At 46.5% G+C, this 71,222-nt stretch overlaps 3 protein-coding genes across 4 annotated transcripts; 1 reads left to right on the top strand and 2 right to left on the bottom strand.

The window, feature by feature from the left end:
* Positions 1–15,057: 15,057 nt before the first annotated feature.
* Positions 15,058–15,990, bottom strand: LOC147918300 (taste receptor type 2 member 143-like). Its single transcript, XM_087434549.1, has one exon. The coding sequence runs from the start codon at positions 15,988–15,990 to the stop codon at positions 15,058–15,060; it is 933 nt and encodes a 310-aa protein (XP_087290675.1).
* A 24,932-nt stretch (positions 15,991–40,922) lies between these two features.
* Positions 40,923–55,823, top strand: EPHA1 (EPH receptor A1). The gene is made up of 18 exons (XM_004430659.3): positions 40,923–41,057; positions 42,105–42,172; positions 46,246–46,527; positions 47,474–47,876; positions 48,106–48,261; positions 48,584–48,928; positions 49,084–49,211; positions 49,462–49,612; positions 50,072–50,168; positions 50,397–50,455; positions 51,280–51,405; positions 52,252–52,437; positions 52,593–52,654; positions 52,775–52,981; positions 53,170–53,319; positions 53,608–53,801; positions 55,234–55,389; positions 55,467–55,823. Exons 1-18 carry the CDS (start codon positions 40,976–40,978, stop codon positions 55,543–55,545), a joined length of 2,931 nt encoding a protein of 976 aa, XP_004430716.1. The 5' UTR covers positions 40,923–40,975; the 3' UTR covers positions 55,546–55,823.
* Positions 55,824–55,904: 81 nt separating this feature from the next.
* ZYX (zyxin) lies at positions 55,905–65,290 on the bottom strand. 2 transcript variants are annotated; one of them, XM_014787673.2, is made up of 10 exons: positions 65,148–65,290; positions 64,803–65,022; positions 64,147–64,346; positions 63,904–63,996; positions 63,255–63,785; positions 58,745–58,865; positions 58,424–58,593; positions 58,124–58,302; positions 57,075–57,195; positions 55,905–56,483 (listed from the first exon to the last, which is right to left on the bottom strand). In XM_014787673.2, exons 2-10 carry the CDS (start codon positions 65,008–65,010, stop codon positions 56,379–56,381), a joined length of 1,728 nt encoding a protein of 575 aa, XP_014643159.1. In that variant the 5' UTR covers positions 65,011–65,022; positions 65,148–65,290; the 3' UTR covers positions 55,905–56,378. The 2 variants fall into 2 exon arrangements, with proteins under 2 accessions (XP_014643159.1, XP_087288184.1); XM_087432058.1 differs by lacking the exon at positions 65,148–65,290 and having other exon boundaries at positions 58,745–58,892.
* Positions 65,291–71,222: the final 5,932 nt, after the last annotated feature.

Below are 71,222 nucleotides of genomic sequence, written 5' to 3'. Positions count from 1 at the left end.
TTTGTATTTGTCTTAATTAAGACATTAAATAGCTCATATAAACTTTTGGACTGTCAATTAAAATAAGAATGTCCAGGTTTCAGGAGAACTCACCATGGTCACTAAAAGAATATAGTGACCTGGGGCAGGGCTCAATATGGTACCAAACTCTGGTTCAATGTAGATTCCAGGTGGTCTCTGGTGGGTTTCTCTGAAATCCTGCCACAACTACGCCAAGAATGGGGACTCAAATCTTTTGCATAGAAATAGGTAAAATGAACAGGAGATGGAGAGGAGAAATTTCCAAGACTGCTCAATACAGGAAACCCACAAGCCGTGGCACCAAAATCCATTGGTGGGATCCTGACTTAGGCTGCAATTAAATTGAGAATATGAAAAAGTAAAAGACTTAATAGGATTATAATGGTTAGATGTTTGAGCTAATATATGAAGAAGTTATGTCAACTTTTCCTGTTTTTTGGGAATGGATGTTATCTCTGCCTGGCATGCTTCCCCTACTCAGAATTATAAGATTGAGATTTGCTGATGGGATCCTAATGGAATCTATGGTTAGTGGCATATGATATGATGGGCTTAAGGTGAAAGTTTGTAGGAGAATTGGTGAATTTGAACAAGTTTTATTTGAAATGATTGCATCTCTTTTGCCTGAATGTATTATGGGTTGTATTATGGAGATGGACATTGTGTCTCACTGGGGAATGTTTCCCCTGACTGATATTGTAAGACAGAGGGAATATAAATCCACCCTTCAGGCAATGTTAATTAAACATGCTCAAGGGAGTCAATAGGGCTAATAGGAAAGATAATGAAAGACCCACACACACAAGGAGAATTGGTCTAGGGTTGAATTGCGCACTGGAAAAGAAGGCCTTTGTTAAATGCTTTGTGCAGACTTTTTAAAAGTGTGGTACATTGTCCTAAAGTTTTAGAACATAAAAATCTTTTGATTTACTTAGTTAAAAATCTCCCTGATACAAAGAAGCAAATTAAAGAAAATGTAGTTGAATGAGTGGATCAGCATTTTGAAATCATTCATGCTACAACTCTAATATTTAATAAATTGAAAAGCACTATCTTTGTCTTGAAAAAAAAGGAGTGGAAATATTTGGAAATTTGGCAAAAAAAAAATATCTTAAATGTCCTCTCCACAAATATAGTAAAAATATTTAGCAAGTGAACTTAACTCTTTCTAACTGCTAAAACAAAATTTGGATCCAACTATTCTTTTGTAAACTAGTGAGTTTTATATTGTACCTGATTCACAGCAAAAATTTAATGGAAGCTATATAGTCTCTGTGTCTGTGGTTGTGTTCGTGTATGTCTATACATAGATATTGTAAATGTGAGATATTTTTCTCTATATATGGTATGCCCAATATTAAGAGCACTCTTTAATTGACTTAAAGTGCTTATATAAATTATGTCTAAATGTAATAGAAACTAGCTAAATGTGTTCCAAGCTAACATGATATAGAATAAGTATGGTAAATAAAAGTCTGTTTAAGTTTGTTGGTTTGGTTGAAATAGACATGTCCTCAGTGTTATCAGCGTTGGAGATGATACAGACATGCAGCCTGGGTTTACTAGTCAGATAAGCTCATGTTATCTCTGTTACAAATTTTTCAGGAAAAGTAATAACTTAGAATGACAGCTAATTTTTTCTAATGTCTCATGAATTTTTCATGGGTAATCTAAACATAATTGTTGGGAGCAAATGACTTAGATAGATGTAAGTGAGATAAGAGTTTATAGATAAGCAATAATTTTATTTTATGGCATGTGTATTTAAAATAGCTTTCAAAACCTCTTCAGGAACTTGAAACTTTGATGTTTTCCTAGGTTAGATTAAATGACGGAAAATTCATTGAGTATCTACATCATTTTCAAATAAGATGAAATCCTGAAAAATCAATTACTAAACAAGTATACATTTACCAGCTTTTGGCTTCTTATTTCAGAAAAAGTAAAAGATGTTTGAGTGTATTAGTAAACATGTCTTGTGGTTTATTGAAGATTGTACTATGAGGTAGTGTATGTTTTTAGAAAGTACGGAAATATTTATAAATTTGCCAAGCCACAGAATGCTAATGTAAAACAGTTCATAATTCCTTACTCCTTAGTTTTTACTAGAAATTAAGGTTTCTGTGGGTTAAGAATTCTCATTAATATACATGATTAAAGCTACTAAAAATAGGAAAAACGTTTCTGTATTCAAAAAAAGTAAGATGTATATATTCAGTAAAGAAAATATAAGGAATGTAGATGTTTTTGTTTGTTTGCTTTGTTAAGAAAATAAATTTGTCCTAAAGTAAACATGGTTATGGGAAAGAGGAAAGCAAATTTTGACCTAAGGATATGCTAAGAAGGAGGAAAGGCATGGGACAAATTCTGAATGTAAAAAGAAATGTATAGAAGGTTTGTGGAAAAGGAATCTTGAGAAAAGAGTTTTGTACATAGTCAAGTTGGCTAAAAGATTGGAATGAATTTAATTAAGTAAATGATTTTTAATGTCAGAAGTAAGCTGGTGCAAAATTAGAATTTAGTTTTCTCTCTCCCTTAAAAAAGTAATTTTCTTGGACTTTTTGTCTGCTCTTGATAAAGTAATTATGAAAAATTTTTCTTTACCTTTGAATAAGTCTACATATATGGCAAGGATTCTTGTGTTGTGTCAAAATAATTCCTATGTTCAAAAATCCGAAGTTTGTCTATTAAGAAATCTATGCTTTTTTCACTTGTTTAACTCTATGATTCCCTTTAACATCGTCTGTTGTCACTTCGGTTAAATGGATAACTAAAAATTGTTTCATGTGGATCTATGGTCCTTTTGGCCAAGTGTTTTAAAATCTTTTGATATTTTTGACAAACTTCCTCAAAATTCAAATCCTAAATAGTCTTTCTTTTGACCTGAATATAACTGAGAATTTCCAGCAGATTGATGGGACTTCTCAAAAAATTTGTTCTCTCTTCCTATAAAGAGGGAGATATTAAACTAATCAGAGTTATTTGGTGTGTTAAATTGTGTGAGAAGCATTGTCAATAAGTGATGCTAGGCCTCCTGTATGGATATCCTTGAATACATCTGTTAATAACATACATGTTCTACAAATTATATGAAATTTTTTCTGATATGTACTGGTATAATGTTATCAGTCTAATTACTACCTTAAAATGTCCATTACAGAGAGCCAGCTCTGATGGTCTAGTGGTTAAAGATTGGCACTCTCATGACTTCAGCAACCCGGGTTTGGTTCCCAGTTATGGAATCACACAACTTGTCTGTCAGTAGCCATGCTGTGGCAGCGGCTCACAGAGAAGAACTAGAAGGGATTTGCAACTATGATATACAACCATGGGGGTTAAGGCAAAAAAGAGGAAGATTGACAACAGATGTTAGATCAGAGCAAATCTTTCTCTACAAAAAAAAAGTGTGTTACGGACATAACCAAACTTTCTTGTCAATTGCATTGTAATCAAATCTTTAATCACATCATTTTAATTCTTTTCAGATTTACAAACAATTATTGTTTTACTCTGATGCTCATGCAAATATGTGTCATCTTCAGAGAGATTCATGGAAAGGACTGACACATACTCTAGAATGCAGGTTTTTGATCATCTTTTATATCATAAAATTGAACTGGATAAAAATTACAGAACTCTAATGGAGAAACTAATGGCTTCATAAAACTTCTAGCAAAAGATTAAGATCAAGAATTGATTAGGACTGAAGGATGAGGATGATTATAACTTTATGACTTTTCATTTGATGTATTGCTGATTTTTTTAATGTTTTGTTTTTTTGGATTTAAAGATACCTTTTTCTTTTTTCTCTTAAGCTAACTAGGACTTATAGCAATTTGATAAATTATACCTTTGTAAGCAGAATTGAAACATTTATCTTTTTCTCTCTACCTGATCCCTCCAGAATTTGGAAACTCTTCATGCACGAGTATTCTTATTTTCATGGTAATAGCGTGATTTGCAAAAGTTCAGTAAAATACTGTTCTCCTTATAACAGGACACAATTGAAAATATTGGTTAAATTATAAGGCTTTGACTGGAATCTCATATTTGAGAGAGACATGCATAGACTCAAATATGACCAGGCAGTTTTCAGGAACAAAGATTGACTTTATGGAACAAATAAAGCCCCTTAGAAATATCAGCCTGCTACCTTTCTTACAGGATTCCCAGCAACCTTACCAGATGAGTAAATAAGGTCACTTCCTGGCAGATGCAAGAACCTCAAGATATTTTGGAGACCATGAGAAGAGAGGAATTCGTCCAAATCTGTAGGTATTGAGGGCAGAGACTGATGACAAGTTGTTGGGTTGGCTTCCCTGGCCTTGAGAGGAATTTACAGGTTCAATCTGAGATTCTTTATGAGAAGCTCCAAAGCAGATTTAAAAGAACCTATATGATCAATCACTATTCTTGCTGTACTTATGTAAATAATTGGGCCAAGTTAATTGAAATGAGACATTTTAAAAACTAATTATTCTTAATTTGGCTTTCTTTGGTAAAAATGAGGGTGATTTTAGAGAGAAAAATTACATTTCAGTAGAAACTGTAATACACCTTTGTGGGTATTAGATTCTAGTTCTGTTAATTGTCTTTGAGGTCTTTGTTTTCTATCTATAAACTGGACTGGATCCTGAATTCTTCTAGTTTCCTCCAATATTGGCTACAAATCTCCAAACTAACATTTTCAACTTTTTTTCCATCCTTTTGATTTGGAATCATTCCAAACTGAAACCACACTTTTTCCTGAAGCCCTGCAAAGTGAAGCTGGACAACTTCATATAAAACTTAAGACTGATCACCATGATAACCCATGCTTAGACAATCTTCATGCCTTTTGCTGTGTGAGCCACCCAGAAAGATCCCTGAACCTCAATGACATCATCAGAGACTTCAAACTGCAAAAGATGCTTCAACCCTGACACCTACAAATCTTCCTGACTAGCTGTACTGTTGGCTCAGAAACTGGTTTATGATTTGCTCCAACCATTAACTTAGTTTTTCTCTTTGTTTCCATAGAAATTCCTATTATTAAATACCTGATTGTGAAATAGAGTGATGTCAACAATACAGTGTAGTGAGCTGTTCCCTTTATCTCTCCCTCTTTGAACTACAACTAAATTGACATTCATTGGCCAACACATGATACCCACACAGCACAAAAGGACACCTGACAGATGCATGCAGTTATACATTTGAAGGTGGATGGACTGGCTCCCTGGGAAGTGGTGGAGATAGGTGAGCACTTCCCTACCTTTCCCTTGTAGTCCTGTGTGTGTGCCCAAATGCTTTCCTGGCTGGCATGAGTGCTCACAGTACTGCTACAGCCCCAAAAGTGGGAATGTGCCTCAACTCAACTGTGGAAAAGGGCAGTGGCAGCCCAGTGCCCATGTATGAAGGCTTTCCTGGGCAGTGGGAGAGCCCATCCTGCCACTGTGGTCCCAATGAGTGGCCCAGGCTTGGACCTCACAGACAAACCCCACCGACCAAGCACAGAAGCTGGTGCAACCATAAGAGGAAGTGGCAGATATATGTGCATGCAAGTGCTTTCCTAGTTGGCACAAGTGCCCATAGTACCACTGCACCCCCACACATAGAAATGCACCTTGGTGCAGTGGCAGCCCTGAGGCCACATGCGAACAATTTCTCAGCCAGTGGGACCATCCACTGTACCTGCACAACTTCCAGCAGATGGGATAGGATCAGAAACACAGCTCCCGCATCCCCCCTCAGTGGTCGCAGGTGGAATCTGCAACCCAATACTACCACAAATACATCAGCAAAAGATTAATTCATCAAACACCAGAAGAAACTACAGCACCAATTTATAGCAGAAGGAGAATGACAAATATCCAGAAACCAATCCCTTAAGTCACAGAAATTTACAATCTAAATGACAGAGAATTCAAAATACCTGTCATAAAGAAATTCAGCATGCTACAAGAAAACTCAGAAAGACAGTTCAACGAGCTCAGGAATAAAATTAATGAGAAAAGGAATACTTCACCAAAGAGATTGAAACTATAAAAAGCAACCCACACATCTATGGACAGCTAATCTTTGACAAAGGAGCCAAGAACATACAATGGAGAAAAGAAAGTCTCTTCAACAAATGGTGTTGGGAAAACTGGATAGCCACATGCAAAAAAATGAAAGTAGACCCTTACCTTACACCATACACAAAAATTAACTCCAAATGGATTAAAGACTTGAATGTAAGACCTGAAACTATGAAACTTCTAGAAGAAAACATAAGAAGTACGCTCTTTGACACTGGTCTTAGCAACATATTTTCAAGCACCATGTCTGACCGGGCGAGAGAAACAATAGAAAAAATAAACAAATGGGACTACATCAAACTAAAAAGCTTCTGCACGGCAAAGGAAACCATCAACAAAACGAAAAGACAACCTAACAATTGGGAGAAGATATTTGCAAACCATACATCTGATAAGGGCTTAATCTCCAGAATATATAAAGAACTCATGCATCTCAACAACAAAAAAACTAACAACCCAATTAAAAAATGGGCAAAAGACCTGAACAGACATTTCTCCAAAGAAGATATACAGATGGCCAACAGGCACATGAAAAGAGGTTCAAAATTATTAACTATCAGGGAAATGCAAATCAAAACTACAATGAGATATCACCTCACGCCCGTCAGAATGGCTATAATTAACAAGACAGGAAACAACATGTGTTGGAGAGAATGTGGCAAGAAGGGAACTCTCATACACTGCTGGTGGGAGTGCAAACTGGTGCAGCCACTATGGAAAACAGTATGGAGATTCCTCAAAGAATTAAGGATAGAACTACCATATGATCCAGCTATTCCACTGCTGGGTATTTATCCAAAGAACTTGAAAACACCAACGTGTAAAGATATATGCACCCCTGTGTTCATTGCAGTGTTTTTCACAATAGCCCAGACTTGGAAGCAACCTAAGTGCCCATCAAGGGATGAAAGGATAAAGAAGATGTGGTATATATACACAATGGAATACTACTCAGCCATAAGAAACAATGAAATCCAGCCTTTTGTGACAACATGGATGGACATTGAGGGTATTATGCAAAGTGAAATAAGTCAGAGGGAGAAGGTCAAATACCATATGATTTCCCTCATTAAGTAGTAGATAATAACAACAACAAACAAACACATAGAGACAGAGATTGGATTGATGGTTACCAGAGGGGAAGGGGGGAGGGAGGAGGGCAAAAGGGATAATTCGGCACAGGTGTGTGGTGATGGGTCGTAATTAGAATTTAGGTGGTGAACATGATGTAATCTATGCAGAAATAGAAGTATAATGATGTACACCTGAAATTTATACAATGTTATAAATCAATGTTACTGCAATAAACAAAAATAAGTAAATAAAAATTTAAAAAAATAAAAACAAAGAGTGGATATCAAGCACTGGGTTTCCACTACTTTCAAGAACACATGCTCTTGTTTCAGCTCAGCTAACACTGAAGTCTAGTCAGATGGCCCAAAACAGAACCCATTTGATTTCTCCTGCTAGTTTAAGTAGGAAATTGGTGCTGCTAAGAGCGTGAAGTTAGAGTCTCTAGAATTACTCATTAATATGACAGTCCCTGAAATGCACATCCCACCCTTTCTTACTTTTACATAATAAAATTTTAGTTCTCATTTCCACCATTCCCAAACTCTTTGGGGGGGAAAAAAAAGAAACTATAAAAAACACAAAGCAGAAATTCTGGGTATGAAGAACACAATTAATGAGATAAAAATAAATCTAGAATCATTAAAAAATAGAGCTGATATTATGGAGGAAAGAAATAGTGGGTTAGAGGATATAAATATAGAAATGCTTCATGTTGAGGAGGAGAGAGAACTAAGATATTTTTTTTAATTAAGGAATTCTTTGAGAAATATCCAACTGAATTAGGAAGGGCAACATAAGGATTATAGGTATTCCAGAGGGAGAAAAGAGGAAGAAAGAAGCAGAGAGCTTGTTCAAAGAAATAGCTGAAGCTTTCCCAAACCAGAAGAAATTGGACTTGCAAATTCATGAAGCCAATAGAACTCCTAATTACATCAATTCTAAAAGACCTTCTCCAAGGCATATAATAGTAAAACTGACAAAAGTCAATGACAAAGAAAAAATATTAATGGCAGCAAGGCAGAAGAAAAAGAAGTACAAAGGAACCCCTTTGAGGTTTTCAGCAGATTTCTCCATAGGAACCTTAGAGGCTAGGAAAGAATAGAATGATATAATCAAAATACTGAAAGACAAAAACTATCAGCCAAGAATACTCTACAGAAAATCTACCCTTCAGATATGATGGAGAAATAAAAGCTTTCCCAGATAAACAGAAACTGAGGGAGTTCTTTGCCATTATATCTCCCTTACAATAAATGATTAAGGATGCCCTCATGCCTGAAACAAAAAGGCAAAGGTCTACAAAGCTTTAAGCAAGAAGATAAATAGACAGACAAAATCAGAAAACTGCAGCTCTCTTTCAGAATACAGTAACAAATACTTTATTATAATTTAAAAGATAAAGGGAAGGAAGGCATCAAAAGTAAATACAAGCACTTCAACTTTGTCACAAAGTCACAAAACAAAACAGAATAATTTGTGACAACAATAATTCAGAAGGGGAAGCAGAAAGGGATGGAACCTGCTAAGGTTAATGGAGATAAGAGGCTATCAGAAAATGTACTATCTCATCTAAGAGATCTTTTATACAAACCTCATGGTAACCATTAAACAAAAAAATCAGAGCAGAGCCACAATTCATTAAAAAAGAGAGAAAATCTCCACAGAAAACCACCAAAATGAAATGGCAGTCAGAAATACAAAGGAAGAGAAAAAATGGAAATATAGAACAACTGGAAAACAAGAGATAAAATGGGAGTATTAAGACCTCATATATCAATAATCACTCTAAATGTAAATGGATTGAATTCTTCAATCAAAAGACACAGAGTAGCTGGATGGATTAGAAAACAAGACCCAACAATGTGCTGCCTCCAGTAAACATATTTCAGCTTTAAAGACAAAAATAGGCTCAGAGTGAAGGGATGGAAGACGATATTCCAAGCAACTGGCAAACAAAGGAAAGCAGGTGTTGCCATACTTATATTAGACAAAGCAGACTTCAAGATAAAAAAAGACAATGAGAGAAAAGAGGGACAGTATATAATGACAAAAGGGACTTTCCACCAAGAGGCCATAAGACTTATAAATATATATTCACCTAACACAGGAGCACCAAAGTATATAAAGCAACTATTAACAGACCTAAAGGGAGAAACTGACAGAAACACAATAATAGTAGGGGACCTCAACACTCCACTTACATCAATGGATACACCATCCACACAGAAAATCAACAAGGGAATAGGTGAAATACTTGAAATGAAACACTTGAGCAGATGGACTTAATAGATATATATAGAACATTCCATCCAAAAACAGCAGAATACACATTCTTCTCAAGTGTGCATGGAACATTCTCAAAGATAGAAAATGTGTTGCAAGGCAAGGCAAGCCTCAATAAATTTAAGAGGATTTAAATCATATCAAGCATCTTTTCCAACAACAATGCTATGAAACTAGAAATCAACTACAAGAAAAAAGCTGGGAAAGTCACAAATATGTGGATACTAAACAACATGCTACTGAAAGACCATTGGATCAATGAAGAAATCAAAAGAGAAATTTAAAAATATCTAGAGACAAATGAAAATGAAAATACAACATATCAACTCTTGTGGGATGCAGGAAAAGCAGTTAGAAGAGGCAAATTCTTAGCAATACAGGTCCACCTCAACAACCAAGAAACATCTCAAATAGGTAATCTTAAACTACACCACACAGAACTGGAAAAAGAAGAACAAATGAAGCGCAAAGTCAGCAGAAGGAGGAAAATAATAAAAATTAGAGCAGAAATAAATGAAATAGAGATTAAAAAAAAATAGAGAGGATCAATAAAATCAAGAGCTGGTTATTCAAGAAGATAAACAAAATTGACAAACTCTTAGCCAGACTCACTAAGAAAAAAAGAGAGAAGTCTCAAATAAATAAATTTAGAAATGAAAGAGGATAAATTACAATGGATACAGTAGAAACACAAAGGATTATAAGAGAATACTATGAAAAACTATATGCCCACAAATTGGATAACCTAGAAGAAAAAGATAAATTCCTAGACTCATACAACCTCCCAAACTGAATCAAGAAGAAATAAAGAATCTGAATAGACCAATCACAAGTAAAGAGATCAAAACAGTAATAAAAAACCTCCCAAAAAACAAAAGTCTAGGACCAGATGTCTTCTCTGGAGAATTCTACCAACCATTCAAAGATTTAATACTTATCCTTCTCAAACTATTCCAAAAAAATGGAAGAAGATGGAACACTTCCTATCTCATTCTATAAGGCCAAAATTACCCTCACACTAAAACCACGCAAAGACAGCACAAAGAAGGAAAATTACAGGCCAATATCTCTGATTAACATAGATGCAAAAAATCCTCAACAAAATATGGGCAAATTGAATACAGCAATACATTAAGAGGATCATACACATGATCAAGTGGGATTTATACAGGGATGAAAGTATGGTTCAACATTCACAAGTCAATCAAAGTGATACACTACTTTAACAAAATGAGGAATAAAAATCACATGATCATCTCAATAGATGCAGAGAAAGCACTTGACAAAACCCAACATCCACTTATGACAAAAACTCTCAATAAAATGAGTATAGAAGGAAAGTACCTCAACATAGTAAAGGCCATATATGACAAACCCACAGTCAACATTTTACTTAATGGGGAAAATCTAAAATTCATCCCTCTGAGAACAGGAACATGAGAAGGGTGCCCAGTATCACCAATCCTATTCAACATAGTACTGGAGGTTTTGGTCAGAGCAATTGGGCAAGATAAAGAAATAAAAGGAATCCAAATTGGAAAGGAATAAACGAAACTCTCACAGTTTGCAGATGAAGTGATTCTATACATAGAAAACCCTACAGAAGCCATCAGAAAACTATTAGAAATAATCGACAACTACAGCAAAGTTTCAGGGTAAAAAATCAACTTACAAAAATCAGTTGCATTTCTATACAATAATAACAAACTAGCAGAAAGAGAACTCAAGAATACAATCCCATTTATAATTGCAGCAAAAAGAATAAAATATCTAGGAATAAATTTAAACAAGGTAGTGAAAGACTTGTACACTTGAGACTATAAGACATTATTGAAAGAAATCAAAGAAGAAATAAAGAAATGGAAAGACATTCCGTGCTCATGGATTGGAAGAATAAACATAGTTAAAATGTCTATATTACCTAATGCAATCTACAGACTCATTTCAATCCCAATCAGAATCCCAATGACATTCTTCATAGAAATAGAACAAAGAATCCTAAAATTTGTATATGGAACACCAAAAAGACCTCGAATAGCCAAAGCAATCTTGAGAAAAAAGAAGAAAGCTGGAGACATCACAATCACAGACTTCAAAATATGCTCCAAAGCTATAGTAATCAAAACAGCATGGTACTGGCAGAAAAACAGACACACAGATGAATGGAACAGAATTGGAAGCCCAGAAATAAAATCACACAACTTTGGTCAGTCAGTCTTCGACAAAGAAGCCAAGAACATGCAATGGAGAAAGGAAATTCTCTTCAATAAATGGTGTTGAGGAACTGGACAGCCACATGCAAAAGAATGAAAGTAGACCGTTATCTTATACCATACACAAAAATAAACTCAAAATGGATTAAAGACTTGAATGTAAGACCTGAAACCATAAAATTCCTAGAAGAAAATATAAGCAGTACACTCTCATATCGGTCTTAGAAGCATCTTTTTGAATACCATGTCTACTCAGGCAAGGGAAAAAAAATAACAAATGGGACTACATCAGACAAAAAGCTTCTGTGAGACAAGGGAAATTATGAACAAAATGAAAAGACAACCCACCAACTTGGAGAAAATATTTGCAAATCATATATCCAACAAGGGGTAAATTTTGACAATATATGAAGAAGTCATACAACTCTACCAAAAAAAAAAGCTGATCAAAAAATGGGGAGAGGATATGAACAGACATTTTTCCAAAGAAGATAGCCAGATGGCCAGCAGGCATATGAAAAGATGTTCAACATCACTAATTACTGGGGAAATGAAAATCAAAACTACAATGAGATATCACTTTACATATGCCAGAATGGCTAGAATTACTAAGACAAAAAGTAACTAATGTTGGACAGGATGTGGAGAAAAAGGAACCCTCATACACTGCTGGTGGGAATGCAAACTTGTGCAGCCACTATGGAAAACCATATGGAGATCTCTCAAAAAATTAGAGATAGAAATACTATATGATCCAGCAATCTAACTACTGGGTATTTATCCAAAGATCCTGAATTCAACAATCCAGAGAGATTTATGAACCCCTATGTTCACTGCAGCATATTTCACAATAGCCAACACGTGGAAGCAACCCAAGTGCCCATCAACTGATGAATGGATAAAGAAGATGTGGTATATAAATACAATGGAATACTACTCAGCCATAAAAACACAAAATTGTCCCGTTTACAACAAAATGGATGGACCTTGAGGGCATGATGTTAAGAGAAATAAGCCAGACAGAGACAGAGAAAGACAAATACTGCATGATTTCACCTATATGTGGAAGGTAGACAAACACATGGATAAAGAGAACAGATTAGCAGTTACCAGAGGGGAAGAGGGCTAGGGAGTGGGTGAAAGGGTTAACAGGGCACATATTTTTGGTGATGGATAAAAATTAGACTACCAGTGGTGAGCAGAATGCAATCCATACAGACCCTGATAAATAATAATGTACACTCAAAATTATACAATGTTATAAAGCTTTATGATTTCAAAAATAATTAGAAAAAATACCTGATTGCTTGCTTACACAATATAGGCCTAACTCTGGGAATCCACCTGCATCATCACCTCCTGAAGTGAATTTAACTGGACTGACCTATCATCAGGACTAAAAGACTGGTTCAGTGACAAAGAACAATCTACCAACTCAGCATCTAGAATGTGAATCTTCTTGAAGTCTCAATTGCTGGAATGTAGGGGAGCAGAATTTGCTACCCCAAAATGTATCTCTTTGATTGATTATTCTTAAGAACAAAAGACTCAGGAAGAAACTTTGACCTTTCTCTAACTGCCACAAGCAATTTAAGATAGAAGGCCTGTTTCAGGAAGAGGCTAATACCATAGATAACTATGGTATAATATGAGTTAGGTGTGGTAGACAGGGAGGAACCGAGCAAGGTTCATTTGATCCAAGTCCTCTCCAAATCTCATTGTCTTTTCAAGGCTTGGCAAACATTTGTTTACCAAACATTTGTTTTCCCATCTCCATGTGAATTGACTTCCTCCCCTTTGAAGTCCAAAACCACTACTCAACATCCTCCTTTGTCATTAGCTAAAGATCATTTTAAGGTGATGACTTGGACCACTTTGGTGAGTTACTCAGCTTTCCTGGGTTTCTTCCATGCATACATGTTATTAAATTTGTCAAATTTTTCTGCTACTGTTCTATCTCATGTGAATTGAACTCTTGGACCATCCAGAAGAACCTAGACATGTAGACGAATATTTCTTCCTGCCCTACAAATCTCTCTTAACTATGTCTGGTGCTTTTAACAACACCATCTAGTCGCTGGTCTCTATACTGTTTTGTTTTCTTTTTTAGCTGAGGAAGGTTAGCCCTGAGCTAACATCTGTTGCCAATCTTCCTCCACTTTATACATGGGTCACTGCCACAGCATGGCTGAGTGGCGTATGTCCATGCCCAGGATCCGAACCCACAAACCTGGCCTGCCAAAGCTGATCATGGGAAACTTCACCACCAAACCGTGGGGCCAGCTCCTTTCTATACTTTTTTATGAAGAACTCCATCAGTAAAAAAAAAATTATAAACATGCATCCCACCATATACATATTTATTTAATTATATGCATGTACTAATTTACTAATACATTATGTGAATCATAAAACATACACCAAAAAAAAGGAATTAAAAGGACAAAATAAAAATAAATAGAAATTGAAATTGCCACATCTTCTTCTCACCTCCAATGGATCATTTTACACACACTCTGGTATGCAAACACCCCAAATGGGAGACTATCACCCTGGTCATCGGCATCCAGGGTCCACCTCCAGGCTGAGAGAACAGGAAGAGTAGGATTATCAAAATAAAGAGCTGTAGTGAATTTCCTTTGTTTTCCTTCTCTATCTTCTCTTGGCCAAAGCCTAGAAGCATTTCAACATCAGACAATTCCCTTTAATTCAACATGGAGCAAAACACGCAAAATCATGGACAGGACCAATACTGACACAAAACTCATATCCCCACCCAGCCTTACAGGGAGCAGATCAAACCGAAAGACTCCTGGGGTGGAACAGGTCTTAAGCAGAGCACCAAAGAATGGAATGGCGAAGATTGGCAGAGAAAGGAAAGAAGGAAGTTACAGGTGGGCCAAACACAATGTGCTGGAGGGAGGAACATGAGAGGAGATGGAAGAAGTTTTACTAGGCTGAACTAGAGAGACTGAGCTGAGAGCAGAGCAAGGATGGAGAGGGTAGGTGATTACTGTAGAGCAGATGGTGTGGGACAAATTATGCTACTACTAAAAAAAAAAAAACTTTGGATTGACCACAGAGAAAACTCTGCCTCTGACAACCATTGCATGTCTCTGTAAAGGGAGTACAGAAGACAATGATGCTTGGAGAATATTATTAGGGTTGCTCATATACAGAGTGAGAGAAACCTGTGTGCAAATGAGGCCACCATCCTGGCCAAGGTGGATTTGGACCTAAACTAAGAACTAGGAGCAATGGAGGGGATGGTAGGAACAGAGAGTGATGGAAAAATAATTAATGGGGCATGGAAAGGGTGGGAAAGGAAGAAGGAAATGAAAAGAGACAAGGACAGGGCCCAAACCTTGTGCATTCTTGCCACTCGTCAGTTTGTCTGTCGACACTGGTTACTGATTTTGACAACTCGAGATGAATAGCCTTTTCTCCGGGGCTTTCCAAACCATCATCTTTCCAAACTTTCTCAGCTTGGGGCTGCTTAGCACCAGGATGCTGGAGTGCAGACAGATACCTGCATAGGTCACCACTTCCCAGGCCCAGTGCCACTGATCCCGCAGTGTTGCAATTTTATTAACAGCAATAATCAGGGACAGGAAATACGATGTGTAGAAGACAAAGAAGAAGGCAAGTGACTTCAGAGCCACAGTGTGAGCCCGGGTGCTGGGATCACATGGGCCAGGTCTGTGGTCCCTCATCTGCCGCAAGTGCCTGTGCAGTGAGAACATGAGCAAGAGGGTGGACACCAGGAACAGGAGGAAGGGAATCAACCACACAAGCACTACATTAGGCAGAAGAAAGTACCTATAGATGGTTTGTGTTCTATCCGCCAGAGTGCAGTTTCCATGGGAACTCTGGGAGGCAATCATCTGCTGAAGAATTAAATTCCCAGTGGCTACTGGGATGACTGTCACACCAGATATGATCAGGGAGCCCAGCAGCAACCTGGGCACTGACTGAGAAATCCTCCACTTCAGCCAGAAGAAGATGGCATGAGAGAAGGATGAGATCTTCACACAGTAGAAGACAGCAAGCAAGGCAGTAAGCCAGTAAGTGAGAATGTTGATAAACTCCCAGGGGATGTTGAAATAGTAAACTATAGAAGAAAAATTAATGGAGACCAGGAGGTTGTTCAGGAGGGCCATCCCATGCAGGCAGAACCTGGAGGCAGCCAGGCAGGCCACAATCATGTCACCTGCAGGCAGTGTGTGGCATCGCACCCACTTCCTTCCCAGCACAGCAACCATAAAGACATTCTGCAGCATTGCAGCGAATGACTCCAGGAAAAAGATGACCATGAAGATCAATGTGGGTGAGGAGGGCATCTTGTCCAGGGAGGTTCTGCTCAGACTCAACTCCTACTATGAAGTGCTAAGGGATATCCACAGGGAAAAACAGCCTCTGTGGCCAAGCCACCCTATTTAGACCAGAGATGCAGAAAGCTCTCTCCCTGGATTCATGCAAAAACCTAGCTACCAGCACACAACCTTAATCCCACAGGGTATGAAAACAGGATTCCTGTGATCTCCCTTGCCATGCAAATCACTTCCAGGTCTATGACACTCTGTCTTTATTTGCATAATCTATATTTGCCTTTTCTTCACAAAGCCAGATGCAGTGAAATTTCAACAAAATAGAGGCTCCAGGAGTGATTGAAATACCCATATTTTGTACTTTATTTCTTACTGTACTATTTATTTCCTTAAAAGATGCCCTATCCTTGTCTCCCACGTCTAACCACAAACCTTCCTGGACACTTCATGATCCAGGTTAATATTTTATTCAATAGCTTGTATACATTACATTAAAACTCCCTTCCTGAATGGGTGGAATAAGAAGTCATCCAAATGCACAAGCCTTGGAAAACTAAGAAAAGGCTCCCTTTTCTCCTCCACTGACTTCTCACCATGCCTAAAATTTCAGGGTAGACTCCATCTTGAAGTTCCAGCAGTCTCCATTTAAAATGTGAATTTCTCTCACATGTTAACATTAAAGCTGTTATTCATTAACACCTTAGCTTCAATGTGCTTGGCAAACCAAAATTAATCCTTTCCTAAGAAGGCTCTGAGAAAATGAGAATGAGTAAAGAAGTCATAATGAGAAGTAGGGAAAGACAGAGATGAGAAACTGGGAGATCAGATACAGAACAGACCTCAGAAGGAGCTAGGGAAGCAAGAGTCAGTGGGATGACAAGAGGAGCTCAGAACAAAGCTCAGGACAAGCCCACAGGGAGGGACTGCTGTATGCAGGATGAGGCACATCCTATAACAATGTTTAAGAGAGTAACGACCAGCCTGTTAGAACACCTCACCATTTATGAAGTGACTTCATACATGTTATATTTTGCGTCCATCACCAACCCACAAAGTGACACTGGTTCAGATCAGCCACCCAGGCTCAGGGATCCATGAGGAAAGACCCAACTAAGATGGGTTTAAAAGGCAAGAATGCCGATGAACATGAAAAAAAGAACAGAACAAGGAGAAGGAGGGAAGAGAGAGAAGGAGGGTAGAAGAAAGCAGAGGTGCAGGAGGAGAGGCAGGAAGGGAGTCCCCTCTTCAGATGGCGAAGATCCTGGATTCTCGACCAGCCCCACGACCTGTCACAGATCGTGGCCTTGCCCCCTACTTTACACGGTCTCACTCAAGATTACCCAGGTGAGAGGTCTCTGTGTGAAACATTAAAAAGAAATAAAAACACAGATAAACATGTATAGTGGAGACCTCAGGAAAACGAGGTTCAATTACCTCTCAAATATGGCATTTGCTTTTAGAGCTGCTTCCTTTTTCTCAAAAAGTTATCCAAGAGCAGATAATGCAGTCTGATCAAAGGTTTTGAAACACAGCTGCAGTTATTTGCTTTGGTTCTTTGCATGTTTTCCTCTAGCTTCTTCTTGAAGACAGCAGCAATGAGTGGCTTCTGCGTGTTTCACAACATTTTGGTGAAAGGCCAGCTTCATGATGTCATCAAGAAGCTAGCTGAGGCCATGGCACACACACCCTGTTGTGATCACATGTAACTGAGTATTCCTGCGTGCTCACAGGCAACCTTCATGTGACTTACACAGACATCACACAATACACTTTGCCAGAAACAGTCTTTCCTGAGGCTTTTTCCTTTTCTACAGCTGACAACTCTACAAAGTCAATGTTTTCTCGTGTTTCAGTACTCTTCTGTAAGAAGGCTGAAAGAGTACCCCTCCACAAGAACCTGTTCATCCATTCTCATTGCTTCACTAGATACGTCTTACAGAGGTCCCAAGTCCCATTCATAGTCTGCCTCCAAAGAGGCCACAAGCAGGACAATGCTATTAGCTGTTTTCAAGTGTCCTTCCAATATGCAACAGACAGCAATCGAAATATTAGGTGTTTCTTACAAGAGTTGAGTCACATTTCTCTTTTCTGAAGGTGTCGCATGCCTGCAAATGGAGCTAATGAATCCTTTTCTGTAGTGCAATTGGCGATATATTTTTTAGGGTTTTGCCTGGGTCCCCTGTGAAATGATGCTAGTGTCAAGTAATGGCAGAATGTCAGATGCCAAGTGAATGATTCTGAAGAGACCTGTTTGCACTTCCTTCATTTTGGTTCTCTACACTAGTAAAGGAGTTTTTTGGTTTCTGCTCGTTGGTTTGTTTTTTATTTTATTTTTTCTTATTACATTCAAAAGTGCATTGGGTTTTTCTTAGAGATGTGAAAATACACAGTTCATTTGGCAACATTTGTAAATCTTGGTGTCCATTCTTCACTAACCCTTTGAGGGATAAGCAGTGTGAGAATACTTCCACATTCTTTCATGGTTTCATCAGGTAACTGATGATCTGTGCCAGGAAAACATAGAGGAGGAAGGTAAAAATAATGTTTTTACTGGTTAGTCTGTATACAAATATTAAGTTAAATCAGGCACAAATTAAATAATTATTTCACACAGAATAAGCTCCAAATATTTTCCTGACTCCACAGACCTCATCTTACTCATATATTCAAGTAAATAATTTTGGATAAAACACTGGATCTAATAGCAATTCCATGTAAAATAGAATTAAGCTTTCTGAAAGTAAATTTGAAAGTTTTCAACATCTTCAATTATCAAAATGTATAAGCACAGTTAAATATTGTTTAATATTTAGGTAAATTTACACACTCTATTTTCAAATGAAAAATAGCATTTTATAGTTATTTTTACTGTTAGGAGGTTAGCCTGCCAGGAGGTCCAGAGTCCAATTTCATTCCAACTCAAAAATCTTTAGAATAGTTCTTTTCTCTGCCTTGCATCATTTGAACAGTTGGAAGCAATAAAATTAATCTCTTAAGGAATAAATCAATGCTCTTTCCATAATGCCATTAATGTCACTCAAATGTGTAACAACTACTGGAGAGATAAATCATGTTCAGCTTCTAAATGAGAGGATGACAAACCACACCTTCCAGGAGGTTCTCATAGTAGGGAAGGAGTAAAAGGAGAAAGTAGAGAGAGCAAGTAGAGCCACAGGCCCTCATTCCCTCTTCAAACAGAGCAGCTCTGTTTATATCTACTTTACAGACTGAGCTTCTGCATAAGATTTCAGTTAAACACAGGACTCCACTGCAAAAAAACAAATTTGAAACTGCTGTTTTAGATCAAAAGTACCATCAAGAGAGAAAAGGATTGAATCAATGCACCTTCCTTCACTCCCTCCCCAAAAGTATTCTATATTGACGGTCAAGGAATTTTTAGAAATTATTTTCAAGACTTCAATCCACAACAACAGAGAGAATGAAAACAAAAAACATTTTGGAAGCTGGAAAGTAGATGAAAGAGTGGTCAAAACACAGCAGATCTGAGAAAACTGAATCCTTTGCAAGCAGAAGGAAAAGTTAAGAACTAACCTGGATTTTACTCAGAATTTGCAGCACTAATACTATTTTTCTGGAGAAAAATAGGTAAAAATTGGTTATAAGTTAGATTAAGTTTAAGATTCCCAGATCACCTCTTTCTTTTTCCATAATTGGGCAACTACTCCTCCCCCACCCTAGGAAAATACTAGAGGTGTAATCTCTGGAGAGAACAAAACAAGATCTCTGAGCTGGGTGTATATCAACAACATTTGAGGCAATGGCATACTGAAAACAGGGAAATTAGGTGAACAAATGCTTTTCCCTCACTTGGCTTCCAGAATATAGCACCCAGGCCTTCACCCTCCAGGCAGGAGATGAGTGTAGTCTTTTCTAGGAATCTAAATTTTCCAAGAGGAAGATCTAAAGACACTGATATCAGAGATGCCTCAAATAATTGGCCCAACCAATCACTCTACAGTGAAGCCTGTGGTTAACAAGACCCATTCATAAGTTCAGAGTTTACAGTTAGTCTTTCCATCCCTTACTCAAGATGAGCAGACAACAAGGAGTTTGGGACATCTGAGAAAAGATGGAAGATAAGAACCAAACAAAGAAATAAAGTAGCTACTTGGAGGAAAAAACAATGCAAGGAGAGGAAAACTTTCTCAAAATAGCCTCAATATTCTAGAGAGTTAAGAGAATATAACAAAGTCACATAAAATAACAGGATGTTGTTTAAAAAATGCAAACATTTTTAATAGAGGAAATCTTTGGAATTAAAAACATGATATCTGAAATTAAAAACTCATCGATGAGTTGGAAGATAAAATTTATGAAATATATCAAAAAGTAGAGTGAAAAAAAGTGTAGGTGAAAAACAAAAGAATGCCAACCCAAGACATCCTATATCCAAGCAATAGAGATTCTAAAAAGAAAGAAATAATAAGTGGAGGGCAGAAAACCACCAACAAAATAATTCAAGAAAAATTACCAGAACTAAAGGACATGGGTTTTGTGGGGGATCAGAATTGGCCACCCCAAAATATGTCTCTTTGGCTTGATTATTTTTAAGAATAAAAGACTCTGAAAGAAACTTTGACATTCCCCACAACTGCCTATAAGAATTTAAGATAAAAAGCCTGTCCCCAGAACAGGCCATCACCATAGATAACTCTGGGTATTGGTAGACTGTGAGGGTCCTTGCTAAGCCCATTCCTATGTACCAAACATTTGCTTTTCCATTTCCAGGTGAATTGCCTTCATCCCTTTGAAGTCCCAACCACTACCCCTTTGTCTTTAGCTGAAGACGCTATTTAAGATGACAACCTCGACCATTCTGGCTGAGTTACCCAGTTTTTCCTGGGTCTCTCCCATGTATACACATTATAAAGCTTTGTTTGATTTTCTCTTGTTATTCTGTCTGATGTCAATTTAATTCATAGCCCAGCTAGAAGGACCTAGAATGGGTAGAGGAATTTTATTCCTCCCCTACAGTTTTCATATTAATATGGCCCTCCAAGTATCTGGGTCATTGTCACAAAATTTAAGAGTCCTGAGCATGAAAAGAAGATCCCACAAGCTTCTAGAGAGGGAAGGGGGAGAGGGGAGGATACCAAATTCAAATTATTAAAAATTAAGGTGGTCTCAGACTTTTTAAAGGTAATTTTGGAATCTAGAAGGCAATGAAACCCCTATCTCTAACCTAGAATTCTCTATCTGGATACTCAAGTGCAAGGGAAAAATTAAAACTTTCAGACAAACCAATTCAAAAAAATGTTTACTTTCTATGTACTCTTTCTCTGGGAAATATTCCTCCAGAGCTAGAGAGTATACCATGATAAAGGAAGACACGGAGTACAAACAGTACAGATCCACAATGAAAGGTAGGCAAAGGATGACCAGGACCATTGTAACAGTGATCTCAGGATGAATAGAGGGGAACTAAGCATGGAGACAAGTCCGGATTGGAGCAGGACAAGAGGCTCCAGGAGAGACTTTCTCAGGCATATAAAATCTTAGAATACTAGAAGTGTCCAAAATTATTGAGAAAGTTTTAGACCACTGATGAAGAGTTTGAGAGCAAAGAGCAAACAAAACAAGGCAATTGTTAATGCAACAGAAAACAAAAATTTGTACAAGAAAGAAAATGTAATTTTTAATACATCGTTCCATCATAAATAGCATTTACATTGTCATTATAAGAAAACTTGTTTCTCTACTCACTCTTCTGACACCAAATGTGTGTGGGGTTTTCTCCCACCACCCAATTCTCCAACTCTGCAGACAACAACTGGGTGTCCTACAATTCAGTTCTGACCCTCACTATTCAGAGTGACTGCAGATCCACAGGTTAAGGGCTCAGTCCCACAAAACTGCCTTCACTTCAGACGACAGTGGCAAGTCCCAGGTTGTCACCTGTACTCTGACCAACCAGCTATATACTGAAGGTTCCCACACTCCCTCCTCAGCCTCAATAATTTACTAAAACAGCTCAGAGAACTCAGGGAAACGATTTACTTATGTTTACTGGTATGTTATGAATGATTCAGATGAACAGCCAGATGAAGAGGTTCATAGGGCAAGATCTAGAAGATTCTGAGAGCAGTAGCTTCTGTCCCCATTGAGTTGGGGTATCCCACCCTCCTGGCATGTGGATGTGTCACCAACCCAGAAGTTCTCTGAATCTCCTTGTTTAGGTTTTCTGTGGAGGCTCCATTATGTATGTATGACTGATATAAATCATTGACCACTGGTGATTAACTCAGTCTCCAGCCCCTCTCCCCTTGCCAGAGGTTGGGGGTGGAGCTGAAAGTTGCAGCCTTCTAATCATGCCTTGGTCTTTATGATGGACCAGCCCTCATGCTGAAGCTAGGGCCCCCAGCCATCAGTCATCTCATTGGCATACAAAAAGACACTCCTATCACCAGAGATTCCAAGAGTCTTAAAAGCTCTTGCATCAGGAACTGGGGTCAAAGGCCATACATTAGAAGGAAGATGGTCCTAGCACCCCTATCACCCAGAAAATTAAAATGGTTTTAGGAGCTCTGTGTCAGGAACTGGAGGCAGAGACCAAATATATATTTCTTATTATATCACAGTCATAATATTTTAAATACTGAATACCGACTTAGCCAACATTACAATAAAACTATCTTGAAAAGGGAGATGAGAAGTGTCTGTTATAGGAATGGGATGAGGAAGAACTGAGTTTTCATATTCCAGAGTGGAAAGTATGCCCAAGACTGAAAAATCAAAAGTAGCAATACAAGCATATGATTTCAAGACAAAGACATAACACACACACACACACACACACTCTCACACACACACACACACACACACACACACACACTAGCTAAAGAAGTGAAAGCAGTTGCTTTGGGAAAGAGGGGGATGGAAAAGGGTGGGAACAGGAACCACTCTTTTTTAAAACAAACTGGTAGAAATATCTGGCTCTTTAAACCAGATGTATACATAACTTTGATAGAATCTTAAGAAAAAATAAGAAAAGACAGCAAAAGGAGGCCTACAAGCAACAATAGCCAACTTATTCTTCCTTGATTTTTGTACATGGCAGTGCCTCCTAGAAGCATGGATCCGTTTTCCTCTTGCGTTAAGTATTGGACTGTCCTCCTCCATAAACAGGAATTAAAATGTTCTAATATTACTCCTAATTTTATTAAAATCTTCCAAGTATGTGTTTTTCATAATCATTTGGAGGAAGAAAGGGCAGAAATCAATATATGAGTCATGTTTCTAAAATGGCTTAATCATCTTGATTAAAAAAAATCATAATCTAAGATTTCCACTTTTCAAATGGCAACTTTTCTCTTGATTTTTTCTCTCTACTCTCCTCCACCTTTTCCCTCCTCGGATCCTGGAACAGGTACCATCCAGCATTCATCATCATACACCTTCCTGGAGGCACAGGGGGTGAGGGCAGTGTTGATGGTAGCAGATTATGAAACTCTTCTTAGGATGGATGCTGGCCCTGATATCAGTTCCCCTATGTTGAACCCAGCATATATGGGGTTAAAAAGCAAAAAGCACTCATTCCCCTTCCCTGCTACTCTAAGTTACATTCACATGTAGAAATCAGTTGTTTTAACCTTTGTATCCCTGAATTCAACAAGGCAAATGGAAGTAACAAATTGTTAAAAGCCCAGGTGGCTTCAGCTAAAGTTCTGGCTAATTACCAGTTCTTGAGGTTTGTTAAAGGGAAACTGATATCCAGAGAATATCAAGAAGCTAAGGCTCCCCAACTCCTTGGCTTCCTGGCGCTAAAATCCACCATTCATCACGGAGACAGACAACCGAGGACACCTGCAGCCTCACTTATCTCAGCCAAATGCAGGCTGGTGGGAGGACACCAAACTCAAAGCCACAGCTCCCCCTCTCCTATCTAAAACCTTGTAAACTTTATAACCGTTAATTGGTGCCTCTTCCTCTCCCCAGGACCCAATATCGCATGGCGCAGGAAGATTGATCAATGGAGCCCTGAACCTCCTGCTGTAGATAGAGATAACAGCTGGCCCGGTGCCAGAACCTCTGGGACAACCCCCCCCACACACACAATATTAACCCCACCAAAAGGTCACAGTCACCTAGACAGTACATTCTTTCCCACAGATTTTCCTTTAAAAACCCCAATTCCTAATGCCTCAGGAGGACTGTGGGTTTCATGGCACAAGCCCACCACGGCCTCATTTTGCTTGCACAATTAAACTACTTTCTTTTCCTCCATCCCTTGTCGTCGTGTTCATTTATTTGGCTATGCTGACAGGGTCCCGGTTTTTTCCGGCTACAGGATGAGGCCAAAATGTGCTGACATATGGACCACTGTTAGTGGTTTGAGGCTGCTGGGAACTGGGGGATAAAATGAAGAACATAGCACAGCATCCCCTATGTTCCCAAAACTATGTGGAAGCTCACACATTTCCTCTTAAACTCAGCAGAGAAGAGAAGGAGTTTTAAAAAAAAAAAAAGCATTCCCATCATCCAGCTCCTCCTGACAATCCCCACAGAAAACTCCCATCATTTTGCCTGCGTGTGCAGAAATGCAGGAAACAGAGGAGCCTCACTGTGGCTGCCTTGGTAGAGTTTCCAGGTGGGTAAACCCAAGGAAGGATTGCAGAACGGTGCAGGAACCTGAGTGAGTGAGGACCCAGTAGGGAATGGACACTGGGCTCCCAGGTGGGTACATGGGTGGATTAGTTAGTTTTTCCCCATCGGACCATGGTAATAAAAGTAAGAGGAGAAAAACAATTTTTAAGTCACAAGGTTTTAAGTAGGGAGTTCTAGGAAATAAACACAATCTCAAATTGAACCAACATTTATCGGAAACCTAATTTGTGGCTGGCATTCTGCCAAACACGTTTGCATACATGATTTTCTAATTTAATCTTATTTAAAGATGCTATATGCCATCTAGATTTTGCTCTTTATTATTAGATACACTGTCTGTGCCTCTGTTTTTCTCCTCAGGAAAACACGGTGAAGCTGCTGCAACTCTGCTTTTGCCCTGAATGGAAGATCAGGATGCCACGGCGCTTCACAGTGGTTCCATTGCCTGCTAGGGCCAAAGGACACCAGCTTTATCTACTCGCCATTTCTCAGTGACTGAATCTCAAATTTCTGAACCAAGATTGCCGCTTGGACTAACGAACAGCTGTTTTCTCATCTCCGTGTTTCTCCTCTTCCCGTTAATATTTCTTATTTACCACCAGGTGGCAACAAGTAAATACACCCAAGCAGGCAAACATTGGAGAGAATCTAAGAAAATATCATGACATGCCAAAGAAAGTTACAAAAATAAAACACTGATCTTAACGTTCAACAAGTTTAAATTAACTTAGAGCTGGTTTGGCGTAAACAAAACACATAATTTAGATTCAGAAGACTTGGGCTTGAGTTTCATTTCTGTCACTTTCTTGACATGTAACCTAAGATTTAAGTCTCTCCCTCCTTTTCAACCTCGGTGTGTACAATTATAATAATATATACTTGGCAAGTTTGTGAGTGTTAGATAAGGGAATATACGTAAAGACATTTTTGTCCATTGCTGAGCCCTATATATTATTTAGTAAAGCAGGCACAACCCAGAAAAGATAATGTAGACAAAGCGAAGGAAACAAAATGCAAACTCCTTACGTTCTCTGTCTATTGTTTTATTTTTGTGAGGGGAAATTTATTCCCACAACATTCCTGCTCCAAAGTCTTTCCTTGTTTAAAAAAAAAAAAAAAAAAACGGCCTCTTCTCTTTCTTACTAATGAACAAATCTCAACTCTTTTAACAGCTTCTTTGTAGTGTTTTAGAATCCTGCTTCTTCCTCTCAGAACATTCAGCGGCACCTGCTGCTTCTGAGGCTTCCTGAGAGGTCTCTCTCATGGGAGGGGCACCAAAGACCTTGGACTAAGTGTCCAGACCTTGGACTGCTAGCCTGAGGGTCCATGTTTCTGACTCTTCTCTCTCTTTCCCCGTCACTGTCTGAGAACTTTTACCTCTTTCTTTTTCATCAGTCTCTCTGGCAAAAAGTCTAACTTCACCACCTCTCCAAGAGACGCCCTCAAGCTCCTCATAATTTTCAATATGCACAATTAAGATACCTCATTAATCAAAAAATCAATCTAATAATAATAGCTTCTGATATTTTGCTCGTATTCTGAACCTGACATTTGGCCAAGTAGTGGCATCCCCACCAAGAGGGTGTCCCACCAGAGATTACACCTCACAGTGGAAATTGTGAGTTATGGTAGATGAGTTGGAATCACTGAGGAAGACCTCCTTGGAAGAGTAGGGTGAGCTCTTTGAAATCATGAATGTGGTCCTCCCTCAGAAGGGCAGGTAAGAGGAGGGCTGCATTGCCGGAGATGGAATGGAGGCCACGGCTCTGGGTTTTCCGAGTGAACTGGAACCCACTCTGACCCAGATTTGGGAGCCACCTAGAAAGAGAAAAAAAAAGTGAAACAGAAAGAGCCATCCTCTAGAGAAGTCACACATCATGCTCCAGCCTATGTGTGAGGGCACTCATAGTGCCCCTAGTTGAAATGATTTGGGGATTATCTTTCCCTGATGAATAAAGTATAAATGTCATCATTAGATCATTGGTTCTTAATGAGGACAGTGTCACCCCCCCCAAGAGATATTTAGGAAATTTATGTGGGTATTTTTGATTGTCACCATCTTTGGGGTTATTACTGACATTTATTGGTTGAGGGCCATGATGTATCCCACACAATGAAGAATTTTCCCCATCCAGCAAGGACTTAGGATGTCCTGCCAGACACTCGTGTAGGTGAAAAACATCTGAGCCAAGAATTTAACTCTGCTATGTATAAACGCAAGTCATTTTTGCACAATTTTAATTTACGATGACTTTTCTAAGAATGGAATCACCCAATAAAGTACATTGGAATTTTGTTTAGTTAGATTCTTTACCATGAGTTGTTCATCATCTTAGAAAAATCATGAAATTGATAGCAACATTACACAAGGTATTTAAATCAGAAGCAAAACACACCTAAATCTATCTGCCTTTGGGGCGCTTGAGTCTATATATAGGTGCAAGCATCTGTCTACTTTATCATGTCATCTGCTTCAGTGTGCCCAAGCCATTTATATATCCAAATACATATATATATCCAAATACAAAACACACATTAATTTTTATATGTTGCTTTTTTTATATCCTTATATTACAGCTAGAACCTTACTTTGATTTTTAATCACATTTTAAGTAATTTATATTGTTTATGAATTTCATTTCAGGATAGTATGAGGGGATATTCCCCAATATTTTCATAAAAGGGGGACATTGGTCCAGTTGAGTATCTTTAATTAAATAAAATATAATACATGATCCTATGGAATACTCTGCAGCAGTTAAAAGGATTAGCTAAATCTGTATGTACTGATATGTAAAAATCTGTAAGACAGACAGTTGAGTGAAGAAAGCTGTTTCAGAGAAATTTATACAGCTGATGCGAATTATATAAAAATATATACAAAAAAAATATATATATACACACACAAAACCACACTATGTATATGTATGCATATAGAGAGAAAATGCATGAAGGAAACATCTGAAAGCTTACAAAATGAACTGATAACAGGAGGACAGATCGAGAATGGTAGTTAAGGTGGATTTCCGCTTTATTGGTAGTGTTTGAATATGTACAGAGAGAACGTGTGCAGGCATCCATTACATAATTAAACATTGCTAAAATAAAAATTTTGAGAAGAATTGCTGAAAAAAAGCTACGCCCGGGTTCTCACATTTGTGGCCCCCATGTTCCTGGCCTCAACTTCAGGGCGGCCTTCTGCAGGAGCAGTTTTGGCACAGTGAGGCTACCTCCTCTAGAGTCAGACTCTCCACCTGGAGGGACTTCACAGGGGCCGGCAGTCCCGAGGCTCTCTGATCCCTGCCTGCAGCACCCTGACGCCCCTCAGCACTGGCCGGCCACGCCTGAATTCCTGCAGGTTTCTGCTCCGAGACAGGACTAGACAGCACTGTGACTTAGGGCGCCACAGTTCAGGTGGAGCCCTCCACTGAGTGTGGCACCACTGGGGCACAGGCATTCCAATCAAAGTGTTCCAGGGAACAGCACTGCATTATCACATCAGCCCTGAAGGAGGCTCTAACCCTCCACCCAGTGCAGGAAGGCCAATTTCGTGCAGCCATTAAGGCAGGACTGAGCCAAACTGGGCTCCCGCCCTGTGTTCCAGATTGACCCTATTAAGCATTTGGAGACCACAGATACATAACAGGAAGGGGGCAGAAGCATCAGAGGGTTAGAGAGACTCCTGGGCCTTCTGCCATCACTGTAGGGTGGAAGGCTCATGCACTCTGAAGAAGTAGGCACCTCATCCCACAATCCTGTGTGACTAAATCGTAGTGATCTCGGGGGTGACGGCCAGCAAAAAGTGCCTCCACTCAGAAGCAAACTGGCCTTACTGTCAATATTAAGTACAACAGACCACTTGGAACTCACTTTTTGGTAAGGCAGCTGCAGCAGTAGAAGGGTACATTTATATAAGCCCAGTTTGGAGGAAGATGTCCTAAACATAAAGATCCATTTGTATGCAGTAGTAACAATTATTTCCCCAAGTCCCAATAGTCTGGGGAACAAATGACACATCACAATGGCACTAGGCTCTGTGTGCCCTGCCAGCCTGGTCTGTGGGTCTCTACACCCAGTCCCCCGTGGACCTCCAGCCTCTGCAGAGCTGTGTAGGGTTCTGTTCCCACAGCTGTTGGCCTCCCTGCTGTTGCTGTCCATCTCAGCCACTGCCCATGTCATCATGTCACCACTCGAGCCCTGCAGCTCCCAGACTTAGAGGAGCAGTCTTACCTGTGAGGAATATGCTCTTTTCACCAGCCTTAGAAAGTCAAGACTTTAAGTGATCACACAGGCCTTTTTTCCCTTAGGAGACACACTTGAGAAGGGGAGGTGAGGACCAGGACATCTGAGAAAGCTTCCTTGACGACAAGCCCAGTGTCCCATGATGGCTCACACACCTTCACTCTCTCCAGACCTGGATGTGCGTTCCCTGCCTGCCAGGTGTGCAGTTAGGCAACATTCCTTACTGCTCCTTTGTTCTTTACACAATGTAAATCCCAGAGTCCCCAGAACCTAGTCATCACTAACCATCTCTTCACATAAATAAGATTCCCGGTGTCTACACAGATAGATGAACGTCAAATGTAGGGATTGAGAGGTGAGTTCTGGTGTCAAACCATCTGGATTTGAAGGTCACCTTTACCATTACCAGCTATATAATCTTGAGCTAGGTACACAGCTGCCCTGGATTTCAGCTTCCTCATCTGTACAATGGACACACCACATATGGTTTTTATAAAGATTAAATGGCAGTGTATGTGAAGTGTTTAGCACAGTTCTGGCTCATATAAGAACTCCAAAAGCTACCAATGTTCTGTCCCAGGGCCACCTGGAGAGCTGTGCAGATGAAGCTCCATTACACCTGTCCTACGCAGCAATGTGCATTTTTGTGTGTGTGTGTGTGAGGAAGACCAGCCTTGAGCTAACATCCAATGTCAATCCTTGTCTTTTTGCTGAGGAAGATTGGCCCTGGGCTGACATCTGTGCCCATCGTCCTCTACTTTATATGGTACGCCGCCACAGCATGGCTTGACAAGCAGTGCGTTGGTGCGTGCCCGGGATCCGAACCTGTGAACCCCGGGTGTCTGCAGCTGAGCATACGCATTTAATCACTATGCCACCAGGCTGGCCCCAGCAATGTGCATTTTAAAGACCTATATTCTGACATATATACTGTCTCATTCCCTTAGTATTGTCTTCTTAGAACCCTTCTAAAAGAGAGTAGGAATTCTTCTGAAATTATGCTGGGTTGACTGTGACTTTGTTTCTGGAAACTTGGAGTAAATAGTATTCATAGAATTGTAGATCTTAATATCGGAAGGGCCTTTAGGAGATTACATGGTCCTGCTCCTGACTTTATTATCCCCATTCGAAGCCAAGAGAGCTCAAAAGACTTGCCGAGGGTTTCATAGCTAGTAAAGGATGGGGGATTAAAGGCAAAAGGAAGTTAGAATTTACCCAAAAATATTAGGACATTTGGTCGCTTACATTGTATGTGAGTGTCCATAGTTCTTGGTGTCACACTCTCAACTCCCTAAGGACCCAGAGAGTTTCTGTACAGTAATTATGTTTGTTCACTGCTCTCCCACAGGCCAGTTACAATTAGATGCTTCCTCAAGACTTAGTGACTACGGTAACAATAATTATGAGGATGACAAGGTAAATGCCATTTTTCTGTTATCCTATTGGTTTTCTTTTTAGTTCTGAGAATTGCGAAAGGACAGCAAGTGATGTATTTCAAGCTGCAAAGGTGATAAAAGAAGAGGGAACAAAAACAAATCCTCACCAGGAAATAAAAGACAAGTAAAGGACTGAGTAGACCTCAGCGCCTCTTCCAGACAAATACCATCTTTTGGCAGAAAGCCAGTCCCACAGGGAGGACTGTGGAAGATCCGGACGCTGAGGGGGCGAGCTGGAGAGCAAAGGAACTGTAGATAGTGACCTTTATTTTCAATCCAGCTAGACTGTTGGGAGATATAAAGCAAATCCTACATCACAGAGCAGGAGCAAAACACCGGGCTCAGAAGAGCAGACAGCAGGAACAGAACACATTAAGCAGAGAAAAAGATAGAAAAATATCAGAGTGTAGTTGAAATTTTCATCCATTTCATTCTGCTACCAGGTGACGAGCAGCAGAGCAAAACAAGAAGACTGACCTGGTCCTGGGGAACTGTCCTTGGCACCCTATCCTTCCAAGAAAACCAAGAATCTGAATCCAAAAGCCCCACATAATGACTTCGTTTCTACAGAAAGCTCTATGGGGAGGCAGAGAAGGAGGCTACCTCACATGCAAATCTTCCCTCATTGCAAATCTTCATAAATGTCCCCTTGAAGTAACTTGGCTATTGCTGACCAATGTTCTGCTCCAGAAGGCACCTGCCACATCTTGACCTATCTCTTGTCCTCTCTCAAACTACGCTCTTCCAGGCCTCTCTTGTTCCCTGTCTCTCACTCGCCACTGAAAACCCCATTTCTCAGTCTCCACAACCGGCACACCTCACTCAGCCAAACAAAATCCTGATTAACAATTCTGATTCCAACTATAATTCTGCACTCAATTTTGCTGCATGGGTTTTTTCCCCAAGACCACTAAGCATTTCTGCAACACAAGCTAAGTGTCTACAATTCAACTCAATTCTGACACTATCTACCTGGAGATAGCATCAGATCCCACAGTTGAATGTTCAGTCCCACAAGACTGCCCTCCACTTCAGATGCCAATTGCCAAGTCCAGGTTGTCACCTGTGCTTCTGACCAACTGCCTATAAATCAGAGGTTCCCGTGACCTCCTCATCAGGTTTGATTAATTTGCTAGAGCAGCTCACAGAACTCAGGAAAACAGTTTACTTACTAGATTACTGTTTATTATAAAAGGATAAAACTCATGAACAGCCAAATGGAAGAGATGCATAAGGCACAGTATGGGGAAAGGGCGCGGAGCTTCCATACTTCTCTGAGCCCACCACTTTCCCGAAATCTCCACCTGTTCACCATCCAAGAAACTCTCACCCTTTTGGGTTTTTATGAAGACTTCATTATATGGTCATGATTGATTAAATCATGGGCCATTGGTGACTGAATCAACCTCCAGCCCCTCTCCCTTCCCCAGAGATGGGGGATAAGACTGAAAGTTCCATCCCTCTAATCACATGGCTGGGTCCCCTGACAACCAGCCCCCATCCTTAGGTGACATGAGAGCTTTCCGGTAATCGCCTCATTAACATAACAAAAGACACCTTTATCCTCTCATCTCAGGAAATTCCAATGGTTTTAGGAGCTCTGTACCAGAAATGGGGACTAAGACCAAATATATAGTTTTTATTACAAATCACAATATCGCACTGATTGATGACCATCATCTCTAACTCATTTTCCAGGGGGCAGAAACTCATTTCAACACATCTGCTTTCAACACTGAGATATGGTTTTTGAAAATCAAAAATATGACTCTATCAATATGATTACTATACACGAGCTGATTAAGCTCCCTCACCTCCCGGTCTAACCGGCCAACACACCCTGTTATTCTACTAGTGAAATGTCACTGATAATCCTTCCACTCACTGCCTGTTTGAGCCTTTATTATTTCTAACCTGGAACATTGTGTCTGAGTCTCTCCTCCCCCTGCAGTCTTTCCTCCACTGGCCACCAGAGCTCAAAACCCTGGATGGCTCATGTGGTTCCCATGTTCAAAACTTTCGCTGCCTCCAGGTCACATAAAGAAGAAAGTGCAAACTCTGTAAGCTGGTCACCAAAGCCAACTTCAACCTCCATCCTGAGCTTATCTGCCGTTTCTCCCTCCTCACCCCAGCGCAGCCCATCACACCACCCGCACGCCATTTCCTGGACAGATCACCAACTTCCAACTGTACAGTTATCAAGCTGTTGCCTGCCTGGGCCTGAAACAACCTTTGCTGCACAACTGACTCTCACCCGCCCCTGCACAGTCTAGGAACACCCTGCCTGGAGCCCTCTCATCTCTCATTGTGACTAAGACTGAGCCTCTTAACTTGTCCCTGCTCTGCCCTCGGCCCTCACCCCCCACCCCACCCCCATGTATTCTCTGCACAGTAGCCAGGGTGACCCCTTGAAAAGGTAAGTCATGGGGCCAGCCTGTGGCAAAGCAGCCCAAGTTTGGATTCAGAGCACGCAAGGGTGCACCACTTGTCAAGCCATGCTGTGGCGGCGTCCCATATAAAGTGGAGGAAGATCAGCACGGATGTTAGCTCAGGGCCAGTCTTCCTCAGCAAAAAGAGGAGGATTGGCATGGATGTTAGCTCAGGGCTGATCTTCCTCACAAGAAAAAAAAGGTAAGTCAGGACGCGCATCTCCTTCTACTGACCCCTTCTAAGGGTCCTCATCTCACTCAAAGGAAACAACAAAAAGTCTTTAAAATGGCGTGGAGGGTCCCATCTGTGCTGTTCCCCTCTCAACACGTCTCTATGACCACTCTCCCTCTCTCGCTCTGACCTAAAACCCCAGCTTCCTCGCCCTTCTGTGAACCTCTGCTCGCACCTGGCCGGGCTTGGGGTTGTGTCTGTGTCCGGCAATGTGCCAGCTTTGCTCCTCCCTATGACCTGCCTGGCGCATTCCCTCCTGTCCTTCAATTCTCTGCCCCAAACTCACCTTATTGGTATAAAATAGAGGTCTCCTCATACAATCCCTATACGCTTCCCCTATTTTAGTTTTTCTCCCAGGATATCTCACCTTCTGAAAAACATATTTTGTGATTTATTTGTGTACTGTCTGGCTCCCTCCTCTGGAATATAAACTCAAAGAGAGCAGGGTTTTTTTTTCTATTTCCTTGGTTGCCGATGTATCCCCAACACCTAGAACAGTGCCTAACACATAATAGGGCTCAATAAATGTTTGTTGAATGAATAAATAAATTGCCCTAGTGAAGTCATACTACCGGGCCCAATCAAAGGTCACCCTTTTCCCATATGGTTCCTATCAAAATCAGCCTCCTGTATTCCATGGCTGTTTGCTTCTGTCTCCATCTTAGCACTTACTGCAGCTGCCGTCCACTTTGGGGCACAACACACACACACACACACACACACACACACACACAGGTGTTCCTAGAAGGTAAATGAACCATTTGCACGTGAGGAAGCCGAGTCTTAGAGAAGTTAAGAAAAATGCCCAAAGCCTTACACCTAGGAGGCAGAAAGCCAGAATTTTACTCTAAATCAATGTCAATCTAAAGGCTACTAAACATCCTTTCCACTAACCCTCAGTGCCCCTCAGAAACAAACAAAAACTTACTAGGTAACTTAAACACCCAGTACAATTGAGTATAAGTCTTAATTTTGGTCTAACAAATAGCAATTTCCAAGAATTATTTTAAAAGATTTAAAAAGGGGTGGGGGGGGCCGCCCAGTGGCGCAAGCGGTTGGGTGCGCGCGCTCCGCTGCGGCGGCCCGGGGTTCGCTGGTTCGGATCCCGGGCGCGCACCGACACACTGCCTTGGCAAGCCATGCTGTGGCGGCCTCCCGTATAAAGTGGAGGAGGATGGGCACGGATGTTAGCCCAGGGCCGTCTTCCTCGGCAAAAAAAGAGGAGGATTGGCGGATGTTAGCACAGCGCTGATCTCCTCACAAAAAAAAAAAAAAAAAAAAAGGTGGGGGGGAGGGGAAGGGAGAAAGGAAGAAAGAAAAGGAAAAGACACACTTCTGCCACTTTTTCTTAATAGTGCTCTGCCCAGATGTTAAGGCAGCTTCAGTATACGAAGGCTTAATCAGAGTGGAAGCATCTCCCTCTAGCTTGTACCTAACAGACACGTTGCAAATGTTGATGGCTCTTTCCTCCCAGCCAGTGCCTGCTAGACAATTTGGTTTCTGCTTTTCTTGTGTGTCCAGAATTAAAGCCTGAAATAGGATAAGCCCCTCATCACACCATTACAGACCCCTCTCTCCCTTCCTTCCCCACCTGGACCTTACCCTCCCTCCTGCCAGAGGCCACCATTACTAGGATGATGGGGCAGGCTGAGGAAGCTACTTTCTAGCCTAAAGCCTACCCATTTTCATAATAATGAGAATATATGAAAACAGCTGTCACTTTCATATCATGATGATAAATATTCCCACGCTGTTCTAACATTTTATAAACAGTAATTATCTGTTGACAGCATATTTGGAATTTGAAGATACAGATGCAGTTACCTGCTTTTCTCACCAGGTGGCGCTCATATTTTATGACCCATGGCCTGAGTCCCGTCCAAACTCAGAGAGATCTTAGAAGCGTGTACTAATTTCTTAACACAGGTGATGATTGGTATCTGTATGTTCAGATGTGTACATTTCTGTGCGTATACTTCTATAACAGCCACTTTCTAACTAGAACTTGTTAGAAGAAGTTATAGATTGCTCTATTAGAATCCCGTTAGAAAAACTTTTCAAAGCAAGATTTAAAAGGAATCAAATTTATGCCCAATTAATAGGGTCCATACTTAACAAATACTTCTTTTATAAGATAGCAATGTAATATTACCTCTGGAGCATAGGACCGGTAACTTAACACTGTAAGTGTGGGGTTAAGTCAGTCTACATCCCAGCCCTCTCCGGAGGTTACTTCCCCAGAACTCCCAGCCTAGACTAGCAGTACAACTGTTCGTTTTCCAAATAAGCTGTTAGCCTAATCTGGAAGACAAAGCTGGAAGTTTATTTCTATCCTCTCCTCTCTCATACTAGCTAAACTAAAATTGACTTTAAAACACGGCTGGTTTACCACTTTGTCTTCTCTTCCTGTGTTCTAATCAGTAAACATTTTGACAAGGACCAAGCTGTCGCTCTTCTCCCCGGGGGATTCTGGTGTTTAACACTTGTCTCAACTTGTTCTTATTAAATTTCTGATGTGCCCCAGTTCACTGAGGCACATTTGTTCTCTTTCTTTCTCTCCCTCCCCTCTACTGGCCCAAGAATTAAGGCAGCGTATTAATTTCTCAGGTTAGCGATACTATCTTCTCAGGCAGTCAAGCAAACAAGTTAAGGTAGAAACACAACAATTTCTCGTGAGACGCACACGAATATCAGTATAAGGAATTTTGAGTCACAGCCGCTTCATGTAACTGAGCCCTCCACGATTTCATGCGATCACTCCAGAAATCAAACAAACAAATAGGAAGATTGTGAATTGGTTTTACTTTCATTTTGGAGTGAGATAAGTTAAGAATGGGGCGAGAAAGGTGTTGAGGTAAAGCTTGTACCTAAAAGCACACTTGGATGTAATGCATAGCCCCAAGCGAATGCGCATTTCACCCCCTCCGCCTCTCCCATCAGCGCCAGAAACTATCCTATCCCTTCTTTGTGGCTGCTACCATCCATCCTTCAACTTGAGTTTCCTCTTCTCTCTGGCCCATGCTGGAATGCAAGGCAGGCTCACAGTTTCTCCACTCCCTTCTTGCCTCTAAAACAAAGCGCTTTGGAGGATTTTAATATTGCCAAGAGAGACAGGATTAAAAAACAAACAAACAAAAAGAAGTGCAGGGAGAATTGCAGTATGTCCTGAAATTGTTAGAATGGTATTTATTCCCATAGTGACTCATAATCTAAATGGATCACAAGTGATTTCTCTCAGCTCTTTCTTTATTCTTCTCTTGCCTTTTCTGGAAATCCAAGTTTCAAGCAAACCTCCCTTTTAATTCAGGGGCTGATAATACTCAGTCTCCTCCTTCCTTCAGCAGACTTTTCCCTTGATTCTCCCAAATCCATCTTGCAAATAACCCTGAATAGGACACAGGAATGACAAGGACGTGTCCTTGAGTTATACGGTGTTACCAGGAGCCTCTGCTTCATAGTTTCTCATGTCTATACTCGCCTCATATACTGGGAGGTAGGTGTTCAGGACCAATGTCGTTATCAACATTTCCCCCACCTTGTAGACAGGAGGCTGAGGCTCAAGAAAGCTGAATGATTTGCCCAAGATCACACAGCTGTTAAGTGAGAATAGGAGAACATTGCTCCTGACATCTCATAGAAAACTTGAAATGGCCTCCTTTTCAAAACAATCCTTTTTCTGGTACCAAAAGTTGCAACTACTTAAACAATATCAGGTGTTTTTCTCATGACAAAGTCACGGAAGAAGGGAGGGACATGCAAAAGGGGGAGGCATGGGGGATAATTGGGCCGGTGGCATTGCTCACAGACCGCCTCTGCATATCTTTAATCAAGTAAGGAGCCACAGGGCTAGCAGAAAGTCTCTTTTAAAAACGGAAGTACCTTCTGGGAAGATTAAGCCTCTTTCAGAGACACCCAGAAGAGCCGGATAGACTACGGGAGTCGCCCAGTGTAGCAATTCAAGTGTAGAACGTTTAACCAACCGCAAGTCAAGAGGTCTTTAAAATAAGGAGTTCATTATACAATGGAATACCAGACAGCAATAAGAATGAATCAGCACACAACTGCATGAATACATCTTACAAACAAAGGATACATATCAGATGATTCCATTTTATAAAGTTTGAAAACAGGCAAACTTGATCCATGGTGTTTTAAGATGGGATACCGGTCACCCTCAGGTGGAGCGGGGTTGGGGGTAGTTAGTAAAACAAAAGTTAGGTGTTCCCTACCTTCTTTGCTCTTAGATACCCTTTACTCTAGGGCCACAGGCCCCAGAGTCAGACAGACCTGGGTTCAAATCCTGATTCTGCTACCAAGTGACTTTGAACAAGTAGCTTAATTCCCTGTGCCTCAGGTTTTTCGATCTATAAAATGGGACTAATAATACCTTCCTTCAAGGGTTGGTGTGAGAAGTCAATGAACTAATGGATGTGCAGTGCCCCGGCAGCATGCGTAGGTGCTGTAATAAATGGCAACTATGATTATCCCACCCCTGCTGATGGTAAACTGAGATCAGAGAACAGAGAGGAGAGAGCACAGAGGAGAAGGAAGGAGAAGGAGCAAACAGCCTTGTGATCAAAGAAGTGCAGAATCCACTCGAATGCCATACAGAGAGGGCTATTTCTCCCCTTCCCACTTCCCACACAGTCTCCCGGATCATGCTGCCTACATGCCCCCCTACAAGAGCAGGCCAGCCCGAACAGCCAAAACAAAGCTGTTTGATCCCATCCATGCAGGCCCTACAAAGGACCTGATACAATCTGATAAACCAATTTGTACTGATGCTTTCATAGTGGTTGCTGGCAGCTTACTGGATTACCCTCCTGGTTAAGCTGCATTTTAACCAGACCCTTATGGACACACAAGGCCTTGACCCAGGCTGGGTGGAATTTCACCTTAGACTGGGTCAGCAAGGAGCCAAGTGGGGTGGGGTAGGGGACAAGATAAGCAGGGTAGTGTTAAGGCTGGGGCTGTAGGAGCCAGCAGAGCTCAGGAGCTCCAAGGTAGAGGGACATGGAGGCTTTCCCTCCTGGCTGCAGAATGAGAGCAGGGCCAGGAGACTTGGGCTCTCCACCTGAGACGGAAGACAGCTGTCCCTCTGGGAAGCCCCATCAGCTAAGAGGCCTACAGCTCCTGGGAGAGCAGAGCGGAGGAAGACATTTTGGCTTTGATTTTTGTATTGTTAAATGAGGTCTTAGGACATCCATACAGGGAATACTGGTCAACAACCAGAAGGGGCAAACTGCTGACCCCCAGAGCATGGATGGGCCTTTGTGGGTGTCAGGCTGAAGGGAAAAGCCAGACTCAGGAGACTACAGGGAATTTTGGACTGGGCAAAATTTATCCATACTGACAGCAAGCCTGGGGCCAGAGGTGGGATTGACTGCAAAGGGCACTGGGAAACGTTTTTTGAGTGACGAAAGTATTCTGTAACTTGACAGAGGCGCTGATTATGAGGGCATATGCATTTGTCAGGACCCAATGAACTGTGCACTTGGAATGGGTGCAATTTATTTTATGCAAATTATCCTGCAATAAAGTTGCTTTTAAAGAATAAAAATTGATGTCTTAGTCATCAACTCCCAGAGGTTGTTCCACTCTGGGAGTGACCTGGAGGCCTTGTAGAGAACCTCAGCAAGTCAGAGCCTCCGTCCTTCTCCCGGAACCTTAACGTTGGTTCAGCACCTTACAGTTAGTGAAGCACTCTCTCCTCTTCTGATCATCACCCCCACTCCATGAGGTGGGCATTATTAACCCCCTTTTATAGTTAAGGAAATAGGCGCACAGAATGGCTAAAAGAGCTGGCCTAAGTCTTCTGACTCCGAATCCTGCCATCTTTCCTGGAAATGGCCTCAGACATTATCGGGGTCTGAGGAAACTAAGGTCCAGAGAGTGTAAATAACGAGAAAAGCTGCACTGCTAATTACAGAGGCCAAAATTGAAGGTGTGCCCCCTCCCACAACTGGAGTGCGGAATTGTTAAATCGGGATCATCCTGAATGGAGACGGAAGTGGACTTTCATTTCCCTCCTGTAGTACTTCCCAACCTGGACAGAGACGCAATCCTACATCAAGAGCAAGTCTCCTCAGCAGTCCTCTCCACCTCACTCTCACTCAGGGCACAGCCCCACCCCACCCCCTTGAGTCCCAGGGGTCTAGTAACTTGAACAAACTACATGAGCACATGCATTACCTCACCACAGTCTGGCTGATTTCCTAGCAGCAATTGTCCAAAGCTTGCTCCACTTCCCCCCTCGGTTGGCTGTGCACCCTTTGCCCATTCCTCCCCGCTGAAATCACAGAGCTCTGGCCCCAGTAAGACTGCAGGAGCCTCCGCCTCCTCCCCGAAGTCCTCACCATTAGAAAGAGGCCCTCTGTGCAGAGCAGTGTTCATCATCTGCTCTGGCCCCTCCATGTGTATATATATATCCTAAAAGCATGTTTGCATGGGGGAGAAATATATGATGGTGTGTACACAGGGAAAAATGCTGGGAGAATCACAAGAAACAGTTGACTGTGTTTAGCTTTGGGGACAGAAATTGGAGGAATAAAGGAGGAAGGATTCTACTTTTCATTTTGTTTCTTTTCTGTTCAACGTGAATTTTCCAACCAATGTACATGGATTATATTTATTAGTTTATGCCAATGAGGATAGTCTGGGCCAGGAAATTATGAGCCATTTTCTTCTTATTCTTATCTGCACAAAAAAAGAAGATGAAAATCTGAAAAGTATTAATTTTTGAAAAAAAAAAGCACCTATAATGCACCACCTCACTTCCTCCACAGTGACTGAAACATGCAACAATTTAAATGATAGAAAAACCATGGATGATTCACCCAAATAAGACGAAGCCAGAGAGGGGTGTGGGAGGAGAGGCCCCAGGAGTGGAGCCCACAGCTGGTTCCTCAATGGATGCATCACTCCCCTTTGAGCCACTGTCGCCCCCATTTTGCACCTCTGCTGGAGTCCACTCCTGCCTGCCATTGGAGTCACGGGTGCTTGCTGTACCCATTAGCTGCAACTCTCCTCAGACTAATAGCTTGTTTAGGGCAGGGACTGTCTCATTCTTCCTTAATGCTTTCAGAGCTTAATGCACACAGAGTAGAAACTGAACATTTATTAAATATAATGTAAGGCAGTCTCTAAGAGGGTGGGAGGGCCATGGGTGGACACCACTAGATAGGGCTAAGGCAGGCTGGATCTGTTCCTTCTCTACCCCTTGTACTCAGAACCTCACGGATCCCTCCGGGATCTGTTTGCACTGTAAAGGGCACGGTAAGGTTCAAACTTCTTAACGTGTTTATCAAGACCTTCCCTGCTCTGGCCCACACCTGCTTTTCTGCCTGGCTCCCAAGACAAACGCTGTGCCCCAGCAGTCAAACTAGTCCATTCACCACTCCCAGAGCGCACCTTGAGGCTCCCTGCCCTCAGGCCCTCGCTTATGCCTTTCCCAATCTCTGCCACTGAAAACTCAGCTCCCACGTCTTCTCCTTGAAGACTCATCTAATATGCCCCGCCAGCTGGGCTTACTTCCTCTTTCAACCTTCCAGGTGCTTCTCTAAGGGTTGTACCCTGCCTTGCATTGCATTATGGTCATCTAAGCTTCCCCGACTAGAGCGTAAACCTCTGCCTTCCCCGGTCTCTATTACAGTGCTCGGTCCCAAAGAAAGGGAGAGGGAGGAACACAAGGGTGTAGTTCAAATCCTAGGTAGAATTAGGCTAAAAGCTGGATGAAGACTGGGTTGGATTTAGGATTAGAATCAGAATTGGATGAGTCATTCCCAACCCCACCCACTAGGCGGCGCCCGCAGTCCCAATCCGGTCAAGACGCCTCCGGTTCTTGAAGTTTATTACCTGTCTATCAAGGTTCCTTCCTGCCCTACTGTCGCTTTAAGAAGGTGATCCAGGTGAGGTTAGGACTCCGCCCCCGGCGCTGGCCCCGCCCTCCGCCCCCGCCCGGCCCACCCGGCTCTCCCAGTCCTCGCGACCTGCCCAGCCGTGCGGGCCGCGGTCCCAGGTCCCGGCCCGGCGCCATGGAGCGGCGCTGGCCCCTGGGGCTCGGGCTGCTGCTGCTGCTCTGCGCCCCGCTGCCCCCGGGGGCGCGCGCCAAGGAAGGTACTGACCCCCTCCGCTCCCCCGGGCCCGGCCGGCACCCTCCTCCCGGAGCCGGCATTCCTGAGGAGGCCCTCTCCTCGCGCTCCGCTCCTGCGTGCGTTTCCCCGCCCGCCAGGAGATCGACTGGCCAGGCCAATCTTTGATCTTTAACCCCAAACAGCTACTTTCCCGGGTCAGTCACCCCCGCCCCTGCTGGCCAGCAGTTTGCGCCTGGGGGTGGGGAGCGAGCGCCTGACCGCTGCGAGGAGGCAGCGTCCAGACCTGCACCCCAGCAATCCTGGGGACCCTTCATTCCCAGGCAGTCCCAGCCTTAGGTGCCCAACCCAGAGATCTGAACCCTCTGAAGTCCGAGGTGGGACGTCGCCTTCTGCCAACCTCGGCAGGGTCACAGACGGACCTGCCTCTGGGGGAAGGGTTAGGACTGGGGTGCAGGGGTTCCCAGTGGTAGAGGTCAAGCCTTACATGTGAAGGCTTGCACACCCTCTCTGGCCCTACTGCCCCCACTTACTACACTCGGAGCTGTGCCTTGTATCCCCACTGCAAACCCCTGATCACAGGCATAGCAGGCCCTTTGCCAGTGGGAGGGAGCCTCCCCACCCAGGACACCCCTCTAAAGTCCCCTGGCCACAACCTATGCATTCCTGACCCCCAGAGGCTGAGCTCTTCCCGCCAAAGACACTCTTTCAATTCTATAGCTGATGGGTCCCCCAAAGCTGCACCAGCCCCCACTGAGTGAGAGGGTGCTTGTCTTCTGTGGGGCTGCTCTTCCTAACGCTTCCTGCATTAACTTTGGTCAAAGATCCAGCCCTCCTCCCCTTGCGCCCCTCTGCCTTCCTCCCTTCACACTCTGGAGGAAGACAGACTAATCCCTGGAGCTCTTCACTCCCCCTTCCGGGGCCGTTTTTCTCCCCTAAGCCTCAGGAAGGCACAGCTGTTAGGAACAGGATGTTGAGGCCTTGGGCTGGGGGCCCAGAAGGAGGAATGTGGGTTGCACATGTGGGGCCTCCTTCCCCAGAGGTGACAGGCCCCTTTTCTCTCCACCTTCAGTCACCCTGATGGATACCAGCACAGCACAGGGAGAGTTGGGCTGGCTGCTGGATCCTCCAGAGGATGGGGTAAGTGTCAGGGGAGAGAAGGACCTAGGATGGCTCAAGGCTGAAGGCCAGTGGGAAATGGGGCGGAGAGGTGGGTGGAGGAACTGAGAAAAGAGCTGGAAAAACTGGAAGTGTCTGTGTCTCCTTGGGGAGGGGGAGGGGAGGTGAGTCAGAGCCTCCTGAATGGGACTTGGGGGAGTCAGGCTGCACCCCATAGGGAAGCTTCAATGTGTGGCTCCTCCCCTCCCTGCCCCAGGGAGGGAGGGCTGAATACTTGTGAGGCCCTGCGGGGGATGAGCCCACATCTTCTGGGGAGAGAATGGGCCATCCTGGGGATGGTTGAGGGCTGAGACCAAAACACGGAAAAGTGTCTTCAATCCGAGCTCCATCCATCCCAAAGGAGTTGCGCAGATAGGTTTCAGGGGTTCAGGGAACCCCATAAAAGTGTATTCAAAATTGTGTATAGGTAGGTGGACATTTATTTCTAGAGAGGAGAGCCAAAGCTTTCATCAAATTCTTCAAAGGATCTTCGACTCCTCCAAAGTGAGCTGCCCCAGTAGAGGTCTCTGAGCCCTTGGCGCCCCCTCCATCCTACCCAGTCCAGGCACACCATGCTTTCTAGCTGTTTGAACCTGCTCCAAGTCCCTTCCCTCCTTGGATATTCCAAAGACCCAGTGAGCAGAAGTTGGATCTTCTGAGTCCCAGCAAGTACCTTTTCCAGTACCTTTCTGCTGCTCGGCGGAGCTGGCCACAGAACCACAGGAGGCTGCCCCATTTCCTTCAGCCTCCAAGACTCTAGCCTCAGGCCTCTCTTCACTCTGGTCCTGCACCCCATTCTCTGGGTGTTCCCTTTCCCCTTTCCTACTCCAGTAGGAATCCAGCCTTTATTTCTGGGGTTGGGGTGGTTGCTTGCTTTCTTTCCCTCTGGGTCCTAGGGTACTGGCTCCACTCTTGGCTCTCCCACAGAGTGGCCTGTAATTAGAATTAATAGACTGAACCATAATGTATCCTACAGAAGGGGCTGCTTGGAAAACCCTGGATTAGGCCAGTCCTAATGGTTGCCTCATATCATAAACCAGCTAATCACTCCACAGCGAGGGCTGCAGGTCCATCTGCTGTCTCCCACGGGCCTTCACTGTGCCCCTGCCACCCCCAGCCAAGTAACTCTTCTGTAATTGGGCTGGAGTGGAAGTAAGGCCCCTTTTACAGCTCAGGCTAAACGGCATTAGGAGGGCAAGGAGACAGCAGCAGTCACACACTCCCACTATCTGCCTTGTCCCCTCTCCTCCCCATCTTCTCAAAACACACACACATGCATACACATCCAGGTTCAGGCTCCCCAGAATGTGTCCATGTGGCAGCCAGCAACCCGAGTGATAAGTGAAAGGATCCTTGTTGCTGATCCTGGGCAGCTGGTTGTCTCCCATCTGTCACTGCTGGAACTGAGAGAAGCGAGTTACAGCTGGGAACATCTGCTTCTCCTGGCTCCAGCTGCAGCCATGGCAGTCTAGCTAATGAGCTGCACATTAACCACCCCCCACCCGTCCACCTGACCTCCACCCCATGCCTTCCACTCGGCCTTCCCCATCACAGCTTCCTCTTGAGAACAACCCTAGGTGCCTGCCGTCATTCTAGCCTCATTGCCTCGACACCCCTTGCCGGATCCCTGAATTCCCTAACATGATGTAAAATATGTGCCTCATAGCAGCTTATATTTCTGCCCCTGCCCCACCCCACCCCAAATTCTTAGTTAATGGTGCTTTTTCTTGCCTTTCCCAGAGCTGAGAGTCGCAATAAAACCCCCTGCATGATAGTGGAGTGAAAGCCCTTGGGAAAGTGAACTTTCTAAGGGCCTCACTGTCTCTTCTCTATAAAATCAGAGGGTTGCAACCAAAATATCAATGGACTATTTTATAGAATTTAAGAGCTTCTTCCTTAAACTCATCTGGCAGAGAAAATACTTAAGAATGGCTGATAATCTTTTTTGAAAAAGAAGAATAATGAAATGGGAGACTTGTCCTACCAGATATCAAAACATTACTATACATCATCTACAATTAACACATTAGCATTGCACAAGAATCCTCAAGTCAATGGAGCAGAATAGAAAGTCCAAAAACAAACCAACGTATGTGAGATTTTAGTATGGGATAACATTGGAGTTGCAAATCCATGTGGGAAGTGTAGACCAGTTAATAAATTGACAATTGGGTGTCCGTAGATAAAAAGAAGAAGGTAAAGTTACATCTCCACTTCATATTGTACACAAAAAAAATTCTAGGGAGATTAAAATCTAAACCTAAAAACCAAACCTACAAAAATATTAGGGGAAAATATAGGAGACCTTTGTAAGTTTGGGATGGGAGAGCTTCCCAAGCAAAAAACAAAACCCCAAAATCACAAAGGGAACGACTATAGATGTCATTATTTAAAAATTTTAGATATATGTCAACACCAAAGACATCATTAGCAAAGTTAAGTGGCATGACAGACAGGGAGAAAATATTTGAAACGTACATGGCAAGCAATGATTAATGTCTATAATATAAAAAAAGCCCATCCAAACAAACAATCAAAAGATAACAATAGAGTATCAGGCAAAGTTTATAAACAGATAATTGCATAAAAATACAAGGAGCTAGTCAGTGAAAGAGAAACCCACACCCTCCTCCTTGAAGAAATGTAAGTTAAAATGGCAAGAAGCTGTGTTTTGTCCATAGATTGGCCAAAAGTAAAAAGATCATTAGTATCCAGTGTTGATGAGCTTTTGACAAAATGAGCCCTTGTGCATTGTTGGTGGAAGTGTAAATTGATAAAGTCTTTTTGGAGGACAATTTGGCAATATCTTTTTATAGAATGTATAATATCATTTGATGCAGCATTTCTACAGAAATCTTACAGAAATCTGTACATATTTACTAAAAAAAAAAAGCTGGAAACTACCTAAATGTCCAACAATGGGTAAATGATTAAATAAATTATGCTACATCCATTCAATGGAATACTATTTTATGAACTGCTAAAAAGAATTTTGTAGCTCTATATATACTCATGTGAACATCTTTGAAAGACTTTATTTTTCAAAACAAAAAGTAGCTTACAGAATAGCACTTGTATGTTAGAAAAAAAATTGTGCTAAAAACACACACACAGAAAAACATTCAAACATTTCTCTAGAGGCACTGAAAATGATCTGGAAAGTTTTACTCCAAATTGTTAAGAGTGGCTCCCCCTAGTAATGGGGTGGACGGATGAGAGAATTTTCACCTTTTATTATTTGTAAGTTTTTATTCTTTGACTTTTTATAATAAGCAGATAGAGGCATAATGATTAAGAGCATAAACGGGAGCCTGGAGTACCTGGGTGCACGTCCCAGCTCTGCTTCTTAAAAGCTGAGTGCCTTAGGCAAGTCATTTGACCTTGCTGTGACTCAGTTTCCTCCTGGAAAATGCTTACAACAGTGGCTGGCCCACGCTAAGCACTATATTAGTGCTAGCCATTATTAACTAAGTTAAAAAAAATGTTAATCTGAAAGAAATTAAGGTAAGTGGACTGAATTATGTCTAGGAGTCCAGCCAACTGTGTCAGTTGTTGATTTTGACAATGGCCGTCACTGGAAGGAATATTGGAGAAGGTGAGATACCTCTATACAGAGAGTTCTATGCTTGTTCTTGTCCTCCAAAAGCTTACGGGCCTCACTATTAAACATAGTCTCGTCTTCTTTGAACAAAGAGGCAGAAAGGTTTTGTGCATGAGTTTTTGCTATGAAAGTCTGCCCCTGGGGTACCTGACAGCTCTGCTGATCAACTGGGTAAAATAGATGCTCACACTCCTGCAGTTGAGTGGGCTAATTGAAAGGACCAGGGATGCGTAGGGATGTTAAGGGGGTGTTGTCCTTCCCATCCTATATCCAAATAAATCCCCTACCCTCATTATTTAACCTACTATCCTGAGGCTGAGGGTTGGAGAGAGGGCAGAGCAGGTGACATGAACCTGGGGCCTCTGATGCCAGCTTCCTGTCCATCAGCTCTAGAAGACCCAAGTTTGGGGAGCAGGTGATGACTTGCAGCCTGACTCTGATTTTCCTCTCGCAGTGGAGTGAGGTCCAGCAGATCCTGAATGGGACACCCCTGTACATGTACCAGGACTGCCCAGTGCAAGAAGGCGGAGACACTGACCACTGGCTTCGCTCCAATTGGATCTACCGGGGGGAGGAGGCTTCACGTGTCCATGTGGAGCTGCAGTTCACCGTGCGGGATTGCAAGAGCTTCCCTGGGGGAGCCAGGCCCCTGGGCTGCAAGGAGACCTTCAACCTCCTGTACATGGAGAGTGACCAGGATGTGGGCATTCAGCTCCGGCGACCCTTGTTCCATAAGGTGCTCCTAGCCCTCAGGGCCATTTTGGTCCTGACATTGATCCCTGCCTCACTCCTTTCCATGAGCCTGCTCAGCTAAGAAAAAGAGAAGGTGGCAGAAACAGGAAGAGAGTGTGGTGTGGAGTAATGGAAAGATTGTGGGACTAGAAATCAGAAGAGCTAGATCTGAGTACTTTTTCTGCTGTCTCCTGACTTTGGGTGCATCACTTAACCTCTCTGAGCTTTGGTTTCCTTATCTTAAATAGCGATGATAATAGTGCCAGCCTCGTCTGTTTTAGAGGCTTTTGCAAGCATCCGTTGAGATAGCAGCATGCCGTGGTGGAAGCAGGGAAGAGGTATTTTGACTTTTTTCCATCGGTTCCCACGACATTCATGTGTGACACACCTCCAGGAATATAGCTATAGCCTCTGCAGGCTCTCTCTCTAATACCATCCCTTTCTTCTACTCAAGAAAACAGACTGGAATGCAGAAGAGTAAGGAGCATATTATTACAGGATGTGCTCTCATTTTTTTCCAAAGAGAGGTTGTAAAGTTTGTTATTAGTAATACATTAAGGCTGACAACATTTTATAGCTGATCACTCCATTGGCACTGAGGCTGGGAACACCTTCAAATAGTGGAAATTATATGGGCTGTAGAGTCCCACTGCCTGGGTTCCACTGCTCGCCTGATGTGAAGTAGCTGTGTGATCTTGGACATGGTCTTTAACCTCTCTCAGCCTTAGTTTCCTCATCTGTTAAATGGGGATGGTAATCCATCCTACCTTGTAGGATGATTGCATGGACTGAACAGCACATAAAATGCTTAGCTCAGTAGCTCACACATACTAAGCCCTTGGTTTGCGGTTGTGTAAATTGTAAAGCATTAAGCAAACAATCATTTCTGTTACGTGGGAATGAAGCATGACTTTGCTGTTGCTCCTCTCTTCCCCACTCCTTCTTCCCAGGTAACCACGGTGGCTGCAGACCAGAGCTTCACCATCCGAGACCTTGCATCTGGCTCAGTGAAACTGAACGTGGAGCACTGCTCCTTGGGCCGCCTGACCCGCCGCGGCCTCTACCTCGCTTTCCACAACCCGGGTGCCTGTGTGGCCCTGGTGTCCGTACGGGTGTTCTACCAGCGCTGTCCTGAGGCTGTGCATGGCTTGGCCCAGTTCCCTGACACTCTCCCTGGACCTGGTGGATTGGCAGAAGTGACAGGGACCTGCTTGCCCCATGCCCAGCCCAGCCCTGGCCCCTCGGGTGCCCCCCGCATGCACTGCAGCCCCGACGGCGAATGGTTGGTGCTGGTGGGGCGGTGTCACTGTGAGCCTGGCTATGAGGAAGGCGGCAACGGCGAGGGATGCCTTGGTAAGGAGACTCAAGGAGGTGGTGCGAACCTGCAGGGACCACTCGGGAGGGTCTCCAGGGTGCCAAGGGAGAGAAGGAAGCTAATGTTCCATCTCAGCAATTTTTAAACTGAGTGTCCAAGGGCCCCAGGGAGACATACACAGGGGTGTTTCCAGTACAAGGGATGGGGGGGTGGATTCTGCCTGTAAAAACATTGGACAACCATGGCTCTGCTACGTTTTCTCTCCAGCCTGCCCTAGCGGCTCCTACCGGGCTGACATGGACACACCCCATTGTCTCAAGTGCCCCCAACACAGCACAGCTGAGTCTGAGGGGTCCACCATCTGTACCTGTGAGAGTGGCCATTACCGAGCCCTGGGGGAGGGCCCCCAGGCAGCATGCACACGTGAGTCCGGGGGCAGGACCTGGCCATCTGTGAGGAGGTGCGGGATCTTTTCTGAGACCTTGTTCGGGTTGGAATTTTCCAGAGCTTATTAGATATTGGGGATTGTCCAGGATGCCAGACACTTAAAGCCCCTCCCCTGCCCCCTGCTCTCTCTGGAAGAATGCAGAGATGTGGTTAAGCTACTTTTTCCTCAGTAGGAATCAAATCTCTCAGCAAGGCCCTCGGAGGACTTCAAGAATTGGGGTGGTGGGGGAAGGCAGCAGGTCAGCAGCTTAAGTGAGAGCAAAGCTGGCTCTCACTGATGGCCCCTCTTCTCCCACAGGTCCCCCCTCTGTCCCCCGAAACCTGAGCTTCTCTGTTTCGGGGACTAAGCTCTCCCTGAGTTGGGAGCCCCCAGCAGATATAGGGGGGCGCCAGGACGTCACATACAGTGTGGGGTGCTCTCAGTGTCAGGGAGCAGCGCTGGATGGAGGGCCCTGCCAGCCCTGTGGGGAAAGCGTGCGCTTCTCCCCCGGGGCTGACGGGCTCACTGTGCCTGCTGTGCATGTCGACGGCCTTGAACCCTACGCCAACTACACCTTTAACGTTGAAGCCCAAAATGGAGTGTCGGGACTGGATACCTCCGGGCCAGCCAGTGCCTCGCTCAGCATCAGCATGGGGCATGCAGGTGAGTGGCCTGGGGAGGGGCTTGGACGGGACCAGGAGGAAACCAGAATGGCTTAGGACCACAGGGACAAATTGATGGGCAGGAAGCAATTGCACAGCCACTTAAGTTATTTCCTCTCTCCTTCCAAATCCAACTGGAACCCTCCGTTCTCGCAGAGTCACTGTCGGGCCTGTCCCTGAGGCTGGTGAAGAAGGAGCCACGGCAGCTGGAGCTGACTTGGGCGGGGTCTCGGCCTCGCAGCCCTGGGGGGAACCTGAGCTACGAGCTGCATGTGCTGAACCAGGTGAGGACGTGGCTGAGAGACAGTCTCCAGTGTCCGTGCCTGGATGCACCCCACCATTGCTAGCCTGGGGTGCAGGATGGGGGAAAACTGCCCAAAGTGAACTGCACGGCTTTCTCAGGATGAAAGTCTACAAATAGCCCGTTCCCTCAACATTCCCCAACCCCCTCATCCCCGACGTGCTGTCATCTGCCCATCACTTCCGCCAGGTCTGGCTTGGCATAGCCCAGTTAACACGAGTCCCTATCCACAGGATGAAGAACGGCACCAGATGGTTCTAGAACCCAGGGTCTTGCTGACTGAACTGCAGCCAGACACCACGTACATCATCAGAGTCCGAATGCTGACCCCACTGGGCCCTGGCCCTTTCTCCCCTGACCAAGAGTTTCGGACGAGCCCACCAGGTAGGTGGCTTTACCCTGTGTTCTGCCCCAAACACATATGTATCCATCAACCGCTGAGGCTTCTCAGACCATATTCCAGTCAGTGACCCTTCCTCTTCCTCTGCGCACACACACACACACACACACACAGAAGCTGCCTCTGGGGGGACAGCCCCACATGGACTCACACCGAGACCCCTCCCTGTAGTGATCTCCTCAGACACACCTTCTGATACTGGATATTGCCAGCCAGTGTCCTGTCAAGTCCTTGACCCCTCAGCTTCATGTTCAGCCACAGGCAGCCTCAAGCTAGTGGTCCCTGAGTGAGGCCCTTTCCACATGCTCTCTCTCACCCATCTCCCCAGTTAGGGAACGCACCCCCGAGGCCCACTGAGAGACCTGACCCCAGCGTGCCCTTGTAGCCTCCATCGTCCCTGTAGACTCTGAGCACCCCAGTCTTCCTCACCCCATGTGCCACAGTTTCCAGGAGCTTGAGTGGAGGCGAGATCGTGGCCATCATCTTTGGGCTGCTGCTGGCTGTAGCTCTGCTGCTCGGGATACTTGTCTTCCGCTCCAGGTGCTGGTCCTGCCCCTCCCCATCCACCATCATGGTCCCTTTGCCTGGTCAGAAGCCCCTGAATGCAGCCCAGGCAACCCTCCCACCCCCTGATACCAAAGCTCCAGTGTGTCCTCACACCCACCCTGCACCCTACCCCCTGTTGTTTCTGGGGAAAATTCAGCCAGAGCCCATTAGGCCTCTGAGGTGGTCCTGGGACGCTGAAGAAGCTGCCCCCAACTCCCACAGGAAAGCTGAGCGGCGACGGCAGCAGAGGCAGCGTGATCGCGTCACCAACGTGAACCGAGGTGAGCCAGGAGCACCTGTGTGTGTGTGCGCGTGTGTGTGTGTTGGGAGGTGCCACTGGAATGGGACCAAGGGACCCACATTTGCTAGGCCAACTCTGGGAGCACAAGTGAGGTTGTTATCTCCAGGGCTCTTGTGTTTTGCTGCCTAATTAGCTTTGGTTAATTAACTTTGTCCTGAAAGGCCCCCAGAGGTCTGTGCATTGCCTGTTGACTGCTGGTGCCCCTGTACCGACGCTGGGCTCTGGGCAGCCTTCCCCATCCTGGCTGGGCAGATCTGCGGGCTGAGGCCAGGCGGGAGGGGATTGCTGGCAGGCTCCCTGAAGTCCTCTGAGGCATGTGGGCTTCCTGCTGGTCACCTCATTAGTGCCCACAAAAGGGGGAGTCGGTGGTCCATCCAAGAAGTGGGGCGGGAGTGAGGCTTGTCTGGGAATGTGGACAAGGTGTGAGTGACTGGAGGGGTATGGTGAGCAGTTGTGAGGAGGAAGGACAAGGAATTCGATGCGTGGGTCACTGAGCCATGGGAACATTGGGTAACTTGAGGCCGTGCACACACTTTTGGGTCTGGGTCCTGGCCCTCTGCTCTGGGCCTTGGCAGGGGAGGACACAGGAGCTTTGCACTTAGACAGGAGGAAGGACAGTGGGCTGTGGAGGCTTTGTTGCCAAGGATAGAGCCTTTCTTCCACTTCAGCCAAAACAGGACTCCTCAGGGAACAGAAGAATGAGAAATCCGGGGTCTGCTGCTGGCCCCTCCCTTCCCCCTACAAATACTCCTGAGCCCTAAAGTTGGAGCTCCTGTGACTGAGCCCTCCCTGTTCTCCCTGCAGAGGACAAGCTGTGGCTGAAGCCTTACGTGGACCTCCAGGCATATGAGGACCCTGCCCAGGGAGCCCTGGACTTCACCCAGGAGCTCGATCCAGCCTGGCTGATTGTGGACACTGTCATAGGGGAAGGTGAGCTCTGCAGGTCCCCTCTGTGTGGCAGCACAGAGCTCCAACCAGCCCCTCCTTCTGGCCCTTCCCTGCGGAGCCCAGCTGGCCTTTCCTCTGGCCCAAGAGCTCCCACATGCTCTACCCTGTATCCTCCTTGAACTGCTGTGTTCATGTTGTAACCCCCTTATCAGGTGTCCTGGACATGCGCCTCCTACAAGCTCTGCTTCTGTGGTTATGGAGTTTCTGATAAACAGGGTTGAACACATCATCTTTGTCAGTAGAGGTGTCGCTGTGCCCAGGCTCAGGCTGTTCTCAGATGGTTCCCAAACGTGGGAGACATTCAGAGCCTCCCTTGCCCTGCATTCCACCCCACCAGGGGCCCACTGTCCTTGGGCTGCCCTGATTCCTTGGGTCACCAGAGGAAATGGATCTGAGCAGAGAACAAAGCTTGGCAGTGTCCTTGCTGATTGTGCGGCCAAGCCGGCCAAACTGTGACCAGAGGAGCTCACAGAAGAGAGGTGGCAATGTTCAGCCTACCAGTCACTTATGCCCTGGCCCTGCCCTTTATGATCACACCCCAGTACCACCGCACAACATGCTTTCACCCAGCGTTTACTGAGCGCCTACTGTTAGCCAAGATCTGCGCTAACCCGGGAGACAGCTGAACAGGTGGCAGAGTTGCACTCCTGTCCCAGACCCCTGTCCCCTTCCCCAGGAAGTATAGCCCCAGCCCTGGTCCCAGAAAGGACATGCCAGGTTTCAGATCCAGAGAAGAAAAGAGACCTGAGGGACTGGAGGATATCACTGCCTATCCCCAGGGGAGCCTGATAGTGCATTGGGTCATGACCCTGCTTTTCTTCTACCCAGGAGAGTTTGGTGAAGTGTATCGAGGGACCCTGAGAATCCCCAGCCAGGACTGCAAGACTGTGGCCATTAAGACCTTAAAAGACACGTCTCCAGACGGTCAGTGGTGGAACTTCCTTCGAGAGGCAACTATCATGGGCCAGTTCAACCACCCGCACATTCTGCACCTAGAAGGCGTCGTAACAAAGAGTATGAGGAGTGGTCTCTGAAAGCCCGGGAGGGAGGGGGAAAGGAGGGGTGAGACCACGGAAGTGAAGGGAAGAGGTGCTGCCCGCGGCAGGAAGTCTGGTTCTGGGTGGAGATGGGGTGGAGGCTGCCATGGTGACATGTGCTTTGTGTCTCAGGAAAGCCCATCATGATCATCACGGAGTTTATGGAGAACGGAGCCCTGGATGCCTTCCTAAGGGTGAGGTGGGCAGAGGACCAGTTGGGAAGGGGGATGCACCACGGAGCCCTGAGTTTTGGCTCCTGGCTTGGGAAGAGGAGACTCTGCTCATCCCCTAACTCACCCACTCACCTGCTGCAGGAGCGGGAGGACCAGCTGGTCCCTGGACAGCTGGTGGCCATGCTGCAGGGCATTGCATCTGGTATGAACTACCTCAGTGACCACAATTATGTCCACCGGGACCTGGCCGCCAGGAACATCTTAGTGAGTCAGAACCTGTGTTGCAAGGTGTCTGACTTTGGCCTGACCCGCCTCCTGGACAACTCTGATGGCACCTATGAAACCCAGGTCAGAGCCCTGTACTCGCCGCGTACGTGTTCACACACACAATTACATGCCACACGTGCAGTCACACAAAGTATAGGATGCATACTCCTGTGGACAAAATAACTTCCCATCCCCTTCACACGGGTGTTTTTTTCACTCTCCTTCATGCCCCAAAACATATCAGCTTTCTGTTCCACATACCCTATTAGGGAGGAAAGATCCCCATCCGTTGGACAGCCCCTGAAGCCATTGCCCATCGGATCTTTACCACGGCCAGTGACGTGTGGAGCTTTGGGATCGTGATGTGGGAGGTGCTGAGCTTTGGGGACAAGCCCTATGGGGAGATGAGCAATCAGGAGGTAAGCCTGGGTGCTCTTCCCCACATCATCCCTAACTCACCTCTCATCCCTTCCCCAAATCCTCCATGGCCCTTTCCTGCAAATAGCTTTATTTCTTCTTCCTGACCCACCATTTTTCTGCACTCCTGTCTGTTCTGGTCCCCTTCATCTCACACTCTCTTTACTATCTCCACCCTGGTCAGGGGGTTTTAAAGACTCCACTGCAATGATCCTATGTGAACAGAGGTTTCTCATGGGCCACCAGGTTAGTTTCCTACCTTAGGCTCCCTCCTCTCTCCCCTGCTGCAGGTAATGAAGAGCATTGAGGATGGGTACCGATTGCCCCCTCCCGTGGACTGCCCCGCCCCTCTCTACGAGCTCATGAAGAACTGCTGGGCCTACGACCGGGAACGTCGGCCCCACTTCCACCAGCTGAAGACACATCTGGAGCAGTTGCTTGCCAACCCCCACTCCCTGCGGACCATCGCCAACTTTGATCCCAGGTCACCATGCTGGGGAGGGCAAATCTGGGAGAATGGAAATGGGCCACATTCCCAATTCAGCCACATCCACCAAGTGCTGGGCCTGGGGGCTCCAGACGGAGGCCAGCATATGAGGCAAGACCACATCTGCACCCTTGGGGACAGTCCACCCTGGTGGAGGACATGCAGTCCCACCCTTGATAGCTCCAGTCTGATAGAAGATAGGAAGCAAACACACTGAGATGGAAGGGACGTACAACCAGTGCTTACAGTCTGACACCTGCTCCAGGGAGCTGGGTCACCTCGGTTGGGGTGGGGAAGACAGAGAGACTGGCAAGTGCCAGACAGCGGGATGTGTGTCATGACTGGCAGGGGGTCTAGGAAGGCTCCCAGATCACGTGGCCAGCATGGGTTGGGGAGCTGAGGGCGGACCAATTGCAAATAGTGCAGGGTGACAGCAGTGTTCATGGACAGTGGCCAGAGATGAGGCTGGAGAGAATGCAGGGTCAGTGCAAGAAGGACCAGCTCTGCTGAGAAGTTTGGACTTAATCCTGAGCGCAGATTTTTAAATTTCTAAAAAGCGTCCATGAGAAGGACATGGTCAGTGTTGCATTTTACCAAAAACATTGCCAGAATGTGGAGAATGAACTGGTGGAGGGGGTAAGGTGGGGGAGACGGGCAAGGCCGCACTTCAAATGCTTTATCAGGTCAACCAGCCCTGGTGCACTGGCCTCTGTATCAAACCACTATATAGAACCTTGTTTCTGGGAGAAAATGTGCTCTAAGTTCCAACTTTTGAAACTATCTTTTGGAGCACAACTCCCTTGTACACTGAAGACTGCATGTGCTAATCTTTCTGGAATGTTGGATATTTTTCCCCCAGCAGATTTACTTTGCTAATGGTTTTTGGCTCTGGCTGGCTTTAGTACAGGAACACTCATTGTATTGTGGGTGTCAGAGTACAAGAATAACAGCGGAGGTTGGAGGTGGCAAGCAGGGGCTGCTCCCAGAACTCAAGGGGCCTGAAAAAAGGCAGGGCCACACCCAGCTTCCACTCTCAGCTCTTCTGTCTTCCGCTTCCTCTCCGCTGGGGAGTTGAGACTTTTGTGTCTTAACCAGCCCCCAGTCAGTTGCCCGGAGCTGGCCACTCCAGTGGAGGTTTGCTTCTGTTCAAGACTTCTAGGGCTGCCACTTCCTCTCAGTCTGTCAGTGTGGCAGGACTGTCAGCCTCTCTGTTGCTGTGAGTACACCAGGAAACAGGCCAGGAAATGGGTTTGCAGACAATGGCCAGGCTAATCCACAAAGTCTAGATAATCTCTGTGCTCAGACACCCAACTTGAATGCTGGCTGCAGATGCTCATAGGCTGAGCCCCAATTTCAGGAAAGCTGGGGACGGAAGGCCAAGGACAGCCCCTGCATCTTCCCTGAGACTGAGGTAGCCCTTGTCCCACAGGGTGACCCTTCGCCTCCCCAGCTTGAGTGGCTCAGATGGGATCCCCTATCGAAGCGTCCCTGAGTGGCTGGAGTCCATACGAATGAAGCGCTACATCCTGCACTTCCACTCCGCCGGGCTGGACACCATGGAGTGTGTGCTGGAGCTCACGGCCGAGTGAGGACCCTGGGCCTGGGCAGGGGAGGGCTGCTGGGGTTTGAGCCGTACTCACAACCGGCTTTCTTTGCCCACAGGGACCTGGTGCAGATGGGGATCACACTGCCAGGACATCAGAAGCGCATTCTTTGCAGTATTCAAGGATTCAAGGACTGAGCCCTCCCCTCACCCGACCCTGTCCTCATAGAGCAAGGATGGGGCCGAGGTCGCTCATCGTGCCCCTTCCCTCAGCCTACAAAACGTAGGCGTTTGGTGCTGCTCCTGCCCACCCTTCCCTGAGGAACTCACCTCTGGAGCCTCTTTGTTTTAAAAAGGGAGGTGGGGGTAGAAGTAAACAGGTAATTGTGGGAGGGGGCTGAGGGAGGGTTTAATATATACATAAACATATACATATATATTTTTGTAAATAAACAGGAACTGAGTTTTCACCTTTACCCTGGTGTTTTATCCCTCTATCTCCTCTCCTCCATCTGATGGGTAAGGGCTGTAAGCACAGAAGAGTCAACTACTAAGAATTCTGGAAAACAAGGTTTTTATTTGTAGCTGTAGCCACAACCTGGCAGCATGGGGGCGGGTGGGAATGTCCAGGCAGGTGAGCCCAGCCCAGCCCAGCCCAGCCTCCCAGAGGGTCAGGGCGCCTCTGGCCCTCAGCAAGCAGAGTACGAGGCTGCTCAGGGGCCAGCCGAGGGCATCGGTGCAGCAGTGAAAGCAGCAGCGCTCAACCTGGCGCCCCCTCAGGTGGGGTACCTGGAGGGTGGTGGGTGGTCCCTGCAGGATGGGAGAGGGCTGGGAGCCCAGGGCTGGGACTCTGTTGCAGCCCGAAGCCACATTGGGGGCTCTAGATCAGGGCACTTGGGACACTGGGGTGGGATCTGAATGGAGAAAGGGGCTGGACATCAAAAAATAACTGAGGGGGGTGGGGCAGGTGGAGGGGGAGTGGTCTCAAGTGTGGGTGATCCGCTGATGGGGAATGGGCCTGCAGTCCTCACTCAGGTCTGGGCTCTGGCAGTGTGGCACTTCCGGCAGAGCACATGGCCGTCCAGGGGGAAGCAGCCGTTATCATCTGCCTCAATGGACAGCGGCTTCCCACAGTCCTGGGAGGAAAGAAGAGGGGCACACTGGCGGGCGGCCCCTGTGCACCCCACACCCCCCATCTTTAAATTAAATTAGGAAGGCAAATGCTTCCTGCTCAGGTGGTATCATCGTATGTGTCCCCCAACCACACACCCCCACACTCCTATCCCCATTTTTGCTATTACCCACTTTCACTTTTGCCCCCTAGGCCTCTCCCGCACGAGGATGGACAGTGGGTGAAGCTGCTTCCAAGGCATGCACCCCAGTAAGGGAAGTGGGGCTCTCCCACCTGTCTCAACTCCATTCTGACCCTTCTTTCTTCCTTCACCTCAGAGCCCCAACCCCAGCCACAACAAAACACAACACCCTTCCCTCCCATTGGTCGGCTCCCTTTCTTGCTTTATTCTTGGTTTAACTCAAAGTGACCCCCTAGAAACCCCACACCCCCTTTCCTTCAGTGACGGAAGCATCTGGGCTGGTGGGCGTGGGTGCTGCCACTGACCACCCTCAAAACTGCAGCACTGATTCCCACCAGGCTGGCACTGTCCACCACCTGGTTGGTGAGCAGTGTCCCACCATTCCAGCCCTGAGGGGCTGCAGGGACCACTGACCTCACACTTGTAGCATTTCATGTGGAAGTTCTTGTCCAGGGCGACCACTCGCACGGTCTCCTCGCGGCCAGGCTCCGGCATGATGGGCTCAGTGCAGACGGAGCACCGGGGGGCGTACTGCCTGGAGGGCAGAGAGTGGGTGGGAGTCCGAATGGGGTAAGTGGGCTTCCCATGAGAGCACAGGGAAATGAGACGGTGGTTGTGTGCCCACAGGGCAGACTTCTTCGCCCATCTTGCCCCACATCTCTAGGTGGAGGAAGCTCAACAGAAAGGCCTAAGACCAGCCACCATAACTGGCCCTTATCAAGGGGAATTTCCCACCTCTCTCCTCACTCCCCCAAAGCCCCATCTGCCCAGGAACCTGTCACCAGGTCCTTGCCCCCTGTCACATCCACCCTGCAGCTCCTGCAGAGAGCACACTCAGAGGCCCCTCTCCAGTCCCATCCCTGGACCCCTGACCCTGGCCTACCCCCCATCACGCAGGTGTCTCTGCCCAACTGCTGGGGTGCACAGGGGGATGTGAAGTTCTGGCAGCCCAAGGTGAAATCGTAAAAACATACACCTCAAACACCCCATCAGAGCGGGAGCCAGACTCTGCGGTTTTCCCGTACCACCCTTAAGCTACAGTAGGGGGTTTTGCCGCTGGCTTGAGAAAGTAGCCACCTTATAAACATTGTTTCTAGGGAGAAAGGAGAGTTCCAAACAGCTGACCTCCAAAGGAACTCTGAGAACCCAGGCTGTGTGTGAAATGAAGTCACTCCAGCATACATTGCTGAACACAAGACCACACCCAAAAGGAGCCTCAGCAAGCCAAGGGCCCGGGGCAGCGAGGGGGGCAGGGAGAAGACAGGACTTGCTACCCAGGCCTAAGGTCCCTGGACAGCTAAATCCAGAGGAACTGGTCTCTGCCGTCGACAGACAGAATGTGCAGCCAGAAAGCAAGGCCAGGGGTTCAGAGCTATCTTGGGGTCAGGGGACAGCCTGGCTCCCAGGCAAACCACCATTGGAACCCAGAGAAGAGCCCAGAAGGTGGATGGGTGGGTCCTTACTTGTGGTAGTCAGGGACGCAGTGGGGCCTGTTGGCCTGGTCCACAATGAAGGAGGTGCCCTCCAGGGGGCAGGCGCAGACCACACAGGTGAAGCACTGCGGGTGGTAGGCTTTGCCCGTGGCCCTCAGCATGCGGTCAGTGATGGGCTGCCCACAGGTGTTGCACTTCTCCAGGGTGTCCTGAGGAGGTAGCAGTAGGAGGTTGGCAAGGAACTGGCACCCAACAGCCAGCTGCCAAGGCACGTCCGCCCCCGCCCCCTGGCTGAGCCCGGGGGTGCCCCCTGCCCCAATCCTGACTCACAGTATAGCAGCCCTCACAGTATGGCGCCCCCTCCAGGCTGTAGAACTGCTGTCCTTGCAGCTGCTGCTCACACTGGTGGCAGGTAAAGCACGTGATGTGGAACAGCTGCCCCAGAGCACGAACTGCGGGCTGCGCACGTGCCAGGGGCTGGTGACACCGGCCGCAGAACTCTGGGAAGGCCAGAGAAGACAGAAATAAATAGGAGGAGGGGCATAAGCTTGCAAGAGGTCAGCTGGCTCGGACAGGGAATAGAGCCAGAGGCACCGGCCAGCACAGCAATGGAGGGAGGGAGATGTCCCAACGGGTGGGCGGTGGGCTCACCATTGACGGCCACGTTCTGCCTCTGAGGATGCTCCATGTCCTGCATCAGCTGCTGGGTCAGCTGCTCCAGCTCCTCCACCTCCTTCAGAGTCAGAGGTCCTGGACCCCCAGGGGAGCGCACCTGAAACCCCAACACTTTCTTTATATTCTCTCAAGAGTCACCCCCCTCCAAGAACGCTCCAAAGTCACCTAACCCACTTTCTTCCAATAAGGACTAACTCCCTTCCCATTTCCCAGACACTCAGGTTTGACCCCAAAAGCTCCTCATTCTCTGCACCAACCCCCCACCTCCAGCACCACACAAATAAAAAGGACGGGGATGACCCTTCCACCCGCTTTGCCTAAACCCCCCTGGGCAGTCACAGACAGGCCAGAACGACTGAGCGGACGGAAGCCACATACACAGCAGCTCAGGTCACTGAAGCACCGAACACACCAGGCCACGCATCAACTCCACAGAGCATGCTTGGACACGGCCCCCCACAGAAGAGGCTGGCACGCAACGCGTACGCACCCACGCGCACACACACCTACCCGTCCCGCCTGCTGCTGAGCAGCCCCTGTCAGCGTGAGGATACAACACAGGCGGAATCACAGGTTAAACGCCCAGAGTTGTCTGCAGGTGCCCAGCCCCCAGCTCCCCACACAGAGGTCCTGGGGTCCCTTCAGAGACTGGGGTTCCTGGACTACCCGACCCCACTCCCTCTTCAGTAGGCCTCAGAGAAAGGCCACTCCCTAGGCCAGCCCACCCCTGCTATTTAGGGGCTCCTGAGAGATCTGGAGACTGAGAGTAGGGATGGGGTTAAGGGGTTACTGCCAGTAACCCTGATAAGTCCCAGGAGGAGATGCCACAGGGGCTGCCTGACCTGCACCAGCATTTCCAAGAGACACTGCAACAGGAACACTAGTTGGTCTTCTCTATTACCGGGTAAGTCGACCCAGGACTGTGGCCCCCGTCACTGAATGTTCTACCTACAGATACCTTCATTCCCATAACGCTTGGAACCTCAAAGCCTCCCAGCTACCTCCTCCCATGGCCACCTTCCCCTCCGCCCTGGCTCCACCACCCTCACATCCCAGTCTGCATCCAGAGCTGCAACCACCCGGAGAAGCACAGATCCATAGGTGCCCCAGCTCTTAGCCATTCTCCCCTCAGACTCCTGCCACCTCCTGCCCTTAACTGACTTCGTCCCCTGAAATCCTCCTCCACAATGTAAGCTTCACCTTTTCCTCTCACAATCTTCCCTTCCTGGCATCTTGGGGACAGAGGAAGCGGACTCAGCCAGCCCTTGCTCTCTGGTGCCACTTGAAATGCCTATTCCAATCTCTGGAAGTACGAACTACTCATAGACATCAGCTTTCGTGGATAACCACGCTCCTTCAGGACACTCAATCCAGGCAGTTTTCCCTCTCTGCCTGCCAGCATCAATATCACAGCTTCAACACCCATGGCACTCAGACCTCTGGCTCTTCAACTCCAGGGGCTCCAAATATTCCTCCATCTCAGGCACTTTCCACCATGGGACACCTTGGACCTGAGATTTACTGGTTTCTTTGCCTCCAGGACCTGGGGCTTGGCCTCCCAACCACTCCCTTCCCCCTCTTCCCTCATTCATACCTAGGAAATGAACCTACTCAGAAAAGCTTCAGCTCCTCCCTTGACTCCCAGCCCCCCCCCCCCCCCCCCCCGGTGAGCTTTGTGCATCAAGCACTTCTGGCCTGCCTCCCCCAAGCCTGGCCCCTTGACCATCTATTTCTACAAGGCTTTCAAGGCCACTGTGCCACCCTCAGCCACCACATAAGGCCACCTCTCAAGCCCGGGTCACGCCACTGCCCGCTTCCTGTTTCTGCCTCCAAGCTGCAGAAAGTAGGTGGAGAGATCACTAAACACTGCAGAGTGAGCTTCCAGAACACTGCAGCGCCCTCCGCGCCCTCCAGCCTCAGCGCGGCTGTCTGGTATTTGGCTCCTGTGGATTCTCAGTCGCCCTCCCCACAGCAGCTGTTCCAAACCTTTCCATCTCCTGAGCCCCCAACTGCTTCACCCCCTTGCTCTCACCGATGACCTCACCTCCTGCATGGTTGAGAAGATGGAAGCCAGCCAGCTCAAGCTCCCTCATCGTTCCTCCTCTCTACAGAAAATACTGTGGCGACTCTGTCCTTGCTCTCTGGGAATGCCTCTGGGGGGCGTCACCACGCTCTCCTCCAGGATTCCAGCCCAGGAGCCGCCTGGCTCTCGAGCATCATTAACTCTCCTCTTTCGGCTTCTTCCTCCTGGTTCACACACATACCTAAGCCCTCCTCCCCTAACTTGAAGAAATCTCTCTCTCTGTCTCTGTCTCTCTCTTTCACACGCACACACACACACGCGCGCGCGCGCACGCACGCACACACACACACACACAGTCCCTCCCCTAGTCCTTCATCTCCCTGCCAATCTCCAAGAGCAGGCTACTCTGGCAACTCCATTTTCTCACCACCCACTCACTCCTCAACTCCTTTCATTCTGTCCCCAGTACAGGGCACAAAAAGGCCACCCCACAGCCATCCACGACTCCTGAATAGTCAAATCTCTGGCCTTATTTTAGTCCTTATCCTCCTCAAACTCCCCACTGAAGAGCTCCTCAGTCATCACCTTCTCTTCTCTGAGATCCAACCCTGACTTGAGACTCACCTCCTCCTTCTGCCATTCTTCCGTCCTTTTGAGGGCTCTGCTTCCCCCTCCCACAGGGTCAACATGAGCATCACCCAAGGTTCTTGCCCAAGCCCTCAGCTCCTCCTGTGTACACATCCTCAGGCTGTCTCATCAGCGCCTGCTGCTTCAGTATCACTATACCCAACGACCACGCATTATGCACACGTCCAGTCCGGGCCCTCTCCTAAAACGCGGTCCTCCATTTCTAACTGAATGACAGTTCCAGCTGATATCTGGAATCTGTTGCTCAATATGTTGACAGCTGGACCCCTCTTCCCGTCCAAACCATTTCCCCTTCTGAACTTCTCTATTTTGTCCACAATACCGTCATTCTCCAACACACACGGGCATTTGTTTTTTACTCCTCCCCCTCCTCTTCCAACTGCTTTATCGGTTACCACGTCCTGGAGGCTCTTCCTTTGCAACAGCTCATATCTGGGCCTTATTTTTCACTTCAACTAATGTTGCGGCTGCCCAGGAGTAAACCCCAACACACCACTGACCTCCTACCTCCAGTCCACACATCTGCTGGAAAAACTTTCCCAAAAGCTTCCAAAAGCACAGCTGTCACCAGCCCTTTCGACCCGACCACACACCTACTCAGAAACCATTAACAACTCTCTAGTACCTACAGGCTCCCTTGGTGTGCTATTTCATTTCCTCCTCCCTCGAGCCCCCACCTACCTCTCTAAGTATACCTTGATAATTTTCCCACAGGAACCTTCTACTTTCTATTCTCCAAACACCCTGGCTGTACATGTGCCCTTGAGTTTTGCTCATGCTATTCCCACCCGAATGCCCTTCCCTCTCCTCTCTGGATTCTTAGATCCCACCCATCCTTCAAGGCACACCAGCGCCATGATGCCAGTCCTCACTTGCCAGCCCCAATGGTGACTCCCTGTTTGGAGTTCTTGTAAGACAGGATTCTGCAAAACTCATTGACACTTGGCATCTCATCCTATACCGTGCCTGCACACACACACACACATTCACGCTATCAGCTACTCTATGGCTGGTTGGACTGGATGACCGTCAGGGTCCCTTCAACTCAGAAGATCTCCTCTCCTGAACTGGAAGGCAGGAATGGTCTGGGAGGAATGATAACCTTTCTATTTTGAGCATTCATGTGCTAGATACAGATCCCAGCACTTTCTATGCATTAGCTCACTTAATCTTCACAACCATCGTATGGGGTGGATACTGTTATTTTAAAGAAGGGGAAACTGAGGCTCAAAGATCACCTAGCTTGCCTAGGGTCTTGTGAGTTGCAAGTGGGAATTCTATCCCAGGTCCACGGACTCCCTCAGGCCTAAGCTCTTTGAGAGATCTCTTCCCTCCTGGGCACAGAGCACAGTGCCTGGCACTCAGCAGAGGCTGGCTCGGCCAGAGTTTACTAATGTTGCGACTCTTAGCACCAGATGGGCCCTCGGGCAATGAGAGCCTCAGAGGAGCAGAGAGATTAACTCAAGAATCCAAGAAGGGGGAAGAACGGAGGTTAGTTATGATCTCATCCTTTCCCTTTAACAGTCTGGGGCAGGGTGCAAGGGAAGGGCCACCAGGTCCTCCTCCTAATTCAGAGCCTGTGCTGCTCTCCCCACTCCCAGTCAGGCCCCACCCAGCCCCAGACCCTGCCAGGCCCTGCTCCAGGAGAGCTTTCTCTTCACCATTGTCCCACCAGACCACCCCCTAGAGGTGGAAAACTCCTATCCCACCACTCCCACACCCACCCCACTCTCCTCATCAACCTCATTCTCTGGCTCCTAACTTAGCCCCCACCCCAGCCCCCTGTCTCAGCCTGGTCCTCCCACCCTCCCTCACCTGGTTTTGAGCTGGTGGGGGCACTGGGTGCTGCTTCTCCTGCACGCGGGGCTTCTCCCTCTGCTGAGCATAGGTAAAACTGGGGGGCTGAGGGGAGCCTGTGCCAGTAGAAGAGGGAGCTTCAGAGGGCCCCAACTTTTGAGTAGGCTGTGACCCAGGTCCACCTGGGGCTCCAGGGCTGAACTTGGAAGCCACAGGAGTAAACTTAGAAGTCACTGGTGAAAACTTAGGGGCAGGAGGTGGGGCTGGAGGCCCTCGAGGCTGGGTGTTAGCCAAAGGCACAGGCTGGGGATGGGGCTGGGCCTGGGGCTGGAGCTGGACCTGAGGCTTGGCCTGGGCCTGGGCCTGGGGCTGGGGCTGCACATGGAACTGTGTCTGGCTGGGAGACTGAGCCTGAGCCTGGGGCTGGGGCTGGGAGCTAGAAGGGGACTTCCAAGGAGGCAGGGGTGCTGTGCCCCCAGTTGCAGGCTTAGTACTGGACTTAGAAATGAATGGAGTGGCCACTGGTGGGGGTACATATCCAGATGTCACCTGCAAGGGGAGGCGAAAGGGAGGGAAGTGTGGTTAGAGGAAGGTGCTGCCCTCCCTCCCTAGTTCCATCCCCAGACTTTCCTCCCAGGTCTGTCTTTCCTCCTCTCTTATCCCTTACCCGGGCTTTGAAGGGATCATTCCTGGTCATGTCATCCAGCAGCGAGGACAGAGAGTCTATCTCCAGATCAATACTGCTCACCTTATCCCTGGGCTAGAGAGTCAGGAGTCAGAGCACCCATCCCAGTCCTCCATTTCCACCCCACCCCATCAGGGCAGAGGTGCAGGGGAGGTCAGAGGAAAGGACCCTCCTCACTTCCCTCCGGGGTGTCCCAGTGTAGCTGCCCCTCCCGGGCCTCCATACCTGTTGTGGGAGAGGTATGGGGGCCTCAGGCCCTCCCTCCTCCTCGACCGGAGGCGGCGGGGAAGGGAAGATCTCCTCCTCCAGGGGCGCAGGGGGAAACGATTCATCGATCGGGGGAGGGGGCGGTGGGAAGGCACCTCCCAGGGCGCCCTCAGCGTCGTCGCCATCCCCAAGAAGAGGAGGGGGCGGTAAGGGTAAGTCTGGGGTAGGAAGCACAGAGGGCAGTCAGCAAGGTACCCTCTACCCTTCCCCAAGTTCCCCTCCTTCTCCACTCCTAACCCAGAACTCTCTCAGGGGTCCTGGAACGTATGGGAAGGAAAAGGGGATGCAGGACTCCCTGGGAGCAGGGGGTCAGGAAAGGCCGGGGGCTCGGCCGACGAGTGGGGTAGCTCCCGTTACACTTCGGAAAACGGACTCAGAGGGGAAGATTCGTGCCCCACACCCCCGCCTCCCGCCCCCAGGCGGGGGACTTGGAACGGTCCCAGGAGCCCTGGCTCCCAGCCATGAGCTCCACGATGAGGTAAGAACATCTGCTCGGGACAGGGTGGCTGCGCCCAGCCCCCTTGCTGCAACCTTTCCAGACATCCCCAAATTCCCGAAACCACTGCCCCCAGCCCGGCACCCGCCGGGTTTCCCCCCCAAGCCAGGCCGCATACCTTCCGGGGGCGGCGGGGGGATCTCGCCCACCCGGCCCATCTGTGCGCGCTGGGCCCCGGCGGCCGGGGAAGCCTCGCTGTCCCCGGGCCGGAAAGGATTCACTTTGGGCTTTGGGGCCACCACCGGGCCGAACTTCTTCTGCGGGGCGTAAAAAGCCGGAGCCGAGACGGAGACGGAGATCGTGGGAGGCGGGCGGGGGGCCGCCATGGCCAGGCCGGGCTGCAGGGGGTAGGGGGCCGGGTTACGCGGCGCCGAGCCGGCTGAGGACCCCCACGCGGGCCCGGCTCCCCTGGCGCCTCCCGCCCCACCTCTGGGCGGCCGCCGGGCGGCTCCCTGAGCCTCACCGCGGGCCGGAGCGTGCGCGCCGCGTCTCGGTGGCCGCCTCGGCTCCGGGTCCGCGGACTCTGCGCCCCGGTCCCGAGCAGCCTCCAGCCAAGCAGGGAGGGACGCGGGGAAGAGGGAGGGAGGGAGGAGGCGGGGAGAGAGCGGCGCCAAGACCATACAAGGAGCGGCCCGGAGAGGGGGCGGGGAGAGGGGGGGAGGGCGGACGAGGCAGGAAACTCCCCCAGGAAGGGGCCCTGATCCTGCCCCCGGGCCAGAGGCTCCGCCAAGGTCCTCCCGCCCCCGCCCCCGCCCCCACCCCCACCCCCACCCCCGGCCCGGCCCAGACCACCCCTCCCCAAGCACAGGCCTCTGATGTCATTTCCTGACTTGCCCCCGGCCCCGCTCGACTCGCGGGTGTCCGGGATCTGACTCACTGTCCCCACTCCGGGCTACGCCGGCGGAGGTCGGGCGGGTGCCCCAGAGATACCGAAGCCGACCAACTGCGCCTCCGCCCCGGCCCAGCGCCCTCCTCTGCCGGCCTGCCGTTACCTGCCCCCGCCACCTCCAGCTGCTCCTCCACCTCCCCACCCAGCTGATGGCCGCGAGTCCAAGATGCCCTCCGGGTCAGCCCGGACTGGCAGGACTGGGCTGGAACTGGGCTCCAGGGTGGACGGGGATGGTGAGTGGGGCGTTCTCGCTGCCCACGCCCCGCCTAGGCTCTTCTGTCACCCGAGGGGTGGGGTCGTGTGGCATGAGCACGAACCTCAAGGGTCGTTGGGGGATCCTAACTTCAAATCCTGGGCAGCCTCTTAAGGCTTCTAGGAATTCGCATCACCCGCGCCCCCGCCTGCAGATCAGTTAAACATTGAGGGAGGGAGAGTCCGGGCCCGCCAGGCCGGGGAGTGGAGGTGGGAGGGCGGGGCGGAGGTGAGGGCGGCCGGCGGACTTGGGGCCAGGGAGGACGGGCGGGGACGCAGGCGACATGTCTTCGACAGTTCACCAGCGCCCACCCCTCAAGGAGCCTTTGGGGGGCGGTGCGGCCATCGGGGGTTTCCGAGACGCGCTCGGTGGAGCCCTCCACTGGTCCGACCGGATTCCTCAGCGTTGGACTCTTGTGCCCTAGGCTATGCGAAAGGGACAGACCTACCTTCTTTTTTTTCTTTTTTTAATTGAACATGGAAACTTACCAATTGCCTCCTGAATTCTTCCACACTCACCACCTACAAACTATGGAGTCATATGGCCTTTAAGACCAGTATACCACCCTCAGGCGATTCCTTTCTCTCCTTCTGTGCTGCCAGCCCTCACTGCCATCTAAGGCAATCCTCTCCTGCACACCCTACTCAGTATTTTCGGTCCCTACCCTCCAAATGGGCTACACCCCACTGTCAACGAGCATCTGGGCTATGTTCTGGAGATCGTCCAGACTCACCCCTTCCATTTACCATGCCTGAGAAAACAGGCTGGGAGCTTAAGAGATGGGTCCTGGGTCAAGCCCGGTTAGCCGCGGGGTCTGGACTAGAACTGGGGTTTTGACTGCTCTGATGTCAGAGCTCATTCCCCTCGACGCTGGCGTCAGGTGGAGCAGTCCTGGATACCATAAAGCAGAGTGAGGTCAGCGTGCAGAGGCTCAGCTCCAGTGCCCAAACTAACTGACAAGTCTCCTCATTCTCTCTGCTTCATTTTCTCCGTGTGTAAAAGAGTCATGATATTTAATCCACCTACCTTATTGCATTATATGGAGAAATAAATGAAATTCCATATCTGAAAGTGCTATATAATACTCACTATTATTCAAGTCCCAGTTCTGCCCAGAATGGAAATTGTGACAGTTAACCTAAGGTGGTTTTCCCCATATGTCCCCTTCGGAGTTGCGAGGCAGATCTTTCATGGGCTTTGGTGTATGCAATGCCTTCTCCTTCCTTCAACCTTATCAAATACTTAATTATACCTAAGACTACATCTTCATCTCCTCCTCAGACCCCACTGATCTTTCTTTTCTCTGGTGTCTTATTGTCTTTGTCACTGGTATTTCTCACAGCCGCTAGCATGTGTGGCCATGTATGATATAAAGCATGCAGAGCAGACCTTCTCTGACACGTATAAGCTGGTCCTGGGCCTGTCCCTATGAAGATCTGCTAGAAATTTGATACTGGATTTTCTGAGCATGTTGGAAATTGTATCTTGGGCTTTACAGACCAAAAGTCTCATCGCCCATTTGGGAAAAAAAGTTACAAAGATAGTTCCAGATACTGTCACAAGAGTAAAAGCCATTTACCCTCTAAATGTCTCCTAAGGAAAGTGCATGTGCAAAATATAGTATGTTTAATTGTTAGGCAGCTGAACCTATTTATAAATCAAGAATAGAAGAGTGAGTAGGCAGGCTTAGTTTTTCTGACAACTAAGAGCATTCAGGATGCAGAATATTAAAGCTGAGAGTTTTAAGCCAGCCATTCTAAATACAAGTAGAAATACATAGAGTATCCCAGATCAGTCCCAGAAGGACTGATCCCCGAGGCCAGGATGTCTCAAGTGGAACTGCAGGGTCAATGCTATGAAGATGCACACAGTGAACAGGAGCAGCCCTAATGATTCTTAGGTCTTTTTCTTAGTGAGCAATTGTAATTGCTCCCCTCCGGTAGCATGTGTGAAGAGTAGCAAGTAAGTACCTATTCTCACCTAATCGTTTCCAACACCGTGGGGACAAGCAATGGAGAGGAAATAAGAAAATGGGCAGGGACCTTTGGGATCTAAAACATCTCTACACACCTCCAAGGATTTATATCCACCAGGTACCAGAAAGTTTTCTTCAAGGGTACACAACATAAAGTAAAAAGTTAGGGCCGGCCCTGTGGCTTAGCGGTTAAGTGCGCGTGCTCCGCTACTGGCAGCCTGGGTTCGGATCCCAGGCGCGCACGGACGCACCGCTTCTCCAGCCATGCTGAGGGCGCGTCCCACATACAGCAACTAGAAGGATGTGCAACTACGACAAACAACTATCTACTGAGGGCTTTGGGGTAAAAAAAAGGAGGAGGATTGGCAATAGATGTTAGCTGAGAGCTGGTCTTCACCAGCAAAAAGAGGAGGATTAGCATGGATGTTAGCTCAGGGCTGATCTTCCTCACACACACACACAAAAAAAGTTAGAAGCAGTCAAGGAAATAAAAAAGGGAGGAACAAGGGCAGTGGCAAAAAATGAATTCGGATGCTATCCTGAGGTTCTTTCCCTATGCTGGCTGCAGATGGACAGAGGGTCAGTTATGTGTGGGGCGCTGTGCTGGGCACTCCAGCAACAGCAGGACCCACCACCACCATAACAACAACAGTAACAGCACACACTTACATAAAGCTTAGGACGTGATGCTAGGCACAATACTAAGCACTTTAAACACATTTTTTTTGTTAGTGCCATTGAGTGGATTCCAGCTCTTAGCGACTCTGTGTACAGCAGAGTCTTTTTGTGCCATCCTCTCACCTTCCAGCACTCTATCAAACAATGCTCCACTGCTATTCATCGGGTTTTCATGGCCAATTTTTTTGGAAGTGGGTGGCCAGGTCCTTCTTCCTGGTCTGTCTTAGTCTGGAAGCTTCACTGAAACTTGACAACCGACAGTGGGGTGATATGGTTTCCTGGCCAAGAAAGGAACCCGAGCCATGGTGGTGAGAGCACTGAATCTTAACCACTAGGCCATAACATATTATTTTATGGCTTTTAAACATATTATCCCCATTTAATCCTCACAATAAACCTGTGAGGAATGTATATTATTATCTCATTTTTCAGTTAAGAAAAAACCAAGGCCAACTAGATGTTGGATTTTTCACCTCCTAATCTGCAAAAAAAAATTTTTGCAATGCAAATATTCTATTATTTGTAGACACCCCTGCCCCCCACTTACATCCTTGCAGTCCATCGTTTCTTCCCTTCAGGTGCTTCAGCCTAGTGAATCAACAGCCTCTTCAGATCAGCCTCCAAATCCATCCCCCACTTTAAGTCCTTGTGCCACCATTTTCTTTTTCCATCACATGGCACCATGAAATTCTATCTCTATCTGTCCATCTGCATGTGTGTATACACACACATGTTTTGTATATGTGACTTTTATATGTATATTTATATATATTTATTTTATATATTTAAATATATTAAATTTAAATATATTAAATATATTCATATATAATATTTATATTTATTATATATTTATATATAATACAAATATATTAAATATAAATATATTTATATTATATTATATATAATACATATACATTATATATATATGCTTTTGTATAATAGAACATTTCCAGAAGGCTTCTCAAAGAATTGTTAACAGTGGTTGCTGTAGGGTATAGAATTGGGGGAAAGCAGAAGGCTTTTATAGCTGTTGTCTTTTTCTCCATGAATATGTAGTACTTTATAATTTTTTAAAAAGGAAAAGAAAGTAAAGAAATGATAGAGCCATCATCTCTTTTTCCTTATATCAGAGTGTTTTCTTGCACTGAGTACTGGGTTCACGTGTTCTGCAGCTTTCCTACTTCCTCCCAGATTTACCCCTCTCCTAGTCCTGCTTACATCTGCTTGTCAGTACAAAAGAATCTCTCACTGGTGGGGCTGCAGACACAATGGAGGGGTTGAGTGGGAATGGGGGTGGGGGTGGTGAAGCACCCAGCAAGACCAAGGGATTTTTGTGGCAAAGCCAAGGAAGAGCAGGTTCCTGCTCTGCTCTGGGGCCACCACCGATGGAAGGGATGGACTGACAACCACAGATGCTCCCTTTTGCTTCCTTTCTTCCAGGATCAGCCCAGTAGGCTGACATCAGGACATCATGCTCTGTGTGCACTTTTCTCTTCCATTCCCCAACCTCAGTTCAACCAATATTTACCAATAATTTCTACATTCTAGGTACTCTGGATATAAAGATAAATAAACCCAGTTCTTGCCTTGAAGAAACTCTCCATCTAGAGGAAACAACACTTAAGTAGATATTTTAATATAAGAAGGTAAAGTGTTAAGATCAGAAAAAAGTTTTCACCCACCTAATAGTGCTTGCTTGGTGTGGCTACATGAATTCTAGTAGCTGGGTGGACTTCTTGCCATTCAAGCCTCATTATTATCCTACTAGGTCCAAAGCAGCAGTGAGCAGAGCCTACACAGGGCACCTAGGGAGCGGTAGAGGAGCAGTAGAAGGCAGGGGTCCATACATCCCAAGGTCTGAACCAGATGGGCACCCAAAGGCACTGCAGGCATCAGCAAGGCAGAAATGTGTGCTGGTTGTGGGGGGGAGAGCAAGGCAGATGGTCAGATGGCAAAGAGTCAGCAACCGAGGGAGCTGGGAAGGGCAGACAGGAAAAGAGACCCAGGGCACCAACAGCAGCACAGGCAGGTTGCTGGCACCAAGGCAGCCGCTAGTGGAGCATCTGCTGCCCTCCTTCTCCCTGAACCCAGGGGAATCGAAATCAGAGAGAGCCTGGCCTGGAAGCTCGAGTGTTTGTCACTGCAAATAGCCGACTAAGTCACTATAGGGAGGAAACATTTCGGGGAGTGGGGGGTTAAATATAGACAGATAACCTAGCTTGCTTGAGGTGAGAGGTACTATGTTTCTCTACTGGCTCCCGCCCCCTCCACTCCCTTTAATAAGGTGCATCTAATACGATGAAGCCCACCAGGCTAACCTGACACTGGAAGTGGGTGATCCTGAGCAAACCCTCAGAGCTTGCTCACTTCCTCAGGCTGCTCTTCCTGCCGCCCAGGTTGTTATTTACCTGCCATCCAGAGATATGATGAATGCTGCAAATGGACGGAGAGTCAGTCTCAGAAAGAGGGAAGGGGATCCACCCAGAACAGCAGATATCGTCCCACCTAGACTTCTCAACATGCTCAAGCAAGCTGGGAGACAGGACTTTGTACCCAAGTGTGAGATGCTACCAGAGGACACTTATGCCATAGAGCAACCTGCCCAGTTCCAGCAAAGTTATCGTATGCTCAGCAGTAGCCTAGCATAGGAGGCCCAGCGCAGTGCCTGCCACCAAGCCACAGCCTTATATACATTTACTGACTGAAATCGAATTCTAGAACCGTGAAAATCTCATACTAGATC

Source organism: Ceratotherium simum, chromosome 1 (assembly GCF_057802395.1).
Source record: "Ceratotherium simum simum isolate JZ-2026a chromosome 1, ASM5780239v1, whole genome shotgun sequence".
In the NCBI taxonomy this organism is placed as follows: Eukaryota; Metazoa; Chordata; class Mammalia; order Perissodactyla; family Rhinocerotidae; genus Ceratotherium; species Ceratotherium simum.
Note: the sequence above shows the minus strand (reverse complement) of the source record. Positions and strands in the feature narration are given on the sequence as shown.

Bases quoted from the DNA above. Each gene is read 5' to 3' on its own strand.
- LOC147918300 (XM_087434549.1), bottom strand. From the start codon at position 15,990: ATGCCCTCCTCACCCACATTGATCTTCATGGTCATCTTTTTCCTGGAG.
- EPHA1 (XM_004430659.3), top strand. From the start codon at position 40,976: ATGGAGCGGCGCTGGCCCCTGGGGCTCGGGCTGCTGCTGCTGCTCTGC. The intron at 49,613-50,071 runs GTAGGTGGCTTT...CATGTGCCACAG, and splicing joins GTTTCGGACGAGCCCACCAG to TTTCCAGGAGCTTGAGTGGA. The intron at 52,438-52,592 runs GTATGAGGAGTG...TTTGTGTCTCAG, and splicing joins AGAAGGCGTCGTAACAAAGA to GAAAGCCCATCATGATCATC.
- ZYX (XM_087432058.1), bottom strand. From the start codon at position 65,010: ATGGCGGCCCCCCGCCCGCCTCCCACGATCTCCGTCTCCGTCTCGGCT. The intron at 58,893-63,254 runs GTGAGGGAGGGT...GACTCTTGAGAG, and splicing joins CCCCACCAGCTCAAAACCAG to AATATAAAGAAAGTGTTGGG. The intron at 58,594-58,744 runs GTGAGCCCACCG...TGGCCTTCCCAG, and splicing joins GCAGAACGTGGCCGTCAATG to AGTTCTGCGGCCGGTGTCAC.